The sequence below is a fragment of the Schistocerca nitens genome, chromosome 4 (assembly GCF_023898315.1).
Source record: "Schistocerca nitens isolate TAMUIC-IGC-003100 chromosome 4, iqSchNite1.1, whole genome shotgun sequence".
In the NCBI taxonomy this organism is placed as follows: domain Eukaryota; kingdom Metazoa; phylum Arthropoda; class Insecta; order Orthoptera; family Acrididae; genus Schistocerca; species Schistocerca nitens.
The window spans coordinates 77,093,630-77,165,718 of NC_064617.1; positions in this window are offsets into that span (position 1 = coordinate 77,093,630).

Below are 72,089 nucleotides of genomic sequence, written 5' to 3' on the forward strand. Positions count from 1 at the left end.
CCAAACTGCTACAAAGATTGGTCAGTTCACCTCGTCCGGTTTTCTCTCCTTTTTTGCTTGTATCCGGAATCCTGGATGCGGCCCTTTCATTTCGTATTTCACCACATATGATAAACACACACACACAATAGAATGAGATTTTCACTGTGCAGCGGAGTGTGCGCTGACATGAAACTTCCTGGCAGATTAAAACTGTGTGCCCGCGGGCGAGTTCGAGTCTCGGTCGGACACACAGTTTTAATCTGCCAGGAAGTTTCATGTCAGCGCACACTCCGCTGCAGAGTGAAAATCTCATTCTGGAAACATCCCTCAGGCTGTGGCTAAGCCGTGTCTCCGCAATATCCTTTCTTTCAGGAGTGCTAGTCCTGCAAGGTTCGCAGGAGAGCTTCTGTAAAGTTTTGAAGGTAGGAGACGAGATACTGGCAGAAGTAAAGCTGTGAGTACCGGGCGTGAGTCGTGCTTCGGTAGCTCAGATGGTAGAGCACTTGCCCGCGAAAGGCAAAGGTCCCGAGTTCGAGTCTCTGTCGGGCACACAGTTTTAATCCGCCAGGATGTTACACACACACTATGATGCTAACGATATACACGCTTTTCACACACAGCCCTAACCAAACACTACTGGATCCTTCTACGCTATACGCTCTTCAGCGTCACAGATATAATCACAGAGACCGGTTTACATTAGACATGTTTCGCGCATAACGTCGAGCCGAAGTTTTTGAAGGCTGCAATTCATTGTTGCTACTGGAGTACCAGGGTCATAAATGTCGCAACGTAAGGACGTGTAGTATCGTTGCGCAGTAGTTAGCGCATTAACCTGATTTGCAGAATGCCGTAGCTTCGAATCTCGTGAATTATATCGATTTTTTTTAGATCTACTCAAAAGACTTTCATAATAATTTTTATTCAGTTAACTAATTTATGTATATACATATTTTTAATTTCTAATACTTTGCGCGTCATTTTCACTACCGTAAACATTTTTTTTGTTTGCTCTTATTTCTCTCCCTACCATTTTCTTTGGTTTGGAATCAACCTATATTGACTATAATCTACAGCCAAGTGCCAACCAGGACTGCCCATCAGATGGCGAAGCTTAAGTTCGTGTAGGCAGTGTGAGGATAGTTTCACGTGACCAAGCAATGACTACGAAAAATTACGGCTGAGCTTAAACTCAGGGCTACAAAACGTGTCATCCGTCGCAGTTCAGTCACTGGTCACTTACAATCAGTTGCAGAGCATCTCGCATTTCCGTCTACCTCGCGGCGGCCGCTTCGAACATTACTCCGCGTCACACATCAACAACATTTGGGAAGTGACCTGCCGTGTATATGTGTCACTTATAATCGGGCGGTAGCCGGCAGGCCATGCGGAAACACTCTAGCAGTAAGTGGCAGCCGTACACTATCAAGTAATTTTAATCGGACTGTTATACAGGGTGGCCCATTGATCGTGACCGGGCAAAATATCTCACGAAATAAGCGTCAAACGAAAAAACTACAAATAACGAAACTTGAAGGGGCAAACTAGATGGCGCTATGGTTGGCCCCACTAGATGGCGCTGCCATAGGTCAGAGGATATCAACTGCGGTTTTTAAAATAGGAACCCACATTTTTTATTACATATTCGTGTAGTACGTAAAGAAATATGAATGTTTTAGTTGGATCACTTTTTTTTGCTTTGTGATAGATGCCGGTGTAATAGTTACAAACATATGGGTCACAATTTTAGACGAACAGTTGGTAACAAGTAGATTTTTTAAATTAAAATATAGAACGTATGTACATTTGAACAATTTATTTCGGTTGTTTCAATGTGATACGTGTGCCATTCTGAACTTATCATTTCTGAGAACACATGCAGTTACAGCGTGATTACCTGTAAATACCACATTAATGCAATAAATGCTCAAAATGATGTCCGTCAACCTCAATGCATTTGGCATTACGTGTAACGTCATTCCTCGCAATAGCTAGTAGTTCGCCTTCCGTAATGTTCGCACGTCCATTGAGAATGTGCTGACGCATGTTGTCAGGCGTTATCGGTGGATCACGATAGTAAATATCCTTCAACTTTCCCCACAGAAAGAAATCCGGGGACGTCAGATCCGGTGAACGTGCGGGCCACGGTATGGTGCTTCCACGACCAATCAAGCTGTCATGAAATATGCTATTCAAAACCGCTTCAACCGCACGCGAGCCATGTGCCGGACATCCATCATGTTGGAGGTACATCGCCATTCTGCCATGCAGTTAAACATCTTGTAGTAACATCGGTAGAACATTACGTAGGAAATCAGCATAGATTGCACCATTTAGATTGCCATCGATAAAATGGGAGCCAATTATCCTTCCTCCCATAATGCCGCACCATACATTAACCCGCAAGGTCACTGGTGTGTGTGAAATCTTATGGGACTTAACTGCTAAGGTGAACAGTCCCTAAGCTTACACACTACTTAACCTAAATTATCCTAAGGACACACACCACACACACACACACACACACGTGCCCGAGGGAGGACTCGAACCTCCGCCGGGACCAAAGGTCGCTGATGTTCCACTTGTCGCAGCCATCTTGGATTTTCCGTTGCCCAATAGAGCATAATATGCCGGTTTACGTTACCGCTGTTAGTGAATGATGCTTCGTCGGTAAATAGAACGCGTGCATCTGTCATCGTCCCGTAATTTCTCTTGTGCCCAGTGTCAGAACTGTACACGACGTTCAAAGTCGTCGCCATGCAATTCCTGATGAATACAAATATGGTACGGGTGCAATCGATGTTGATGTAGCATTCTGAACACCGAAGTTTTTGAGATTCCCGATCCTCGCGCAATTTGTCTGCTACTGATGTGCGGATTAGCCGCGACAGCAGCTAAAACACCTACTTCGGCATCATCATCTGTTGCAGGTCGTGGTTGACGTTTCACATGCGGCTGAACGCTTCCTGTTTCCTAAAATAACGTAACTATCTGGCGAACGGTCCGGACACTTGGATGATGTCGTCCAGGATACCGAGCAGGATACATAGCACACGCCCGTTGGGCATTTCGAACACAATAGCCATACATCAACACGATATCGGCCTTTACCGCAATTGGTAAATCGTCCGTTTTAACACGGGTAATGTATCACGCAGCAAATACCGTCCGCACTGGCGGAATGTTACGTGATACCACGCACTTATACGTTTGTGACTATTACAGCGCCGTCTGTCACAAAGCGAAAGAAGTGGTCCAACTAAAACATTCATATTTTTTTACATACTACACGAATATGTAATAAAAATGGGGGTTCCTTTTTAAAAAGCGTAGTTGATATCCGTTTGACCTATGGCTGCGCCAACTAGCGGGCCAACCATAGTGCCATCTGGTTTCCCCCTTGAAACTAGACGAGTTTCGTTCTTTGTAGCTTTTTCGTTTGATACTTATTTCGTGAGATATTTGGCCCTGTCACTATCAATGGACCATCCTGTATAAAAAAAAATTGTTCTTACTATTTCTTAGGTTTTTCCATGTTGTATACTTGCCGCTTTGGCGGTGTTCGTGGCATGGAAACAAAATGTTGTGAATGAGAATGTTCAGTTAATAACGAGGTGAGTTTCAGTCTCCACCCACCTGCTTTCGCCGCCACCAGATTGGTGATTCGCGCTGCAGGCGCGGGCGGCTGTGTGCCGTGCTGTGACAGCAGGTCCGTGCACCACGGCAGCCGCGCTAGGCGCACACCTGCGGCGGGTAGCGCCTTGTCAAGCGTAATTACGCAGGAACGCCGCGGGCAAGGTCGGACTCCCCCTCCCGGCACCCTACACGGGTTCAGTCTGACCACAAAGCTGCCTCGCTCAGGTTTTCACGCCAGCTGACCACATCCTCGTGTGATGAATTTCACGTACATGCACTTTATACTCTTTATTTATTTATTTAACCTGCGAAAAATAGTGCCATTAGGGTGTGTCTCACATGTAATCAGACATTCCATATGTTTCACGTCTCGTTTACACTTAAAAAATATATAAAATATTTAAAAAAAAGGAAAACGCACCACGAAGGAGTTATCCGAATCGGCTGTAAATCGGTAGATGTGACGTACGACAACTGATTACAGTTTAAAAATGGATGATTTATTCAAGAGAAGGAGCTTCATAAACTGAGCAGGTCAGTAAAGCCCACCTTTCGCCCTTACGCAAGCAGTTATTCGGTTTGGCATTGAATGATAAAATTCTTGGATGTCCTGAAGGATGTTGTTGTTGTTGTGGTCTTCAGTCCTGAGACTGGTTTGATGCAACTCTCCATCCTAATCTATCTTCTGCAAGCTTCTTCATCTCCCAGCACATGCTGCAACCTACATCCTTCTGAATCTGCTTAGTGTATTCATCTCTTGGTCTCCCTCTACGATTTTTACCCTCGATGCTGCCCTCCAATCCTAAATTGGTGATCCCTTGATGCCTCAAAACATGTCCTGCCAACCGGTCCCTTCTTCTTCTCAAGTTATGCCACAAACTCTTCTTCTCCCCAATTCTATTCAACACCTTCTCATTAGTTATGTGATCTACCCATCTAATCTTCAGCATTCTTCTGTAGCACCGCATTTCGAAAGCTTCTATTCTCTTCTTGTCCAAACTATTTATCGTCCATGTTTCACTTCCATACATGGCTACACTCCATACAAATACTTTCAGAAACGACTTCCTGACACTTAAATCTATACTCAATGTTAACAAATTTCTCTTCTTCAGAATCGCTTTCCTTGCCATTGCCATTCTACATTTTATATCTTCTCTACTTCGACCATCATCAGTTATTTTGCTCCCCAAACAGCAAAACTCCTTTACTACTTTAAGTGTCTCATTTCCTATTCTAATTCCCTCAGCATCACCCGACTTAATTCGACTACATTCCATTATCCTTGTTTTGCTTTTGTTGATGTTCATCTTATATCCTCCTTTCAAGACACTGTCCATTCCGTTCAACTGCTCTTCCAAGTCCTTTGCTCTGACAGAAATACAATGTCATCGGCGAACCTCAAAGTTTTTATTTCTTCTCCATGGATTTTAATACCTACTCCAAGTTTTTCTGTTGTTTCCTTTACTGCTAGCTCAACAAACAGATCGAATAACATTGGGGATAGGCTACAACCCTGTCTCACTCCCTTCCCAACCACTTCTCCCTTTCATGCCCCACGACTCGTATAACTGCCATCTGGTTTCTGTACACATTGTAAATAGCCTTTCTCTCCCTGTATTTTACCCATGTCACCTTGAGAATTTGAAAGAGAGCATTCCAGTAAACATTGTCAAAAGCTTTCTCTAAGTCTACAAATGCTAGAAACGTAGGTTTGCCTTTCCTTAGTCTATTTTCTAAGATAAGTCGTAGGGTCAGTATTGCCTCACGTTTTCCAACATTTCTACGGAATCCAACCTGATCTTCCCCGTGGTCGGCTTCTACCAGTTTTTCCATTCGTCTGTAAAGAATTTGTGTTAGTATTTTGCAGCCGTAACTTATTACACTGATAGTTCGGTAATTTTCACAGCTGTCAACACCTGCTTTCTATGGGATTGGAATTATTATATTCTTCTTGAAGTCTGAGGGTATTTCGCTTGTCTCATACATCTTGCTCACCAGTTTTGTCAGGACTGGCTCTCCCAAGGCTGTCAGTAGTTGTAATGGAATATTGTCAGTGCTGTGTCAAACTCTTCACGCAGTATCATATCTCCCATTTCATCTTCATCCACATTCTGTTCCATTTCCATAATATTGTCCTCAAGTATAGACCCTCTATATACTCCTTCCACCTTTCTCCATGGACATAGTGTCGAATTACGTCCAATGGGCGCTTAAGAACGTCAGAATTCAGAACTTGTTGGAGGGCTCTGCCCATAATGCTTCAAACATTTGTACTTGGGGAGAGATCCAGAGACGTTGCTGCCCAAGTCAGTGTTTGGCAAGCCCCAAGACAAGTTGCAGAAACTCTCGCTCTATGTAGGCGGGCATTATCTTGGTGAAATGTCAGCATAGGATGGCCTACGTTGAACAACAACCAAATGGTGTGTAGAATATCGTGGACTTATCGCTGTGCCGTAAGGTTACCGCAGATGACAACCGAAGAGGGAGTGCTGCGAAAAAAATGTCACCCCAGACCATCACTCATGATAATCGGTCCGTATGGCAGACAGGTTGGTATCCCACCGCTGCACTGGGCGTCCGAGACACATCTTCGCATGTCACTGGGGCTCATTTCGAAGAGAGAATTCTACTCCATTCGCTGAGATTCCAGGTTGCATATGCCCGACACCATTGAAAACGAGTTTCTTGGTATACGGAGGTCAAATGATAGTCGGCGCAAGGGACGCAGTGAGTTCAGCCCCCTTTATGTGAGCTACTAGTTGCTGGTCCTGCACGTCGGAACGATGATAATAATGAATCAGGGCTGTGAGTGCCTCTCTGATGATTGCTCGGTCCCCACGTTCTGTCGTCTCTCTAGGTCGACCGTGTCCTCCTTGCCGCTGTGTTCGGCCATGGCCCACGCATTCCTCCCAACATCGTCGAATAGCGGCATCGCTCCTCGTTAAGTGTCGAGCGATTGGCCTATTGCTGCAGCCAGCTTCTTTGAGCGCAATTATGACATCTGCGTCTATTGGTCACGCGCCTGTCTGCGAGGCGTACTGTACTTGCAGATCATGCGCCGATCTTACAGCTGTCTGTTACATCCTGTCCTGTGCACCTTCCATCCAGTTTCCTGTGAATTCTAGTTGTTGCACATTGTTTCGAAGTCCATAAACTCATCTTTGTCTTCCGCAGGGGCACTTTCGCTCCGACCTCCCTACCAACACTACTTTTGGAACGTCATCATCCGTCATCCTCGCAACTCGGGCAGCGCATTGTTGTCGCTCAACATTTAAGTTTTGTGCAGTGTTGCGCTGATTCATCATAAAATATATTTCTTCATTCGTCAGTACCTCCCACTATCGTTTTTTCATTCACAACCAAAAAATCCTTCTCAACGTTTTTTTCCCACACACCATCAGTTTTTCTTTGTCGTTCTTGATGGCACTCGATGTATCTGTGCCATATAACACAATGGATAAAGTACTGTATGGTTAAAATGGCTCCGAGTTCTATGGGACTTAACATCTGAGGTCATAAGTCCCCTAGACTTAGAACTACTTAAACCTAACTAACTTAAGAATATCACACACATCCATGCCCGATGCAGGATTGGAACCTGTGACCGTATCAGCAGCGCGGTTGAGGACTGAAGAGCCTAGAACTGCTCGGCCACAACGGCACCGATTCTAGCTTTCGTTGAGATTACCCTCGATTTTACATTTTGCTGTATGCTGTTATATGATGTGGAAGCATTGACGATCCGTTGATTTATTTCTGGCTAGACATCTTTTCTTCATTTGAAGTATGATCCCAAGTGTATAAATTTCTCAACTATGTTCAGCTACATCTCTCCCACATGTAAATCTACGGGCAAGTTCTGGTTCATTCTTCTTTCTTAGTTCCATCACTTCTGTCTTTTCTGGGTTGATTCTCAACTTTACCAACCCTGTCCGACTGGTTAGTTCCTGCACTGTTTTTATCATCTCTTCTTTTGTCTCTGATATAACTGTCGTATCATCTGCATATGCTAACATTAGCAGGTTTCTATTCAGATCGGTTTCTATTCAGATCGGTACGCTTACCTATTCTTTTCATTTCGTGTACCACTTTTTCAAGTACAATGCTATATAATATGGATGACAATGAGTCACCTTCTGTATCCCAGTTCGTATCTTCACTTCCATTGACTTTCCTCCTTGATATCCTACTTCAGCTTTCGCCTTTTTTGTACACGCCTTTAACCTGTTGATTAATTTCAACAGAGAATACTACATACTGAAATTACTATACTGAAGCCAAAAAAAGCAAATTATATTATTTCTTGATAAGTACAACAATAATACAAATTTAGGGAATGGTTTAAACTATGAGCGTTAGCAGGAATGGACATCGAGAGAAACAAGTGGAGAAGGGAGGGCAGAGGAAAGTGATAACTCAGAGTGAATAAAGATAACGGAAAAGCAAGTGGCGTGAGCCATGGAGAAAACAATCAATCCCTTCCTCTGGTAAGAGATTTTTGTGTATACCACTGCTGACATAAGCTGCTTAGTATTTGTTCACATCGCATTTTATTTATAGTTGATATTACATCCAGAAAAATCAAGACACATTTCATAGAATTTGTCGAAGTACAAAAAGCATTTGACACTGTAAAATGGAGCACGATCTTCGAAATTCTCTGTAAAATAGGAGTAAGCTTTAGGGAAAAAAAGTTAATGTACAAAATGTGCAACAGCCAAGAGGGAAAATCAAAAATGGAACATCAAGAATGAAGTCCTTCTGTCAGGAAGGGATGTATTTTTCGCCCATATGATTCAGTCTATACATCGAAGAAGCAATGACAGAAATAAAACAAAAAGGTTCAAGAGTGCGGTTGGTTGGTTGTTTGTGAGAAGAGACGAAACAGCGAGGTTATCGGTCTCATAGGATTACGGAAGGATGGGGAAGGAAGTCGGCCGTGCCCTTTCAAAGGAACCATCCCGGCATTTGCCTGGACCGATTTAGGGAAATCACGGAAAACCTAAATCGGGATGGCGGGACGCGGGATTGAACCGTCGTCCTTCCGAATGCGAGTCCAGTGTGCTAACCACTGCGCCACCTCGCTCGGTTAAAGAGTGCGATTCAAACTCAGGGTGAAAGGATATCAATAAGACTCGCTGATGACATTGCTATTCTTAGTGAAAGTGAAGAAGAATTACACGTCAGATCCACCAAATAGATGTGGGTGCAGGACTCTGGCTGGTCTATAACTCTTGTGAAAAGGACACCAACAGCCGCAATTCTTCCTAAAAGTTTCATTATTTAAGGAACCAGTTTCGATGTTTCGTCAGCGCCGTCTTCAGTCTCCTATGCGAAAAACGATTGGAGACATGCAAACAGGTATCATATGCAGGATGAACATCAGTAAAAGCGACAAAGTGCAGATGGAAAGAGTCGGGGCGCAGCACGGTCCACCGCCTCCCTGGACGTTCGTCTGTCTAACAGGACCCACCGTCACACAGACGCCTACATCTACATCTGCAGCTACATACATACTCCGCAATCCACAATACGGTGCGTGGCGGAGGGTACCTCTTATCACAACTAGAATCTTCTCTCCCTGTTCCACTCCCAAACAGAACGAGGGAAAAATGACTGCCTATATGCCTCTGTATGAGCCCTAATCTCTCTTATCTTATCTTTGTGGTCTTTCCTAAAAAGGAACTCGGTTTATGAAACTCGAAATGTTGTGTGATGTGGTTGTCGTCTGTGAGAGTACTTGTTTTGGTATAGCCGTGCTGCCTCTCGACCGTTTCCCTCTGCTTGCCCTTACACAGACATCGGCTTGGTCCCGATATGAATATCGGACCATTCTGCTGCTCATCGTACACTGCGTCAATGGCACAGCCTGAAACACACAGGGGACACACAGTTTCGATGTTTCGTTAGCGCCGTCTTCAGGCCCCCGTGCGAAAAACGATTGGAGACATGCAAACAGGTATCATATGCAGGATGAACATCAGTAAAAGCGACAAAGTGCAGATGGAAAGAGTCGGGGCGCAGCACGGTCCTCCAAGTCTGGTGTACGCACAATCCACCGCCTCCCTGAACGTTCGTCTGTCTAACAGGACCCACGGTCACACAGACGCCTACAGCTACATCTGCAGCTACATACATACTCCGCAATCCACAATACGGTGCGTGGCGGAGGGTACCTCGTATCACAACTAGAATCTTCTCTCCCTGTTCCATTCCCAAACAGAACGAGGGAAAAATGACTGCCTATATGCCTCTGTATGAGCCCTAATCTCTCTTATCTTATCTTTGTGGTCTTTCCTAAAAAGGAACTCGGTTTATGAAAGTCGAAATGTTGTGTGATGTGGTTGTCGTCTGTGAGAGTACTTGTTTTGGTATAGCCGTGCTGCCTCTCGGCCGTTTCCCTCTGCTTGCCCTTACACAGACATCGGCTTGGTCCCGATATGAATATCGGACCATTCTGCTGCTCATCGTACACTGCGTCAATGGCACAGCCTGAAACACACAAGGGACACACAGCACATGGTCAGAGAAACTTTCATTCGTCAACGACATGTACATTGGCAACGATGCATTTCCGGACACATGTTCAGTGGACCTCTTTTCCTCCATTTACACTCAGAAACCGGTTCTTGCACTGTGTAGGTTTTATTCATGTTCACTCTGTATGTCGTGCTGGATACCGTGGACTTCGTGTTTATTCGACGTGTGCACTTCAACCGCACGACAACGACTGAGAGTGACAAACAACAGTTGTCGTGTGTTTGAAGTGTACTTGCCGAACAAATAGAAATCCTCGATATCCAGTTCAATACACATGGAATATATTCTATGTGAGCCATTGTTTGTATTTCTGCATTCGTTTTTCGTTTTGTGGTCTGGAGATGACGCTCATGAAGCGTCGAAACTGGTTGCTTAAATAATAAAATTTTTTGCAAGAATTACAGCTTTTGGTCTCCTTTTTCTGCGAATTATAGGACGTGCTGAGGGGGATGAATAGTCGTATGAGTACAAAATAAGGGTTGAGAGTAAACCGAAGAAAGGAGAATGTATTAAGGAGAATAGTGACAAACTTAACGTCAAAATCAAGGGCCACGAATGAGACGGATCGAAAGAACTCATCTAACTTGGAATCAAAATAACACGTGACGACACAGAAAGCAGACTAGCACAGACAAAGAGCGCATCCCCGGCGAATCTCGTAGCAAAGATAGGCCTTAGTTTGGGGAAGAAATTTATGAGAATGTACGTATGGAGTGAAGCATTGAATAAAAGTGCATCGTGGACTGTGGGAAGAGCGGGAAAGAAGAGAGTCGAAGCGAGTGTGATGTGACAGTATGGGAGGATGTTGAGACTTTGGTGCACTGATATGAAACGAAGAGGTTGTCCGCCGAATGGGAGAGAAAAGGAAGACTTGGGAAGCATTGTCATGACGAAGTCACTGGATGGAAGCACATAAATTATGTTAAGACATCAGAAATACCTTTCATGGTACTACAGAGAATTGCAGAGCACTGTAGCGGAAGACAGAGACTGCACTGTGTAGGTGACATCGAAGTAAGTGTCCAAGGAATAGAAAAGCAACTGGAATCACTCAACAGAGGAAAGTCCACTGGACCTGACGGGATACCAATTCGATTCTACACAGAGTACGCGAAAGAACTTGCCCCCCTTGTAACAGCCGTGTACCGCAAGTCTCTAGAGGAACGGAGGGTTCCAAATGATTGGAAAAGAGCACAGGTAGTCCCAGTCTTCAAGAAGGGTCGTCGAGCAGATGCGCAAAACTATAGACCTATATCTCTGACGTCGATCTGTTGTAGAATTTTAGAACATGTTTTTTGCTCGAGTATCATGTCGTTTTTGGAAACCCAGAATCTACTATGTAGGAATCAACATGGATTCCGGAAACAGCGATCGTGTGAGACCCAACTCGCGTTATTTGTTCATGAGACCCAGAAAATATTAGATACAGGCTCCCAGGTAGATGCTATTTTTCTTGACTTCCGGAAGGCGTTCGATACAGTTCCGCACTGTCGCCTGATAAACAAAGTAAGAGCCTACGGAATATCAGACCAGCTGTGTGGCTGGATTGAAGATTTTTTAGCAAACAGAACACAGCATGTTGTTATCAATGGAGAGACGTCTACAGACGTTAAGGTAACCTCTGGCGTGCCACAGGGGAGTGTTATGGGACCATTGCTTTTCACAATATATATAAATGACCTAGTAGATAGTGTCGGAAGTTCCATGCGGCTTTTCGCGGATGATGCTGTAGTATACAGAGAAGTTGCAGCATTAGAAAATTGTAGCGAAATGCAGGAAGATCTGCAGCGGATAGGCACTTGGTGCAGGGAGTGGCAACTGTCCCTTAACATAGACAAATGTAATGTATTGCGAATACATAGAAAGAAGGATCCTTTATTGTATGATTATAATAGCGGAACAAACACTGGTAGCAGTTACTTCTGTAAAATATCTGGGAGTATGCGTGCGTTCAAAAATGGCTCTGAGCACTATGGGACTCAACTGCTGAGGTCATTAGTCCCCTAGAACTTAGAACTAGTTAAACCTAACTAACCTAAGGACATCACAAACATCCATGCCCGAGGCAGGATTCGAACCTGCGACCGTAGCGGTCTTGCGGTTCCAGACTGCAGCGCCTTTAACCGCACGGCCACTTCGGCCGGCTAGTATGCGTGCGGAACAATTTGAAGTGGAATGATCATATAAAATTAATTGTTGGTAAGGCGGGTACCAGGTTGAGATTCATTGGGAGAGTGCTTAGAAAATGTAGTCCAGCAACAAAGGAGGTGGCTTACAAAACACTCGTTCGACCTATACTTGAGTATTGCTCATGAGTGTGGGATCCGTACCAGATCGGGTTGACGGAGGAGATAGAGAAGATCAAAGAAGAGCGGCGCGTTTCGTCACAGGGTTATTTGGTAACCGTGATAGCGTTACGGAGATGTTTAATAAACTCAAGTGGCAGACTCTGCAAGAGAGGCGCTCTGCATCGCGGTGTAGCTTGCTCGCCAGGTTTCGAGAGGGTGCGTTTCTGGATGAGGTATCGAGTATATTGCTTCCCCCTACTTATACCTCCCGAGGAGATCACGAATGTAAAATTAGAGAGATTAGAGCGCGCACGGAGGCTTTCAGACAGTCGTTCTTCCCGCGAACCATACGCGACTGGAACAGGAAAGGGAGGTAATGACAGTGGCACGTAAAGTGCCCTCCGCCACACACCGTTGGGTGGCTTGCGGAGTATGAATGTAGATGTAGATGTAGAATTATATCCAACAAATACCTGAAGAAGTTGGGCACAAGCCGTAGTCTGCGATAAAGAGGTTGACGCAGGAGAGCAATTCATAGCGAGCCACATCACTCTGGTCAGAAGAGTGACTGACCTTTCATGCTCAATCCTCCCCCCACCGTCCTCCCAACCATGACACCCCTCAGCTGGCCATTTTTTCACGTGATGTACTGAGAACTACGGATGAAGAGCAACAGGCAGATTCCACGTTTCTAGATTTCCGGAAAGTATTTGACTCGGTGTTCCATTGCAGGCTGTTAATGAAGGTACGAGTATACGGAGTAAGTTCACACATATGTGAGTGGCTCGAAGACTTCTTAAGTAATAGAACCCAGTACGTTGTCCTCGATGGCGAGTGTTCATCGGAGACAAGTATATCGTCAGGAGTGCCCCAGGGAAGTGAGACAGGACCGCTGGTTTTCCCCATATACATAAATGATTTGGCGGATAGGGTGGGCAGCAATCTGCGGTCGTTTGCTGATAAGACAGTGGTACAAAGTAAGGTGTCGAAGTTGAGTGACTGTAGGAAGATACAAAACGACTTACACAAAATTTCTAGCTGGTGCGATGAATGACAGCTAGACCTAACGCGGAGAAATATACACTACTGGCCATTAAAATTGCTTCACCACGAAGATGACGTCCTAAAGACGCGAAATTTAACCGACAGGAAGAAGATGCTGTGATATGCAAATGATTAGCTTTTCAGAGCGTTCACACAAGGTTGGCGCCGGTGGCAACACCTACAACGTGCTGACATGAGGAAAGTTTACAACAGATTTCTCATACACAAACAGCAGTTGACCGGCGTTGACTTGTGAAACGTTGTTGTGATGCCTCGCGTGAGGAGGAGAAATGCTTACCATCACGTTTCCGACTTTGATAAATGTCGAATTGTAGCCCATAGCGATTGCGGTTTATCGTACCGCGACATTGCTGCTCGCGTTGGTCGATATCAAAAATGGCTCCGAGCACTATGGGACTTAACTTCTGAGGTCATCAGTCCCCCAGAACTTAGAACTACTTAAACCTAACTAACCTAAGAACATCACACAGACCCATGCCCGAGGCAGGATTCGAACCTGCGACAATAGCGGTCGCGCGGTTCCAGACTGTAGCGCCTAGAACCTCTCGGCCACCCCGGCAGGCTGGTCGAGATCCAATGACTGTTAGCAGAATATCGAATCGGTGGGTTCAGGAGGGTAATGCGGAACGCCGTGCTGGATCCCAACGGCCTCGTATCATTAGCAGTCGAGATGACAGGCATCTTATCCGCATGGCTGTAACGGATCGTGTAGCCACGTCTCGATCCCTAAGTCAACAGATGGGGACGTTTGCAAGACAACAACCATCTGCACGAACAGTTCGACGAAGTTTGCAGCAGCATGGGCTATCAGCTCGGAGACCGTGGCTGCAGTTACCCTTGACGCTGCATCACAGACAGGAGCGCCTGCGATGGTGTACTCAACGACGAACCTGGATGCACGAATGGCAAACGTCATTTTTTCGGAGGAATCCAGGTTCTGTTTACAGCATCATGATGGTCGCATCCGCGTTTGGCGACATCGCGGTGAACGCACATTGGAAGCGTGTTTTCGTCATTGCCATACTGGCGTATCACCCGGCGTGATGGTATGGGGTGCCATTGGTTACATGTCTCGGTCACCTCTTGTTCGCATTGACGGAACTTTGAACAGTGGACGTTACATTTCAGATGTGTTACGACCCGTGGCTCTACCCTTCATTCGATCCCTGTGAAACCCTACATTTCAGCAGGATAATGCATGACTGCATGTTTCTGGATACAGAAAATGTTCGACTGCTGCCCTGGCCAGCATATTCTCCAGAACTCTCACCAACGGAAAACGTCTGGTCAATGGTGGCCGAGCAATTGGCTCGTCACAATACGCCAGTCACTACTCTTGATGAAATGTGGTATCGTGTTGAAGCTGCATGGGCAGCTGTACCTGTATACACCATCCAAGCTCTGTTTGACTAATGCCCAGACATATCGAGGCCGTTATTATAGCCAGAGGTGGTTGTTCTGGGTACTGATTTCTCAAGATATATGCACCCAATTGCGTGAAATTGTAATCACATCTCAGTTCTAGTATAATATATTTGTCCAATCAATATCCGTTTATCATCTGCATTTCTTCTTGGTGTAGCAGTTTTAATGGCCAGTAGTGTCATTGACTGCCGATGAATAGTACAGTATTACTAGAGCCCAGCTTGACACAGTCATATCGGTTGCAGAGTGATATGCGTGGAACGATCATGTGAAAACTGTGATACGGAAGACATATGGTCGACTTCAGTTTATTGGGAGAATTTTAGGAAAGAGTGGTTCACCTGTAAAAGAGAAAGCATATAGGATGCTGGTGCGACCTATTCTTGAGTACTGCTCGAGTGTTTGGGGTGCTTACCAGGTCAGATTGAAGGAAGACGTCGAAGAAATTCAGAGGCGGGCTGCAAGATTTGTTACCAGTAGGTTCGGACAACATGTAAGTGTTACGGAGATGCTTCGGGAACTCAAATGGGAATCCCTGGAGGGAAGGCGACGTTCTTTTCGAGAAACACTATTGAGGAAATTTTGAGAACCGGCATTTGAAGATGACTGCCGAGTATCTAGGTAGATGTAGAAAAAAAGTGCCAAATTGTTGGTCGTCATGCTGTCCTTTGTCAAGCTTTAACGTGTTTGATTTTCAAGACAATGGTTCCGGCGGAATGCGTCACTGAGACTAAATTAAAGCGAGGGTTTTTACTGGGAAGTACGTGAGGCGGAAAACCTGGATCCCAAAGCCAAAGCTCACGCGTTAAGACAGACTCGGTAACCGCGCACCAGTCGTGCGAGTTGTCGGTGACGCGCGTCGTTGGCGTGTTTTCCAGGTGGGTGCAGGCTGCAGGGAAACCCCGCCCGGCTGGAGAAAGCACGTGGCGCCGCCTCGCCGCGCAGGTGTTCGGCGTGACGTCACGGCGAGGCGCGCAGCTTCCTGCAGCGTCGTCTCCAGCGCCAGCGAGGGCGCCCACTCCCCGAGGCCAGGGGGCACCGCTCCATGAGATGGAACTGCCGCACGCAACTGAGAGCGGGTTTCTTTACGATCGCACTCTGCTAGTTGCCTGTGACAGGGAATTAATCCTGGAACTTTACTGCGCCTTACCACGTCACCCTGCCTGCGTTATGCCCAGAGCCGGTTTCAGCTCCGAGCGACAAGAGCGGCCGCTAGGGGCGCAAAGCTGAAAAGGGCACCAAGGGCGTCTAAGTGTATAAGCTGCATACAGGGTGTGTGGTGACTAGTAATGAATACTGACACAAGTGAAAGTACACGATAACGGATGCCAGGACCTTCCACCAGACATGGGTGCAAAAACAGAATGATTGCGAAACGCTCAAATAACTTAACGGGAATGCAGCTGGTTGACATCTTCGACCACCGCCGATGTTCCGACAGGTTTACACACTGCCATTTTGAAGGCACAAAGGTAATCAGAGCGCACTGTGCTACGAAATTTAGAATCTCAGTATGCGGGCCATATACGCAAAGATAAAGGTGGATTCACACTTGTCGGAACGTCGCCGTGACGTAACCGTCACGTTTTTTAACGTCGACCGTCAGAGCAATTCCTGAGCGTTCACGTTACACGGCACGTCAAAGTCGAAACAAGGTCGTGACTGTACAGCTGGTTCATAAAATACCCACCAGCGGCGCTATTTCGTAGTTCGTAGTAGATCGTCATAAAATACCGAAATTTACTTTAAAGCAGCTTGCAACAATTACTGTTGCACTTGATGATGAGGAACAGGAACAGAGAGCAAAGAGATATGTGTTAGGTAATAGATAAAAAATCGAAACTGTGAAGGGGAGCTCCACACACTTTACAAGAAGCTGGAAGAGGAGTCATCTTTCTGTAAATATTTCAGAATGTACGAACAACAGTTTTTACCTGTTACTGCAGAAGGTATGTTTCCATAGGCCGTTTTGCTGAACGGGAGAAAATAAATATGGAGGTGCTACTTGCCGGCAGCAACAGGGAAATATCTCGTGACTCCGTCAATGGCCCGCCGAAACATTCTTCCCGAATAATCTTGACGTGACGCGGAAATGACGTGAAGCGTCGATGACGTTCCGTTGACGGCGCGTCTGAATGCCACCATCTGAACTACAGAGGAGAATCTTTTGACGTGACCGACGTGACGGCGAATTTCCGTCATGTGTGAATCAACCTTAGCCGGCCGGTGTGGCCGAGCGGATCTGGCACTACTGTCTGGAACCGCTCGACCGCTACGGTCGCAAATTCGAATCCTGCCTTGGGCATGGATGTGTGTGTGATGTCCTTAGGTTGGTTAGGTTTAAGTAGTTCTAAGTTCTAGGGGACTGATGACCACAGATGTTAAGTCCCATAGCGTTCAGAGCCATTTGAACCATTTTTTGAATCCACCTTAACACGCAGACAGACACACTCACATACACAAACAATGTAAACACTAGCGCCACAGCCCAACCAAAGCCAACCAACGTCGGAAATGATCAACAATGAACATTATGACCAACGCGATGACAAATGAAACACCATTCAGCCCTCTAGTTTCCAAACTTACTTTATTTGGCTACCAGTTTCGGTGATTTATTACGGCATCTTCAGACCCCTGACCGACGTGTAGGAAAAATCCACCAATGATTGAAGCGATCGCTTTAGCAAACAGAAATCCACTAATATCAGTATTGCTGGCCCCTGTTTTGACCAGAACCGAGGTGGAATCTTCCTACACGCCGGTCATGGGCCTGAAGATGTCGTAGTAAATTGCCAAAACTGGTAGCCAAATAAAATAAGTTTGGAAACTAGACGGCTGAATGGTGTTTCATTTGACATACTGTATCGAACAGCTGAGTCCCACAACCGTCTCTGAAAAGAAGAACATACAGAGACATAACCAACGGCTGAGGTTGCATTAACTCAAATTCCTCTGTTGTCTGACCAGCAAGAGAGCCGGATTCCACACAGAATTTAAGAAAAAACTTCCATTTCTATTTATACACTCACTTGAAAAGGTCAGTACTTGTACCTGTCGAAATGCGTTTGTCGAAGACCCCCAGCTGCATCCCCGTAAGTTATTTGGACAGAAACTCAGGTTTCACATATGCGAGATGAAAGCGAATGTGTGGTCACAAGTCGCCACTGACTTCAGTATCACATATTGTCCTTGAATATTTATAAAACATTCACGCTATCTGCTCCGGTAAACACCTACCGACGAAATCCACTTCTAAGCTTCGTATGTAGATATGTTCTAGGTGAAAAGTTAGTTTCAGTAAAGGGGACATCGTCCTTCTACAGCATACCAAATCCTAATCTCCTTCGTGTGTGGAGTCATCTACGTATTTTCAAATGGAAACCCTCAGCCCCCCCCCCCCTCATCCTCCACCATTTTTTACTGCATATTCGGATTCTAAGCCAAAAAATATGTACAGTTTACTCAAATCATAGCTTTTCACTGGTGGCAGATGACGCTCTAATCGAAAAATATCAGTCGTGCTTGTTTTTGCAAATAACCGACTCGACCTACGTAAATGTATACCTTCGTGTTCTAATAGTCGATGATTGTTTTCGAAATTTTCTTCAGTGTTGCAAATTTGATTGCACAGTACAATACGGTTAGCCTTTTCAGTGTCTGGTTTACAAACATCTACATCTACATCAACATGGTCACTCTGCAATTCTCACTTAAGTGCCTGACAGATGGTTCATCGAACCATTTTCATAATACATCTCTACAATTCCACTCTCGAATGGCTCTGAGCACTATGGGTCTTAACATTTGAGGTCATCAGTCCCCTAGAACTTAGAACTACTTAAACCTAACTAACCCAAGGACGTCACACACATCCATGCCCGAGGCAGGATTCGAACCTGCGACTGTCGCGGTCGCGCGGTTCCAGACTGTAGTGCCTAGAACCGCTCGGCCACTCCGGCCGGCAACTCTCATTGTTTTAATAAGATGGTAACTGTGGTAATGTACTGAAAATGAAACGTTAATTACGGCGTGACAGTATTTTGAGAGTTCCACTCTTATTACGCCATATGTTTACAAAGATTATGCAGATGAACAGCGATATTATTTTACAACTGAAATCTGTTACGATTGTATTTCGATGTTGCATATTTTACTTCCGATTTATCCATTTTTGTGTTCTAAAAGTTCAATAAAGTTTTTGAGGTAGCACTGGTGAGTAAATTTTGTATGCTCGTTCAACATTTCTTGTGGGTATTTTCTAGTATGTATAAAAAAATCGTGTTACCTCGACACAGGCAAAGTAAAGACACTACAACATTAAACACTGCAATAACACGCTAAATTACGGGGTACATGGTGGTTCTCGGTTTGAAATAATAAAACAGCGTTTTTCTGTTTGAAGATGTCAAGCTGTAGATTACTAGATTGCGAAGTAGATCTAAAATAAACATCCAATGTGGGAAGAAAAATAAACAAATAAACACTACTGAAAATAGCACAAAAGGTCCTGATACATGTGTGTGTAAAAGCAAAACTACGAAAGTGTCGTGCATAAGGCGGAACTCCTCTCCAACTTGATTGCCTCATGTTAAAACGGCCTGTGTACAAGGTGGTCAGCAACAGCCAGAAACGTTTGTAAGTGTGTTGCAGGAAAGGCTGTGTTGAGAAATAACTGTTAAGAAAAAATTCGATACCTAGTAACGTTTTCGAGTTAACTGGCATTGAAGTTAGACAGTCAGGACATTGCACAAGCAATTTCAAACGGCCCGCCAGAGGCAGTATCGCAAACGTGTCCTTTGTTTGGTTTCCTAAAACCAGACAACAAGAGGTCGATACAAAAATTGGACGTGGGATGGTAGTAAAGGCTGAGCTGTCTCGTGCACGGTCTATCATCTATACTATAAGAACCACTGACACTTATTGTATCGCGCAGCCTCTGGAATTTGCGCGCATCACGGGCTGATTAATAATAATAATAATATTTATTCAACATCGAATAATCAAATACAATCCCTAGAAATAATACAGTTTCAGGACATCATACAAATTATTCTTCTGAATACGTCAGTTTATAAATTACAAACTAAAGATTTGTTTGTATTAATAAATTTTACATTTTGATGGATTTTACGTCTGGTAGTATACAATCACGACATTACAAATATTGTTTTTATCAACATTATATTAGTTGTAGGTTACTTAAAACTATGAGCTTGACATACTTATGAAAGACTTTTCATACAGATATAATACTCGTCTAGGGAATAAAAAGGGTTTTCAATTAGAATTATTTTTAGCTGACCTTTTAATTTGTTAGCAGGAAGGGTTGTGAGACTTTTTGGCAGGGCATTGGCTAGCTTCAGCCCAGCATGAAGTGCATTTTTTTCATATAAAGCTGTTCTGTGGCCATTTACATGGTATCTGAACTTTTGCCTTGTATCATATTGGTGCAGGTCACAGTTGAAATTTGGATTAATTGTTTTCACAAGCAATATAACTTTCAATATGTACACACCTATAATGGTAAGCACACCTAATTTTGGAAACAGGTTCCGACATGATTCTCGAGGTTTGGCACCACAAATAATTCTGATAACTTTTTTCTGTAGTATTAATAATGTACTTAGGTTGGCTTGAGTTGTTGCACCCCATATTTCTACAGCATAGTTTAAGTTTGATGAGAATGGGGCATGATAAGCAGTTTTTAGTACACCCATGTCCTTGCAATATTTGCTAATCATATTTATAGCAAACACATTTTTCGACAGCTTACATGCTAAGGAATCGATATGCATGTCCCATTTGAGGCTGTCCTGGATTGTAATTCCCAAGAACTTTGTCCATTTTTCCTTTTTTACAATGGCATTTCCTATGGATGACTTCAATGCACTCGAAAACAGTGGGACGTATCCAGTACTTTTCTTAACAATTCTTTCTCAGCACGACCTACCCTGCAACAACCTCACAAGCTTTTCAGACTGTTTCTGATCACCCTGTATATTTGAGCGATCGTTGTCGTATTAAAGTATTATCCAAACAGCTAAAAGGTTCGTATACTTCCAGTTTAAAATATGTCAGTTTTATGAGAAAATAATATCTTAGTATAAATGAATTTGAAATTATTAGGGCTCAGCTTTCACCCAATTTACCTTGCGCAACATTAGAGCAGAGAGGCACATTTTGCTGCTGTTATAAGAAGAGCAATAGGGTACGATGTGGACTCGTCAGTATGAAATTAGTTGTTATTTGTTGTATTTCTACCCACTTGTTCCGGTGGAAAAGTGAAATGACTTGTAAATTATGGAATTAAAAAGTTACATTATTAAACTAAGAACTAGCGGAGATTTTATCTTTTCATTCTTTCCATTCAGTTTAATAGGCAGCACACTTCTTATTGAAACTGTGTAGTATTTTCTTTCCTCGGGGTTCTGCCGTGAAAAATATAAAATAGAAAATCTGATTGGGTTTTGAATTTTGATGGAATAAGTTACGGATAAGGCGGACTTCGTATTACTGATTGAGATCGTGCTGTAATTTGACCGTGCATGGCAGACCGGGTCGCCAACACTACAAATAGCGACTGTACGGAAATAGCATCAGAAACTAATTGAAATTTACCTTATAATCTTGTTAGAAACGCAGTACTAATTACAATATAGTCTTCATGGCTGTCCTAATTTCTCTTGCAGGACGACCCGTCTTTCACTTTTCTCCGTCTGTTGAAAACTTATTCAAGTTATCACTGTCCTGATCAATTTACAAATTCGGCGATAACCATTTCGAATCACTATTGAAACAACTTCGCTTTGTAATATAATTTTAATTTCCATCCAAAAGCACATTCAACACAGCGCCGAAAAATACACGTCTTTCGTATGAAGACAAGAGAGAGAGTGTGTAATCAATTACTTGTTAAAAACAAACACCTACGCACAAGTAAAAAAAAGAACAAAATTATTTATAAAAATCGGTCGCTGGCGCAGCGCTCTTCTGCGTGCGCGATAGTAAATTATATCTTTGTATTGGCGGAGGCGCGGTAGTCAAAGTACTATTACAACTGGAACTGTGAATTATGCCTCGTTCTTTCTGCTTTCACTGGTAGCCCCTGAACAGCTCAGGAGTTGTCTAAATGGAAATGAATTTTTTTCTACTTTTAATATAGGATAAGATTCAAAAATCTATTTCTATTTCACAAGAACTTAAATTTATTACTTCTCTCGAAGTATAAAACCAATCCATTTGCTTTATCGGTAGATTTAGATTTATTGTTTCAAGTCTTTCTAAGAGCCCAAGGAGAGACCAGCAACTTCTGAAAGGGGGGGGGGGGGTGCTTTGAACCTGCCCGGTGATGCCGCATCCTCAAACGACAGCGAAATAAATATCGTATTCCGAGTTAAGTAAGAGAAAGCACTGAAACTAAAAGTTAATAAACAGCCTATATTAATTAATGTGTGTGGTAATTTTAATGGTTACGGCGTAAAGCCAAGCGCCGGCACGCCAGTCGGGAACGACAGGGAAGAGAAGGCTGTGAGAAGACGTCAGCCAATCGCACGCTGACCGACCTCCCTTCCAGGACGACAACGCGACGACAGCGGCCCCTATGTGAAGAGGACGTGAGTGCCGCATCCGACTGGTGGGGCTCATCACGGTAGCAGCGTCAACGTTACCGACTTTGTTAGGAATCTCTTATGTAGCACGGACTTGCGTTGGACTATTCTGAAGAAGACTGAATTATTTCGTATGTCGCCCTCAGCTGGCGACACATCAATCGAAGTTAAGCATTGTACTGTTTTGTTGTAATAAAACTCATTAATACGAGTTGCTTGATTGTTTGTTTAGCGAAACGAGTAGGCAGGATTCGTAGACACAACATTAATATTAATTTTGTGTGTGTTTGACAGAAAAACAGAAAACTGTAATCAGTCACTTTTTTAAAAAAAATACTCGTTTATTGCAGTAACTAGTGACAGATACCTGTCGTCTTTCACTGCTGCATGGTACTGGAAAGATCAGCTTCGCAAAATATCTCTTTTCTCATTTCCTAAATCTCAAGAATGACTGCAAGAACACCCTACGTTCACTTGCCTCGAACAAGAACCAAACACACAGTTTCTGATTAATGGGTCAAATTTATTGAAATATTAATTAATTAAACTGATAAAAAGGTACCACCTCGCAGACCATTTGATGATTTAATAAGACACCAATCCATATATTGCATATACAGTAAACATGATAAATTGCATTGAAACATTATTAAGGGGAGGTGCAAACTGACTTATGTTAAGGATCCTGAATAGGAAGCGGAATGTCGCTGTGAGAAGTAATTGATACGAATTGAGCAATAATTAACATTTATTTCCTCATTAAAAGTAACACACACACACAGATGTTAAGTTAAACAGTCATGCTGGCGCTTGAATCTCGACACATGATACATTATATACAACGTAACAGCTGGACCGACGCGTGTGGGGCAAGTCTGCTAAATTACTGGTTACGGCTTAACAAGATCACACACACCTCGTTCACAATGGTCACTCAAACAACGAAAGATAGAATTTAGAAGGAAGCTTCCCTACCCCACATCTAAGCACACTGCGTCACAGCGCGACCGGCTTTACCGATCAATTTCAGATAACAAAGTCCACTTCTGAAATTCCGTACAACTCAGTAATTTTGTAAATAAATTTGCTAAACATGACCACATCTACTCCTCGATGAAATTTGCACTTCAGTTCGAAAACGAGAGGTGTTTACTACGAATTGTAGCCTCATGATTTATAAAGAAACGCTCGTGGTGCAGCAGAGTACAGGCTACTGAGTCCGTGGGAATGAAACACAAATTGGACGGGAAAATTAAATAAAATTTAATACAAGCATTCCACAAAGCACACGACACCTTCGTACAAAATACACTAGAGTAACTAAAATTGTTCATGACGTACCGACACCGCTCGTCCACGTCATGTTGCAGTTACACAAAACATCTCGTCGAATAAACTGAATACTGATGAAATTAATGCCGTTCGCTGACACAAATAATTTGTGTGACATGATTATGAATGCCGCCAGAGTAACCACTGGAAACTCAAAAAAAGCTAACTCCTACAGAATTCAGCTTAGCAACTCAGAGCATCCTTACTCACCGGCTCCGTCAGCAGTGTCTACATAGCAATCCGGAAGGGCCCAGAGAGCGTAAGCGGTTTCTACCTGTACCAATCTCACAATGGATGCTGCCCAGCGGCCACTAATATCTCTCTGACCCAATGTAGCCGTATTGAAAGCTCTACACAAAAGTTGGCTAAACTGCTCTTAACATTCAAGGAAACCACCTGGCAACTAAGAAAACCTGAAGTGCTAGCTACAGATAAACCACACATTCATACTAGCAGACGACAGTGGGGGCAGAAAAGATATGACATGAATACATGATAATGGACTACACAGGTACGTACAGAAGATAGTTATGAATTTGAAACTGAAAAAGACATTCTCCTTTGGCGTTGAAATGTCGCTATAACATCATGCACTCTCCTCCATCTTTCTCTCCAGGCATAGTCAAACCGAACATCTGAGTGATTAAGAATTGTAGCAGAACCGAAAGTTGCCTTCCAGGATCAATGGAACGCCTCACAAGGAGACGTTTCACTAGTTTTCAAACCTGGATATGACAATAGGAGCTGTTAGGAGAATACCAATTACAAGGATGCCCTTACTGTGGGAAGTAACAGAGTTCATTTTTCGATGCAGCTCGCGTATAAACACCACTCACGGCGAGACGTGCCTCCTCACACCGTAACACGTGCACCACCAACACGATCATCTTCGACAGTGCTGGGTGTACTCTTACATTGCGAGAGGTGGCAACACGTAATGCACCGAGGAACATTGTCGAACATGACCATTTCGATGGTCTAGGTGACCTCCAAATCTTTGAACACGGTACAAATGGCTCAAATGGCTCTGAGCACTATGGGACTTAACATCTGAGGTCATCAGTACCCTAGAACTCAGAACTACTTAAACCTAACTAACCTAAGGACATCACACACATCCATGCCCGAGGCAGGATTCGAGCCTGCGACCGTAGCAGTCTCGCGGTTCCAGACTGAAGCGCCTAGAACCGCTCGGCCACCACGGCCGGCGAACACAGTACACCCACGGGTCGTTGTGGCACTGCACCCCTTTCCCATGTGCGTCTTTTCAGTATTGCATTCGACCCTGACTCCATTTTTGTGGATGACAATGCACGACTGCACCGAAAAGCGCCGGTGGAGGACACCTTGGAACTTGTGTATATTTGGCGAATGGACTGGCCTACCCGTTTCCTCAACTTAAGTCCCAAAATGGTTCAAATGGCTCTGAGCACTATGGGACTCAACTTCTGAGGTCATTAGTCCCCTAGAACTTAGAACTAGTTAAACCTAACTAACCTAAGGACATCACAAACATCCATGCCCGAGGCAGGATTCGAACCTGCGACCGTAGCGGTCCTGCGGTTCCAGACTGCAGCGCCTTTAACCGCACGGCCACTTCGGCCGGCTTAAGTCCCATGGAGCGGGTGTGTGATGTGTTGGGAGACGTATTTTTACAGTGTCAGGGGAGCATGCTGAACTGTGGTGACGTAAGTCTTTGAATAAAAGTATCGTATCTGTCCGTCTAATAACGTCTTTCCTTCATTTACCATCTGCATTACACTGTAGCAGTTCTTCCTACAGTAGTGTGCAAAGTAATGGGAAAGAAACGATTAAACTTTAATTGTGCACATTCATTACTGTATATATAATACCGTTACTAGAGTATAGAGTATTAATTACTACTGTGTCCTCCTTTTGCTTTAAAGAGCTTCTGAACACGTTGTGCCACAGATTCGACCAGGTTAGATAAATTCTTTTGTAGTTCGCTGTCATGAAACCACACATTTAGTAACATTTATTCTTTTGTTGAAAAGTCCATTTCATAATACTCCACAAATTCCCGAAGGGATTTAAGTCTGGTGAATTGCCAGACCACCGAAGCACATTCATGCTGGTTTCTTCTACGAACGTCTTGGCTGCTTCAGTAATGTGACAGGGGGCCAGATCATGTTGAAATGTTCCTCTACCATCAGCGGAGGTCACGATGAATGGCACAGTAATCCGTCTAAGTATTTCCATGTATAACATTGAATTCATTATGTCGTCAACTGGAACTTGTTCCCCAGGGCGACTTACATCCAATAACCCTAAAACACATTTTTTGGGGTGTGTATTTTAAAGTCTGTTCAAGATGCTTAGCTCTCAGTGCCTCGTGGGTGCTTCGCCTGACAAGAATACCTCTGTAAATTTGAACAACGAAGTGTGGCTCAACACTGAAAATTACACTTTTCCAGTCATTAGAGGTCCAAGATTTATATACTTTGGCCCATGCCAACAGGTATTTCTTCTCGGCAGGTGTTAACAACTGCTTCTTTATTGGCTTTCGTGCCTTCCGCTCACAATTACGCCGCACTGTTGAAGAGTAGATTTCAAACCGAGAAGCCAAAAATATCTCTGAAGCTCTTTGCTTGTGATGATGAATTCTACTGGATTCTGCTGTTTCTAAGTAGAGTTTGTCAGTTCTAGGGGTGGTTTTGCATTTTCGTTCACATCCGCCTGCTTTTTCTCTTTGGAGAAAGTGAGGCGCTACCACTGTAAACACAAACAACTCTTGAAACACTAGTTGTTCGCCGGCCAGAGTGGCCGAGCGGTTCTAGGCGCTACAGTCTGGAACCGCGCGACCGCTACGGTCGCAGGTTCGAATCCTGCTTCTGGCATGGATGTGCGTGATGTCCTTAGGTTAGTTAGGTTTAAGTAGTTCTAAGTTCTAGGGGACTGATGACCTCAGCAGTTAAGTCCCATAGTGCTAGGAGCCATTTGAACCATTTTGAACTAGTTTTTCCCACACCATTAACAGATGCTACGTCTCCTATAGTCATAGATGCGTGTTCAACTATTTTTCCCCGCTACTTAGGTGAAATGTCCATTTTAACACAAAGATAAAGTTTTCCTGTCGAGGACAAGAAATAACACACGCTGTTGCTACACATACAACTGATATGGAGGGGAATTACAGTTGTTGTCCATAGTTAAGGGAAGAAGAGTCCAACAATTGGGAGGATGAAAATGGTTACAGCTAACTATCTTCAGTTCTTGTAACATATGAGTTTCCACCAGCTAATTTGCACATTACTGTATATATCGCCCACGTTCCATCGAGCAATGTTTCTTGGCAGTGACACATCGTGGAAAACTTACTTTCGTCCACGAGAGTAGACATAATAACGCAAAACTAGGTTGAGGAACAATTACTTGCGCAAGAACGCTTCCAGCACTCGCTCTGTGTTCGCCGAATGCCGCACGGCTGGCGCCACCTGCACAGACAGCGTAGGAGAGGTGGAGTATAAGCGTCGAACTGAACTGGAACGAACTGGCATATCGAACGCCGGCTTTCCGAAGATACCGTTCCAGAGTAGGGCTGGAGCTTTCGAGGAACCTGCGCAAGAACCACACGACAGCGGCACCGCTTAAGCCCGTCTCACACGGGGCAAGGTTCGCTGCAAGTTTGCGAGATGGCGTGCATGTCTGCCGGCTTGCACGGAAAGTAGCCGGCTATCTTCCATGCCGAAGCTCTTCCACGGTGCAAGATCGGCAGCTAGTTGTGTTGTGATCGGCTGCATGTTGTATCGAACGAAGATGGCTGCTTCAGGTACAGATGTTCAGAGCAAACTGCCGTTATTAGCTGTTTTGGTGCCAAACGATGCAGAAATGCATGCTAATGAGAGAAGAAGAAAGAAAGAAGGGATAAAAAACTGGATTAAGAGGAGAAACGCTGGAAAATGTGTGCTCACCATGCTTCATAAAGAGTTGAGGTTAGTTCGCAAGACACCTACTTTTATTTGTAAAGTATCACCATTTCATTACTGTTTGACTTTATAAATATATCAATAATGACTGTTATATACGACCTTATTTTATAGGATAGAAGATCGTACATCCTTTGCAAATTTTATACGAATGTATATGGTCGAACAAGACACATGGCACTTGCAACTCTTTCGAGTGCTTCTGCACGCAAGTGTTTATTATAATAGTTTGCGCTTTTCACGACATGCAGACACGTTCTTCCCTATAAGTACATATCAATGCTTCAATCGCTTCCTCGGACTACTGCGGTGCCATTATTTAATAATTATAAGAACTTCCTACCGCACCTCACAACAGCAGAACAGCGACTATCAACAAAGGCTTCCCGCCCAAGCTTCCCGCGTCTGACGTCACAATCGAAACGTCTCACGATAGGACAACGCAGGTAGCACACAGGGAACCTTGCAAGAAAAATAGCACCGGACCTATCCTGGAAATCTTACAAGGTCCCCAGCCAGGTAGCCCGCTAGCAGACGACGGAGCCCCGCAAGGTAGCAGTAGCTCGAGCCAGCAAGGAAACTTACAGCGAATCTTGCTCCGGGTGAGACGTGCTTTACCGCCTCGCAGAAGCGAGCAGCAACCTCGCCGGCGCTGGCGGGCAACGGCGCACACCTGCAGGTGTTTACTTGGCCCGCAGCCAGCCGCGGGTCACACGGGCGCGCTAAGCAGACGCCGGCGCGCGCTCGTTACGAATCACTTGTCGAGTCGGCGCCGGCCAAGCAGCGGCTGCCCGGGGGAGAGCTGGCGAGCTAATGAAAGTGCCTATAAATGATTCGCGAGCGCTTGTGTCCGGCCGACGAGGCTATTGCTCTGCAAACCACCGTGAAGTGCGCGGCAGCAGAGGGTACTAGCCGTTGCACCACATGCGACGCCTTCTGCCCGCGCAGGGCCCGCAGGAAGAACGACTGCTTAACTGCCTCTTCTTTATTTACTCGTTCCTGCTTTTACAGACGCAATCATCATATAATGTATTAACCAGAGGCGGTGCGTGGTATTGTTGCGATGTTGCGCAACTCCCACACTTCATACCGGCATGTCCTTTTTCTTTCACTCCTACGGCAACTTCATGGCGGGCAGCGCAGCTCATTGTTCTTCTAGCGGGTGCGAGTCGACGCCTACCTGTAACAGCAGGTAGCATGCTAGCCAGTGACGTGACACGTGTGTTGCAACCGGCGTTGCGGACTCCCTGACTAAAAACGGTTCCAAGTATCCTGTTAGATAGCACCTATCCACGGAGTAAATTGAAAGCCGCCCCCTCCACCGGTAAAGCCATGGCATCGGTCTTCTAGGACTCTGAAGAGTTTATTCTGTTTAATGTCCTCACTAATGGTGCAACCGTCAACTCTGAAGTGTACTACGCTCACGAAATTAAATACACGACTTCAGCGTTTTCGTTGCCACAATGACAACGCAAGCCCTCTCAGAAGTCTGCCCATTCGAGAGAAGACCACAAAAATTCACTGGACTTTTCTTCCTCATCCACCGTACAGCCCGGATCTCACACCTTCCGATTTTCGTCTCTTTGGCCCAAAGACGGATGCACTCCGTGGGAACCAGTACGTGGATGATGGGGAGGTTACTGATAGGGTAAGACATTGGCTCAGACATCAAGTGGTTCAAATGGCTCTGAGCACTATGGGACTTAGCATCTGAGGTCATCAGTCCCCTAGAACTTAGAACTACTTGAACCTAACTAACCTAAGGACATCACACACATCCATGCCCCAGGCAGGATTCGAACCTGCGACCGTAGCGGTCGCGCGGTTCCAGACTGAAGCGCCTAGAACCGCTCGGTCACAGCGGCCGGCGGCTCAAACACCGACCAGTGGAGTGGTACCATGGGATCATACAGGCCCTCCCAGTAAGGTAGCGCAAGGCTGTCGTATTGAATGGACATTACATCGAAAAATAGGGTTTTGTAGCCAAAAGAGTGGGGAATAATATAATGTATTGGAACCCTGAATAAAACCAACGTGCTACCAGAAAAAATGTTTCTTTACTTGTTGAACGCATTTCGAAATAATTTTGTTTCATTCACGAAAGAGCTGCGACTAGGCGGTGTCTGCGTAGCGTCACATAGCAAAGTGGCTCCAAGTGGGACGTGTGGCTGCACTGCGGCGGCAGAGGGCGCTTGTAGTCCAGGGCATCTGGAGGAGTGGCTCAGCGCGCGTGCTCCATTTGGTCCACCGGATCCCAAACGACCTCTATCGGCCTCTGACGGGAACTTGCAATTCCACTGCCAACTTTGATGCCCATGGGTAATATCGATACATGATACCGCATGTCGAGGCGTTAAAATTTTTGCTGCATATGCGATGGCCGAGTCAAATTTATATGACTCGTGTCTTGCATGTCATCAATACACGGATTCAAAAGAATGAGTGCGTCATATAGACAACCTCAGGCAACACTGTGAAATGGCACAGTGGCGAAAGACCTACACAACTTGTAAGGTGGCGTTATTTTACAAATTACAAACCGCGTTTACATCCAATACGACATAAGTAAGCCCCTTCAATGATAGAAAAGACAGGTTTATGCTCGTTCATTAAAAACATGTTCGTATGAGCAGTTGCCAGCGGGCTCGTGCGCATGCGCAAAGCTGAATTCGCGTATGAGCAGTGCCTTCCTCCCACTTCTGGCTACTTGTAGCGTGGCTGTTTGCTGTATGAGCAGTAGCAGCAAGTAGCCAGATGCTACCCGGAAAAATTTTTCTGGCGCGCCCAAGCTGCCAGATTCGCGCATGCGCAGAGCAAGCTGAGTTATAGTGGGCGGGGGAGGGGGATCCTTCCTCACGTGATCCGTGTATATGTTTCGTGTCTTCCTAATATTGCTGGTCTCTTCACTTACAGCTCCAATGTCAAATGAAATCAAAATAGATTTCTGTGGCCGGGAGCCATCAAGTGAATTAATATACATTCTCATAACCATGAAAGACCAAAATAAGTTAGTAGTTCCAATTTTCTGATTTTATATTATTTCCACGTTATTAGCAATCAACCATTACTGTCATAATGAAGCCATTTCTGTCTGTTTTGTAGAGAAATTTGCTTCTATTAATTTTTTTCTGCTGAGCCAGTTAGTTCATTTGAAACGAAGTGTTTCATTCCGCACTATTGGCTACTTTCAACTTCGTTCAATTTCAAGGACAAATTTTCATTTTCTGGGACGAATGACACTGTACCATAATAAAGAACCAAACATGAGAATACAGAACTGGACCGCCGAGAAAATTGGTATCACGAAAACCACATGAAAAGCTGAATATCAGGTACTTCAGAGTGCATCTGGACATAGAAATGTGCAATTAGAGCGGAATGAAGCATTTGACTGTGGTTTATGAAATTCCGATGCTCGCTGGAGTAGTCTCATATGTCCTGTTCCTTTTATGACACTGTAAGATCCCTTAATGCTACATACGTATGAACATACGTAAACATTTACTTGAATCTGACTAAGTAGGCAAATTTCGTCAGTAGTTTTGAACTAAATATTTTGTTTCAAATATAATGACAGCTGGAGCAGAATTTTACAAATCTGCCTTCTGTTAAAGTGTTTTTCGATCACAAGGCGCTTGTCTAGTACTTCCTCTAGGTCTGGAGTTATTTCTTAATTTGTGTTTACGTCTTAAATTTATAGAATGCCACTCTATGATAAATTGTAGAATGGCAGTATACCGTGTTTTATCGTTTTAACTCCGCACATGGCTTCATATTTAATCCTAGAGTAGAATACAAACTGTCAGTTGTACAGTTTCTTTGCCTCACAGACAACCTTGTTAATTTTTTGCACATTTTGAAATAGTCATGAAATTTATTGTCCTTCATTCCGGTGTAAGCTACACAAGAAACTGTTTCTTTCTTTTTTTTTTTTCTTCAAGAAATTTGTATTCCATCCTACTAGCTTTTTACGGTGTTATGTAGATGTAAACCTCTTGGAAATTCTACATAACAACATTGCAGAGTACGAATTAAAAAAAAAAAATCTGTCAAATTCACCCCATAGCAGAATGTTAAGGTACTTCGAGCTGTGGAGTCTAATTTTGAAATGATATTTTGCCAAGAACTGAGTCCTTATTTGCATCCTTTATCTGGGCGGGATATGATAAAACAATTGCTCTAAGTACAACTCTGCATGTCCTCTCAGCAACATGCCGCAGGCCTGCACATGGTCACGTGATGCCCCACCACGCACGAAATTCCACCAGAAATGTGACGAAAAGCGTAAGATCAGAGCAAGCACCAAGCACGGGGTACCTACGTCATCGTAGCTGCGCATGCGCAGTACAGCCTGTTGTCTGGCGCTGTCTGGTAACTGCTCAAACGAACCTCGCCTGTCACCTGCTGTCTGAGTGATTTCTTGCAGTCACTTCTATCTGCATTCTAAACTGCGATTGGTCGGCGTTCAGAAACGAGAGCCATTCGGAAAGATGATTCGCCACCAAAATTTAAGGGGTCGTGGAACAGGAGAGTCGCCATGGAGGTCCACGGCAGTCGACGACGTCTTGAGTTGTAACTTTGATGAAGTACAATTTTGCTATTATGTCGCTGAGGTTATAGCTGCGGTTATAGCTTCTGACCATTACGGTGATCTTGCTTATGCACTGGCGGGCAGGAAAGTTAATCTACGTTGGTGAATCACGTGTTCTACTCCGTTCTGCACTGAGGTTTCACACTGCTCATTGAGATAGTAGTTCCCCAGACAGTTTAAGGGCCAGTATTAATACAGGGAGAACCTGAGATTTACTATTTTGTTTAGTGTCCTTAAATTATTTTTATGATGTGTAAATGTGTCAAAATCACGGCATTTATCCTTTAGTAGATAGTATTTTCCTATACCAATTAATTTTGTCTCGTGTGTAAATTTTATACATTTTATAACTCATTCGTTAAAAGGCGGACTGGATTTTGATTTTGTCGACTTATCCTGACGTTCAATCGTATCCACAGTATAAGATTAGGAAACGGGTAGGTTATCACACGACAATTTATGTAAGTAATCAGAATAACGTACTCCTACTGGGGTACCTATAAGTGTCAGGGCGACTTCAGTTGCATTAAAGTATCCATTGCGGAAGTTATCACTTGTACGTACTCATGGCAAGTCTCCGCCATCAGTAGTCGGTAAAAGAAGTGGAGGTACGTTAGAAATTATAGGGACCCGTCCCATATGAAGCAACTGAGCAAACAATCAATTTTAACATCAAGTGACTGAATGTATCAATTTTCTAACTATTCCTCTCCTCACTTGTTCTGCACCGAGAATCTTTCCATTTCTTCCCTTGTACATCCTCTTATAACAACACACCTCAAACGATTTCTTTTCCGGTTTTCACACAAACAATCATTCACATTCACAGAATGATGTGCTCTAGTAGTACACCGTCAGGAACTGCTTTCTCAAATTATCGCTTATGTCTAATACTAGCAGTCTTCTTTTAGCGAGGAAAGCCCTCTGGCCTACATTAATTTCCTTCTTAAATTCTCCTTGCGTCACCTGTCATGTTAGTATCCTTTCATGCTATACTATGTGGTCACTAATTCTGATGTAAAGTTTATCGCTAATCTCATTTCCGCTACTTCTCATTATTTTGGTCTTCCTTTCATTCACTCTCAATCCCTATTCTCTGTATAGCGGCCTGTTCATTCCATTCAATGGTCCAGGCAATTCTTCGTCAGTTTCGCTGAGGATAGCAAAGTCATCAGCAACTCTTATAAATGTTCATTTGCTTTTGATAACGTGCTTCAAGATACCTTTAGAAGTTTATAAACAATGGGGCTGTTGTTGTTGTGGTCTTCAGTCCTGAGACTGGTTTCATGCAGCTCTCCATGCTACTCTATCCTGTACAAGCCTCTTCATCTCCCAGTACCTACCGCAACCTACATCCTTCTGAATCTGCTTAGTGTATTCATCTCTTGGTCTCCCTCTACGATTTTTACCCTCCACGCTGCCCTCCAATACTAAATTGGTAATCCCTTGATGCCTCAGAACATCTCCTACAAACCGATCCCGTCTTCTAGTCAAGTTGTGCCACAAACTTGACTAGAAGAAGGGATCGGTTGGTAGGACATGTTCTGGGGCATTAAGGGATTACCAATGGGGCTAACAAGTTCAAAATAGTCATAGAAATGCAGATACCTCTACACATCATAAAAACACTGACACGCCATAAGAACAAAGATGACTACAGTGCATGCCAAAGGCACATAAAGAAACTTTAATATCCATGTACATTTGTGCTAAATGTTTTTCATATTGCCACTGTAGGCTGATAATGAAGTCTAACTTCGAAACATGTTGCTAATGAATCAGTTTAAGTAGTTAAAAAATTTTGCGAATGGTAGCAGTATTTGTAAAACCTTCTCATATAGAGTTCTAATGGTATGAAACAAAATTTTACTGTTAAATAAAGTGAATTAAGAACAAATAGTAAATTTGTGTAGTACATCTAAGCGAAGTAGAACCGTATCAACGGATGAATGGTGTTCTGGGGGTGTGAAGGGGTACAAGGGGAGTGGGTGGAGAATAGGCGCGTGAGGGAAGACACTGATCCGGGGTGTGGTCACTTCTTCCTCGGTCTGCAAGCTGAAGGACGAGCACACATGTCTTCCCAGTCTCTAGTCCGCTACGTCACAGCTACAGGGTCTTTCAGAAAGTGGTACCTATCTGTCCGCAACTCGCCTTATGAATCACTGGCGACACAGTGCAGACATTCCCAGGGATTGGTTATTTTCCAAAAAGTGCGTTAACGCTCTATGGAATATAGATATGATTTACTCTTAATACTAGCGCAAGAAACGCATACGGACAGAACTATTACACATTGATAGAGGGGAAATTGCAGTTGTAAAGTGAGCCTTCATGTAAAATACGTTCCTACAAACAATGGCTGACAAGTGTTTAATTTGTAAATGTGACGTTGTCAGTGGCCTATGTAGGGTTGCTGGGAAAGGAACTGGACTGCTAAATGTGGCCTCTTGCTGCTGTCTATCGCTGATGGCATATTGCAAAGCCATGCAACCGTGTTGTAGCCGCTTAGAGATGAATTACTGAGTGAATAAAAAGTTATCGCTCTTCTCCCACCGTTCATTGTTACTGTTAGATTACATGATTCCCTTCCAATCAAAAATTGCTGGAACTTGTGGAGAACTGAGTGGGGCCAATTACCACACATCCACAGAATATATTGCTACGTGGGTGGAAATGTGTTTGATGGACCGGGACTGATCATGTACAACTCTAGAACTGTAATCTGCTATAATGCATTGCCTGGCTTACGTTGAAATATCTGAATTTCCGTAACACTTAGGTGACTTTTTTGTTGCAGAGGGAGACAGTCTACACCTCTGGGCCTCTTTAAATACTGGCAAACCTCAAGCTGAGGTGATGCATTTGATATCGCTCATGCTGTGAAAAATATTCCAGTCACTGCTAGTGGAGACAATGAAAATGACATTGTCGAATACGTATTGACAGCATGTAACACTTGGAACAGGAACTTCATTGTGGTAGACAGCGGACGGTTTCAGTTGGTGAGCTTTCTTTACAAAATAACTCACTTAAGCACTGCAAATAAGCACTCATTTAATAAACTGAAAATGACTGCACTAAATAAACACGAGTTCATTGACGTTATTTTGTCTGCTCCCAACAGAGAACTGGACGGAAAATGCTGGAAAGGTATCGTCTGTCACTAGACTGCAAAAAGAGCAGCGCCCTTGGTGGGGGAATTTAAATTTCCCGGAAGAACACTGTAGCTACAATATGGAATGATGAAGAATCAGTTTCCCCTCTGACAATGTGGAAGAGATTTACGTAGGTTCTGACCATATGCGTTTCGTGCCTTAGTATTAATAGGAATTCATATCTGTTTTCCATGTAGTGTTAACGCACTTTGTAGATAATAGTCACTCCCTGAGCATGTTCTCGCACTGCTTCGCCAGTGATTCGTATGGCGAGCTACAGAAGGATCACTATAATTTTGTGAAACACCCTGTAGTTGCTTCTTGTGGCGTAGTGAGAGATGGAATGAGCAACCACCTACTAGCTCTTCAGTTTGCAAATTTATAAATGAGGAAATGCATGACCGCAATACGGCGACTTACCTTCTCTGACCTGTCTATCTTCCATGCATCCATCCCCCCTTCCCTATCCCCCAGCGACTCGTAACAACCCCATAACACAGGGTATACATAAAGTCCGGGAACGCCTTCAATTATTTATTGCATAAGAACTAAACATTGTACATATGTCATACATACTGCATTTTGAAGAGAAACTCTGAACGTTGCTTTTTTTAATTTTTTTAGAAACATTCGAAATGCGAACCATGAGTGACCCGGTAGACACCAATACGGTAATCGAATTCTTGCCATACCCCTCTCAACATGGCATCGTCTATTGTGGCAGTCGCTTCCCGTATTCTCTCCCGGAGCTCTGCTACATCACGTGGTAGAGGCGGTACATACACCAGATCTTTAATGTGTCCCCACAGAATAAAGTCACACGCAGTGAGATCTGGTGATCGGGGAGGCCATTTCATGAAACAGCCCACTCCTCACCTGAACTCGCCATGTTTGCGAATAGTGGTAACCATCGGCAAATTACCAAAACTACGCTGTGGCGCTATACATGAAAAAAACTTTCAGAGTTTCTCTTCAAAATGACATATGTATGATATCTGTACAGTGTTTGATTCTTGTGCAAGAAATAATTGAAAGTGTTCCCAGACTTTACGTACACCCTGTTCAGTTTATTCCTTAATACGGTTATAGTTCGCTCAGATGTGGTACACACATTTAATATTTGTTCTTAACCCACTTCATGTGACAATAAAAATTTATCATACCATTAAAACATTACCTTTAATAATCTGCGATTTTGCCGCCCCCATAAATGACTAATCCTAGAGATAATATGGATAGGACATTTTTGTAGGAAATTTAATGTAGTTTAATTTTGTATTGGGAAAAATTTTCGCTAGAAGCCGTGGCTTTCGAGTCATTCAACAAAAATATACTAAAGTGAACTGTAAACCTCCCCTCCCCACGCTAACACCCCACTGGTCAGGACTTTTAGTATGTTGTTCATGACGCTGCCTCCTACGCACAAAAACTGTGACTGCAAGAATTCCTACCCCTAATGTTCTTTCTTGACGTGAGTAATAGTTTCATCATGTCGAGCTGTTACGCTTGCGGCCATTGTTTTCAACTGTCTCTTGTCTGCCTTTTGTATGGCAGGTACCACAAGAACGAAAGATGAAAATAAGGGTAACGGGAAGCTTTTTTCACAATAAGTAGTGTAGTTTCCTGTGACATGTAACTATAAGCGATCGGAAGGCAACGATCGTTGAAGAGCATTAGGAGGCCATTCCAGCAGTGCAGGACACGAAAAAAATGGGCAAAAACTAATATCACGTGCAGCAACTGCATCCACGCTTGCTTAGAAAAATTTCGTAGATTTGAACTTTTTAATAACGCGGTTTTACTGCTTGCCGTCTTCTGTATACCTGTCTCACTCCCTTCCCTAAATTTATTCCATTTCGAATCTAATTACATGTATACGATCCACATACAACAATGATATGACTTAATTTTATTCGTCATCAGAAATTAATAATAAAATTAAACGTTTTGGCAGGTATGTAAGGTGGCTATAGTTTCGCACCTTACAAGCACGCATCTACATACTTTGCCGTGATATACAACCGGAATTAGGTATCATTTGGTAGGTTGTACATCGTATATAGGAATATTGAAAGAAGACTGTCATTGTCATGTACACCTTGTAAATAGTTGTTTACGCTTTCTGCATGAAATGTGACGGAGTGTCTTTATCATCAAAACGGCGTAATGAATGATTGTCTATACTAGTAGAGGTTGGAACGCCAGTGGAAATGAAACGGCAGGCGTAACTCAAGCCCTGGGTGGAAAAGCCCGCACACGTGTGTTGCTCCTGCTTGACACGGGAAGTAGGCAAAACGGACGGGTTGGTTGGGGCACCTGAGCGAGGCAGCAGAATACAGCGGCGCGGCGGTCGGTCGTTTATGTAGTGGGGCGGGAAGGATAACCGGATAATACTTCGGAAACTCTGAATACCCTGGACTCAGCAGAGAGGAACGAGGAAGCGTAAACTCGTAAATCGCAGGATGGGATATTTCCGAGGATTTTTACTCTGAGAAGCGTACCATTGTATAATATTTCCTCGCAAAATTCCCGCGCTGAAAGACTGAAATATGGTTAGTTGGCGTTCGGAAGAATCTGTAGAGAGCAAGAATATCCTGTAGTTTCAGGAATATGATTCGCCTTCTAAGTTACGAAGGAGGGGAGCCGAGCTTTGCTGGGAAGCCTGTGGTGGAGAGAAGAGGTCTTCCGTTTTAAGCGCCCATGTTTAACAGTCGCTCAGCATCAGCTTTTGTTGGTACAGATGGAGATGAGATTTTATAGTTAGAACGGTTAGGCACTGCACTGCTGCTAACTTATACGATTCTGGACTTCGCCTCTGGGTAGGGAGTAGTCGTTGAGTAAGCAGCGTTCAGTGATTGAGAGCACTTCTTCTGCCTATACTCACGTTGAGACGTTATCTGAAGTCCGTCCTTGTCGCTGGGAGTTCGCATTTCTCCTCTGTAGGACACAGAGAGGAGAAGATAGTATTAAGTTATACTAGTCAGGGGACCGTCTTCTGCCGCCCTAGTGTTTCAATGATGTTTTTTTTTTAATATTTTGTGGTTGGAATTCTTCGGTCGTCGCCGACGTGTGCGAGAACCATCACTTCGACGCACCAGACGCAGTACATACGGTGATATTGCTAATTGCTTCGGCTTATTAGGGCTATAAAGCTAAACAGCTGTGATCACGTAAGTTTTATTTCCACTGACGTTGCACACCACTGTAGATCATCTTTGAAAGTAGTGTCTTCTAGTGTTTGGTACGTAGATGATGTCAGTCATTTCACGTTATTTATATTAGATCGTGTAGACATAAAAAGGGGGCAGATTTGGGCAATTGATCAATCGTATTAGTTAGGAAATTCATTTGTATCTCTTTACGTCCATTTGACATTGATATATAAACATTTTTAATATAAAGGGGTTTTAATCTACAATAAATATATAAGCGGGAACAGCATTATCATTTGGTAGTTACTAGTTCCCTTAATCATTCATTTATGTTTATGTTGTAATTTATATGTTAAAGAGCAACAAGGAGACAATCACCATTAAGAGTTTCTAAGATCTTCTTCAGGGGGTAGTCAAACAGGGCCAGATCTTCAATTTCGCGTTCAGTATTTCCGTTGCGCACATTCATTTTACACCCGCCTGGAATAGCATCTTGGAGGTAACGTTTTCCTAGAGAATAGTAAAGTATTTTATGTTACACAAAGTAAAAGTAGCTTGCTCTACAAGCAACAAACTACAACAGGAGTCATTTCACACCTTAAATATCAAAACAGATAAATTCTTAGGTTCAGGAATGTATAAAATCGCACGTAACATTTGCTGAAGCTACCACATACGACTTAAAGACAGGAAGTTTCATACTAAGTGTAGTAACACACGATCTGTTACACATTCAACCATTTCACAATATGTACCACAACAACAAATATACAAAGCACCGGATAAGCATTCACAAACATACAATATGATTTTAGGATACTCTATCCCTTCCAGAGATTATATAACATGCGGAGTTAAACATTTTCGTACAGCACAAAAGACGGGAAAAAAATTGTGAATGACAAGTAATACAGTGAACTGATTAATCTCTTCAAATATTTCTGCTGTAAATAATAACTATAGTTAATGCATAAATATGTTCATTGCTTCATACGTTCCTCTCAGTAATTTCCAACAAAAAGTACAGAAATAGAAAGTAAAGCACAAGTAGTGCTACTCGAAAACTTGTAGGTGACAGTTTCATATAAATAATGTGTTGTTGTTGTTGAGGCCTTCAGTCCAGTCACTGGGTTGATACAGCTCTCCATGCTACTCTGTCCCATGCAAGTCTCTTCACCTGTGAGTAACTATTGCAGCCTACAACCTTTTGAATCTGCTTACGGTATTCATCTCTTGGTCTCTACAATGTTTGTCCCACACAGTTCCCTCCCGTTCTAAATCGGTACTCCACTGATATCTCAGAAAGTGTCCTGTCAACCGATCCCTTCTTTTAGTCACGTTGTACCAAAAATTTCTTTTCTCTCTATTTCTGTTCAGTGCCTCCTCATTAGTTACGCAATTTACCCATCTCATGTCCAGCATTCTTCTGTAGTACCACATTTCAAAAACATCTATTCTCTTCTTGTCTAAACTGTTCATCGTCCATGTTTCACTTACATTCGCGCCTACATCACAGTATATACTTTTAGAAAGGACTTCCGAACACTTAAAACTACATCTGGTGTTAACAAATTTCTCTTCTTTGGAAACGATTCTCTTGCCACTGCCAGTTTATATACACTACTAGCCATTAAAATTGCTACACCAAGAAGAAATGCAGATGATAAACGGGTATTCATTGGACAAATATATTATACTAGAGCTGACATGTGATTACATTTTCACACAATTTGGGTGCATAGATCCTGAGAAATCAGTACCCAGAACAACCACCTCTGGCCGTAATAACGGCCTTGATACGCCTGGGCATTGAGTCAAACAGAGCTTGGATGCCGTGTACAGGTGCAGCTGCCCATGCAGCTTCAACACGATACCACAGTTCATCAAGAGTAGTGACTGGCGTATTGTGACGAGCCAGTTCCTCGGCCACCATTGACCAGAAGTTTTCAGTTGGTGAAAGATCTGGAGAATGTGCTGGCCAGGGCAGCAGTCGAACATTTTCTGTATCCAGAAAGGCCCGTACAGGACTTACAACATGCGGTCGTGCATTTTCCTGCTGAAATGTAGGGTTTCGCAGGAATCGAATGAAGGGTAGAGCCACGGGTCATAACACATCCGAAATGTAACGTCCACTGTTCCAAGTGCCGTCAATGCGAACAAGAGGTGACCGAGACATGTAACAAATGGCACTCCATACCATCACGCCGGGTGATACGCCAGTATGGCGATGACGAATACACGCTTCAAATGTGCGTTCACCGCGCTGTCGCCAAACACGGATGCGACCATCATGATGCTGTAAACAGAACGTGGATTCATCCGAAAGAATGACGTTTTGCCATTCGTGCACACAGGTTCGTCATTGAGTAAACCATCGCAGGCGGTCCTGTCTGTGATGCAGCGTCAAGGGTAACCGCAGCGGATAAGATGCCTGTCGTCTCGAATGCTAGTGATACGGGGCCGTTGGGATCCAGCACGGCGTTCCGTATTACCCTACTGAACCCACCGATTCCATATTCTGATAACAGTCATTGGATATCGAGCAACGCGAGCAGCAATGTCGCGATACGATAAACCGCAATCGCGATAGGCTATAATCCGACCTTTATCAAAGTCGGAAACGTGATGGTACGCATTTCCCCTCCTTACACGAGGCACCACAACAACGTTTCACCAGGCAACGCCGATCAACTGCTGATTGTGAATGAGAAATCGGTTGTAAACTTTCCTCATGTCAGCACGTTGTAGGTGTCGCCACCGGCGCCAACCTTGTGTGAATGGTCTGAAAAGCTAATCATTTGCATATCACAGCATCTTCTTCCTGTCTGTTAAATTTCGCGTCTGTAGCACGTCGTCTTCGTGGTATAGCAATTTTAATGGTCAGTAGTGTATTATGTCATCTCTACCTCGCCCATCATCGGTTATTTTTCTACCTAAATAGCAAAACTCATATAACAAATAATGTAATCCACTAAAATGGAACAGCTCTGAGTGTATCCAGACTTCTTAAGAAACAATACCGTCGTTAACGTCTTTAGTACCATGCTTTGGTGTCACGTAAGCAAACAATGCGCATGATAGTTTCTCATGTGTGTGAATTTCTGCGCTATGAAGGAGGAACAATACATGCAAGAATAAATTCTGAAACGCCTCGTTTTATGCATGAAGAAATGTAGCTGGTGCTAAGTTTTATTGCTTAAATCATTAATAATAAAACTACAGATGTCAGTCGAAATTATAAACATCGGCTCAGTCACTTATCAGTCCAGTACCAGTCCAATGGTTATTACAGAAATGTGGGATGAAAAAATTAATTCGGTCTTGAAAGAACTGAACTACATCGCTCGCGCACAGAGAAAAAATAATGAGTGTGGGGCACAGTTGCAGTAGGAAACGTTCTGTACGATCTGTTGTGTAGCGCGGCTGGCAGCTCTCAAGTGTCTGAGGTGAGGTGGTGCAGCGCACTAGACTCACATTCTGGAGGACGACAGGCCAAACCGCGTTCGGCCACGCTGATTTAGGTTCTCCGCGATTTCCCTAAATCGCTTCAGGTAACTGGCGGGGTGGTTCCTTTGAAAGGGCACGGTCAATTTCCTTCCCGCTCCTTCCATAATCCGATGGGACCGATGACTTTACTGTTTAGTTCCCCCCCCCCCCCCCCCAAATCAACCAGCCAAGCTCTTAAGTGTGCACAGAGGCGTTAGGCGCCAGGTACAGACTGTGATTTCGCTAAGCTTCTCATCTCAGACACTTCGCGAACTTCATAAGATATCTTACATGTACTTACCCCAACCGAATTGTGAAAAAATCCTCACTAACTGGCGTGCAGTCTCTTTTCAAAGCTATATTAATTACAGAGATGCGGCTATCAATCTCGCCTTTTCGAATGCAGCTTTGGTATTTTCTGTTGTCAGTATCGCACCTCTAAAATAGGTCAGTTCAACAGCGTTTCATTTTTGAAAAACGTATCAGGAGTTTCGGAGAAATTGTAGTATTTAAATTAAGGTGTATATGAAGAGCAGAAGTGGAAAACGTTGCAACTTCCGTATCTCACGTTTTTCAGGAGAATTAAGAAACCATGTGTCACTTTTTGTACAAAACTGATTTGTCTCCAAAAACTGAGAAAGTATTATGATACCACGGAATTATGCTGCCCACCTCACCAGTGCAAAACTTTGAGAGAGATATGTCGCATCCACCTCATGTGTTCTTGCTTTTCTAAAGTGTTCATTTGCTTTTGCCACTTGTTAAATGTTTACGAATGCAACCATCTTCTCGGAAAGAAGTGTTCCATTAATCAAAATATCCACGGATGTACTGCCAGTCTACAGTGTCCAACGGGCACAATATTTCGGCGATCATACATGTCGCCATCATCAGGTGAACTGACGGACTGAGCTCCTGTGAACGTGCCGGCACGGAGATCCGTACACTATGGCTGCTCAGGGGGAACTGGGTTCGGTTGCGGCGCCGGCTGATTTAAATACCCGGTACCGCCTAGACTATATGGACTCCCGCCCCATTGGCAGCAACATCATGGCACCTACATATTTGTTGGCCAAATACCTGACGGGAATATTAAGTCCTTATGTGGGTAAATGCCCTCATCACATCCGTAATTCCGTGGATTTTGTTAAACGCCTTTATAGCTTCACGTTGGGTGAGTCAGATATCATGGTGAGTTTTGACGTCGTTTCCTTGTTCACGAGGGTACCACTGCGAGAGTCACTAGAATTGATTAGTCAGAAGTTTGACGAGAAGACCACTGAACTTTTTAGGCATGTCTTGACTTCCATGTATTTTCTTTTTAATGGAGAATACTACGAATAAACGGAGGGAGTCGCCATGGGTAGCCCACTCTCACCGGTGATAGCGAATTTGTACATGGAGAACTTCGAGGAGGAAGCCCTGTCGTCATCCGAATGGAAACCTGCTTGCTTTTTCCGTTACGTGGACGACACGTTCGTCATCTGGCCACATGGTATGGATAAACTCCTTGACTTCCTTACACATCTAAACTCCATACACCCCCACATCAAATTCACTATGGAGACTGAAACGGAGGGTACACTACCTTTCCTTGACGTCTTGGTCAGGAGAAGGCCTGACGGCACCCTAGGTCATGGGGTGTATCGGAAGACAGCGCACACTGATCTGTATTTGCACGCAGACAGCTGCCACCACCCTTCACAGAGGAATGGGGTACTTAAAACTCTAGTACATAGGGCGCGCACTATCTCTGACGCAGAGAGTCTACCCCAGGAATTGGAACATCTGAGAACTGTATTTCGAAAAAATGGGTACTCAGAGTGGCAGATTCAACGTGCTCTCCGCCCAACCACTGCAGCACAACCTGTGGAGATGGATGAAATCACGAGGGAGGAGGTAGGCACTGCGTTTATTCCATATACAGGCGCACTCTCGGGGAAAATCGCCCGCATTTTGAAGAAACACCGGGTCGGAACTGTGTTTTGTCCTCCGAATAAAACTCGTGCACTGGTGGGGAGCGCCAAAGATGACCTCGGTTTGAGGAAGGTCGGCGTGTACCAGATTCCGTGTCAATGTGGCAAGTCGTATATTGGTCAGACGATGCGTACCGTCGAGGATCGATGCCGTGAACACCAGAGGCACACTCGACTGATGTATCCGAGCAAGTCGGCGGTCGCTGAACATCGTTTGTCGGAAAATCACGCTATGGAGTATGAACGCACGAGGATTCTGGTACAGACGTCGAGATACTGGGACAGCGTTGTTAGAGAGGCCATCGAAATTCGCACCAATGACGACCTCATAAACCGTGACTGTGGCTATAATCTTAGCAAGGCTTGGGAACCAGCGATTGGGTTAATCAAGAGTAAATCGATCAAATGTATAGTTGTGACGACCACGGCGGACAGAGCCATCACACCAACGTCATCTCAGACGCCGTCGCAATCTGTTCCACCGCGCGACCGTGGCGCGGGGCGCGGACGGCGGAGTGAGCGCGCCGCGGGCGGAGGGTATTTAAATCGGCCGCCGCCGCGATCCGAACCCCCTGCTGCGCAGACACCCGTCGCAAAACAGTGCCAGCCTAGTACAGCCCCAGCGCCACCCGCCCCCGCGGCCGCGAGCGCTATCACCGATGATCTGCAGACGCTACTGCAAACATTAAACGGAATCATGACACAACTACCCAATCTAGTCTCCGCAGCTGCGACGGCCCTCCAGGCCATCGCCCAGCCCCCCAGTCATGGATAACGACCATACCCATGGCCTGACTATTTGCGTTTTCAACGCAAACAGTCTTGTACCGCAGCAGGCTGAATTTAGGGAATTTCTACACAGCGAGGCAGTAGACATCTGCCTCGTCTGTGAAACATTCCTAAAACCCGGTGTGCACGTCAGGGTCGCAAATTACAGCTGCTACCGTACCGACCGGCCGACCCACGGCGGCGGAACGGCGGCGTATGTCAGGTCGTCCTTGCGGCACTACCCGGTGCAACTGCCACAACTCGAGCACATTGAAGCCACCGGCGTGACCGTCAACACGTCTGTCGGCAAGATCACCTTCGTGGCGGCATACCGGCCGCCGCGGGGTGTTCTGCAAGAGGCCGATTTCGACACACTACTGGACATGGAGGGGAGGCTGTTCATCGGGGGGGGGGGGGGGGGGGACTTTAACGCAAAGTCCGCCCACTGGAACTCCCGCCTCACAAATGTCAGCGGGCGCCGACTTGAACGCGCCGCCCTCAGACACGGCGCCATCATTCTAGGGCCCTACGACCCAACCCACATCCCAGTGCGCGGACAACCAGACGTTCTCGACGTTGCTATACTGAGGGGGGTCGATCGGTTTACGACTGCCGAGACGAGGACGGCTTTGTCATCAGATCACTTGCCAGAGATCTTTGACATAGACGTCGTCGGCGCGGCGGTGCGGGCCGGTCGTCCATCCTTCAAAAAAATCAACGTCGAGCACTTCCAAACCGAGGTACGGGAGTACCTCACAGATGCCCCTGATCCGGAGGAGGTGGGGGCGGAAGCCGCCATCGCCTCCCTAAATCAGGCGCTCCTGCGAGCTGCAGAGACTGCCACACCTGGTCGCACTCGTCAGCCGCAAGACAGGTCGCGACGCCTCCCGCAAGAAATACGGGAGCTTATAGTGGCGAAAAACCACCTCTTCCGCGAGTGGCAAATAACGCGAAAGCCAGAAACGAAACGCCGCGTAAACCGCATGCGTCGTGCCATCACTGCGGCCGTCCGCGAACACCGCAACGAAGCATGGGCCGACCTTGTCGAGTCCCTCGACCCGGACGACGGCAGTGCATGGCGCGTCGTGAGAGGTTTTCTGCGCCGCAGGCAGCGCATTCCTCCCCTGCAACTCGGTCAGGACCACTTCTGCGAGCCGGACGCCAAGGCAAGTGTCCTAGCGGACACCTTTGAGGCAAACTTCCGACCCGTGGTAGAAGACATTGACGTGGCCCACGTCCGTCTAGTGGAAGAACGTCTCCCAGTCTTCCTCGACGCACGAGAGGAGGGTGACAGCATACACCCCATCACCGCCGAAGAAGTCGCATTGCAACTCCGATCGCTCAACGCCCGGAGGGCAGGTGGCATCGACGGCATCCCGAACTCACTCCTTAGGAATCTTCCTCAGGAGTACGAGCAATACCTGGCCACAGTCTTTAACGAAATCCTTGCCTCGGGTGTCTACCCCTCGGTGTGGAAACATGCCGAGGTGGTGGCCATCCCGAGGCAGGACAAGGACCCCCGGTCGCCATCCAGCTACAGGCCCATCAGCCTCCTCCCATGTCTCTCGAAGGTTTTCGAGAGACTTTACGTGCGGCGACTTCTACAACACGTGGACCAGGAACGCATACTGCCAGACGAACAGTTTGGTTTTCGTGGAGGTCACTCCACGACCCACCAGCTGCTCCGCCTCGTGGAACCAGCTATGAGGGCTCTGGAGACGAGGGAATACCTTGGGGCGGTATTCCTGGACGTCTCACGCGCCTTCGACTCCGTGTGGCATGACGGCCTCGTCTACAAGTTGTTTGTACTCGGGGTACCGACGTCGCACGGAGTGCTTCTCAGGTCCTACCTATCTGGCAGGAGCTTCCACGTCCGGGCAGAACAGGGAAGGTCCACCAACAGACCCATACGTGCCGGCGTACCGCAGGGGTCGGTACTCGGCCCCATACTTTACTCGCTCTTCACCGCCGACGCTCCGCGAGTGAACGGAGTAGAGTTGGCCCTCTATGCGGACGACACTGCTCTGTTCACCCGGAGCATGAACGCGCATACCATGGGGCGTCGCCTCCAGCAAGGATGTGAAGCGCTTGGTGCTTGGGCCACCATGTGGCGCCTTAAATTTAACGCTGGCAAGAGCCAGGCGGTGGCGTTCACGAAGCGCAGAGTGCCGCCAAACCTAGAAGCCCTACACATCGCGGGAGGCCCCATTCCGTGGTCAAAAACAGCGACCTACCTCGGAGTGAGACTAGACCAGCGGCTCACCTGGGCCCCACACATTCAGTGGATCAGAAACAAGGCGATAGGGAGGCTTCGTGCACTCTATCCCTTGTTAAACCCGGAGTCCACATTGCCCTCCCGTCACGGCATCACGCTGTATCTGACACTGGTTCGCCCAGTGTTAGAGTATGCGGCCGTGGTGTGGGGCAATGCCACCGACTCCTCCATACGATCGCTACAACGCGTACAAAACAAGGCGCTGAAGCTTGCGCTGGGCCTTCCCAAGTTCTACCCCACCACCTTTCTCCATGAAGACACGGGTATCCTGACGTTGCGGGACCGATTCCGAGTCCTAGCACGTCAGTTTTACCAAAAAGCGGGTCAATCCCGCAATCGGCTCATTCAGGGCTTGGGCCAGCAGCAACACCACCGACCAACTACCCATTGGCCGGACCTGTTGCGGGAATAACCCTTCCCCCAACAACACCAGGACCCACGAGATAAACACCGAGAGGACCCCAACAACGGTTAGGAAGTCTTTTCTAAAACATCTATTCCAGGTTCTGCAGGAACAGCACACAAGTGCTTACCCTGCTCACACACGTGCCTCAGGTAGGCACGTCAGTAACGGAGTCGGAGTCGACCGAACCCAGTTCCCCCTGAGCAGCCATAGTGTACGGATCTCCGTGCCGGCACTTTCACAGGAGCTCAGTCCGTTAGTTCACCTGATGATGGCGACATGTATGATCGCCGAAATATTGTGCCCGTTGGACACTGTAGACCGGCAGTACACCCGTGGATATTTTGATTATCAAATACGCCGGGAGAAACTCAAGAATCACAAGTGTTCCATTGTTTTCTTTAGGTGTGCGTGCTTGGTAAATGATAATTAGGGTCTGCACTCCTCGCTTCCTCTTAATAACTCACGGAAGAAGCAAGTCAGATCTTTTGAAATAATAATTTTTCGTTCGTATGGGGTAATGTTTAGTTGACTGAGTTCCACACGCAAGTCGTGTGCTTCCTAGAGAAGGGTCTCTCAGACACTGCAGACCCTGCACAGAACCCATCCAGAAAAGGCGCTAACCAAGGCATCACTTTACGGGACTGGTACTGGTAGGCGTTCGTCTTCGTCCTTTCTCGGCAGTACACACCGAGGAGGACACTTCACTTATTACCAGTGGGTAAAGGCCTCTTGCAGATTTGATGGCTCCAGCTCGGAAACTGATGACCGTCTTTCCCCCAGGGCGAAATACTGACGCTAGTCGAAGATTGACCTGTTGATTAAGCAGCATATTACGCCCTTGACAGACATAAAGACATCAAAAGTGATTACGAAAACCAAGTGAAGAGTTGAGACACTTTCAATTAATAAGCAGCATGGTAGGGGAAGGAAGGAGCATTTCCGCATGTCTCATAGGCTAACATCAGCACTGGAGTTCTTATTGGTCGCTAATGCACTGATCGGCCAGAAAATTATGAGCATGGACCTACTACCAACATTAACCCGTCCAGGCGATAGCAACGTCACCTCCTGGCGAGGAATGACTGCTAATTAGAAACAAGCACGGTGCACGTAGTATCTGTGACGTGCTATCCGTGTGCAGAATGGGGAAGCTACACAATATTTTTGAGTTTGATCGAGGGCAGATTGTAATGGCCCGGAGGTTCGGCAAGAGCATTTCAGAAGCAGCACGACTTGTCGCGTGTTCGAGGAGTGCTGTGCTGAGTGTCTTCAATACGTGGCGAAAGCGAGGCGAAACCACATCCAGGCGTCGTGGGGTAGCTGGCCACTCCTCATTACAGATGTCGGACGTCATAGGCTGGGCAGACTGGTAAAACATGACAGGCGGCGAACTGTGACAGAACCAACGTCAGACTTTAGTGCTGGGCAGAATACAAGTGCGTCTGAGCACACAGTGCATCGAACACGCCCAAAGATGGGCCCCCGCAGCCGACGACCCATCCATGTGCCAATGTTAGCCCCACGAAATCGGCAATTACGACTGAAATGGCACGTGGCCATCGGCACTGGTCGCTGGCGCAGTGGCAAAGCGTTGAATGGTAGCGTGAATCCCGATATCTTCGTCACCATGCCGATAGGAATGCGCGAATCCATCGTCTGCCAAGAGAACAGCTCCTTGACACTTCTGCAGCACGACGGAGACAAGCTGGCGGCGGCTACATTATGCTTTGGGGAACATTCACCTGGGCATCCATTGCTCCAAGGAGTGTCGTACACCAGTTGCAAACTACGCACACCCTTTCATGACAATCATGTTTCCCGATGTTAGTGGCATTTTTCAGCAAGATAATGCGCCATGTCACAAGGTCAAGAGTGTGATGGAGTGGTTCGAGGAACACAGTGGCGAGTTCCAATTGATGTGCAGCCCCCCCCCCCCCCCCCCTAACTCGCCAGATCTGAACCATATCTGTCAGATGTGATTGAACGTGACGTCAGATGTCATCGCCTCCTCACCGGAATTTACGGAAATTAGATGACTTTTATGTGCAAATATGGTGCCAACACCCTCCATAGAACTACCAAGGCCTCATTGCTTCCATGCCGCGACGCGTCGACGCTATTATCCGTGTCTAAGGTGGACGTAACGGCTATTAGGTAGGTGGCATCTACATCCACATCTACATCTATATGACTACTCTGCAATTCACATTTAAGTGCTTGGCAAAGGGTTCGTTGAACCACAATCATACTATCTCTCTACCATTCCACTCCCGAACAGCGCGCGGGAAAAACGAACACATAAACCTTTCTGTTCGAGCTCTGATTTCTCTTATTTTATTTTGATGGTCGTTCCTACCTATGTAGGTTGGGCTCAACAAAATATTTTCGCATTCGGAAGAGAAAGTTGGTGACTGAAATTTCGTAAATAGATCTCGCCGCGACGAAAAACGTCTTTGCTGTAATGACTTCCATCCCAATTCGCGTATCATATCTGCCACACTCTCTCCCCTACTACGTGATAATACAAAACGAGCTGCCCTTTTTTGTACCCTTTCGATGTCCTCCGTCAATCCCACCTGGTAAGGATCCCACACCGCGCAGCAATATTCTAACAGAGAACGAACGAGTGCAGTGTAAGCTGTCTCTTTAGTGGACTTGTTGCATCTTCTAAGTGTCCTGCCAATGAAACGCAACCTTTGGCTCGCCTTCCCACAATATTATCTATGTGGTCTTTCCAACTGAAGTTGTTCGTAATTTTAACACCCAAGTACTTAGTTGAATTGACAGCCTTGAGAATTGTACTATTCATCGAGTAATCGAATGCCAACGGATTTCTTTTGGAAGTCATGTGGATCACCTCACACTTTTCGTTATTTAGCGTCAACTGCCACCTGACACACCATACAGCAATCTTTTCTAAATCGCTTTGCAACTGATACTGGTCTTCGGATGACCTTACTAGACGGTAAATTACAGCATCATCTGCGAACAACCTAAGAGAACTGCTCAGATTGTCACCCAGGTCATTTATATAGATCAGGAACAGCAGAGGTCCCAGGACGCTTCCCTGGGGAACACCCGATATCACTTCAGTTTTACTCGATGATTTGCCGTCTATTACTACGAACAGCGACCTTCCTGACAGGAAATCACGAATCCAGTCGCACAACTGAGACGATACCCCATAGACCCGCAGCTTGATTAGAAGTCGCTTGTGAGGAACGGTGTCAAAAGCTTTCCGGAAATCTAGAAATACGGAATCAACTTGAGATCCCCTGTCGAGAGCGGCCATTACTTCGTGCGAATAAAGAGCTAGCTGCGTTGCACAAGAACGACGTTTTCTGAAACCATGGTGATTACGTATCAATAGATCGTTCCCTTCGAGGTGATTCATAATGTTTGAATACAGTATATGCTCCAAAACCCTACTGCAAACCGACGTCAATGATATAGGTCTGTAGTTAGATGGATTACTCCTACTACCCTTGTTAAACACTGGTGCGACCTGCGCAATTTTCCAATCTGTAGGTACAGATCTATCGGTGAGCGAGCGGTTGTATATGAGTGCTAAGTAGGGAGCTATTGTATCAGCGTAATCTGAAAGGAACCTAATCGGTATACAATCTGGACCTGAAGACTTGCCCGTATCAAGCGATTTGAGTTGCTTCGCAACCCCTAAAGTATCTACTTCTAAGAAACTCATGCTAGCAGCTGTTCGTGTTTCAAAGTCTGGAATATTCCATTCATCTTCCCTGGTGAAGGAATTTCGGAAAACTGCGTTCAATAACTCCGCTTTAGCGGCACAGTCGTCGGTAACAGTACCATCGGCACTGCTGGCTGATTAGTGTACCTATGTAGTGTGGATATTTCTGAGACTCATAAAACTAGAGGAGTGGACTCGTGCTAAATGTTCTATTTTGTGATAGATGAAACAAATAAGCATGGGCCCTGGTTGGCTGATGCACATTTTGCCGGCCGCTGTGGCCGTGCGGCTCTAGGCGCTTCAGTCTGGAACCGCGTGACCGCTAAGGTCGCAGGTTCGAATCCTGCCTCGGGCATGGATGTGTTTGATGTCCTTAGTTAGGTTTAAGTAGTTCTAAGATCTAGAGGACTGATGACCACAGATGTTAAGTCCCATAGTGCTCAGAGCCATTTGAACCATTTTTTTATGCACATTTTTGGAGGGACTACTTTTGTTGAGACGCCAGACAACATTCTTTTTGGTGGACAGTGCAGAGAATATTGTGTTCCAGAGAGCGGTGGAGAGAACATTCTGTTTAGGAGAGTGGTAGAGACAAGACGCAGTTCTGAGATCGATGGAGAGCAGTTCGTTCGAGATCCGAGGCTGCAGCCGGAATGGTGGGTATTATTGCTGCGAGGATAGGATTTAGCTGAGGTTAGTATCGTGTGAAGTTAGGAAACTTGTGACCGAATCAGAGTCATTTCACAGCCAAGTCACAATTCTTAACTTTTCATTTCAATTATTTCGCGATTCGGGACTCAACGTTTGTAACAGTGAAACAAAGAGTTGCTACTAACTTGCTCCTTAAGTTTCCCAGTGCACGTATTAATTCTGGTGTATGTCTAACCTCTCCTTAGTATCATGGGTAATGCAGTTATTTCTGCCACGTCATTTTATTTCGATTCAGTTGTGATCTCTGGAAGTAACGCCTCTTTTACATAGTGTTTCCCAGTACCTAGCACTGCCACCATATACACATTACTTGTAAGTAAGACAGTTTAATACTTCACGTATTTCTTGACGATTTTGAAGGAAGACGTTTTGCCAAGTTTAGTTTCCCCATGTGTGTAGAGCTTGGAAAAATTAATATGTAGTAATCGAATTCCTCGTGATGTCATTTTGGTTGTCAATTAACCAAGATCATCAGGCATACCTGTATGCCAGGGACATTGTTTCCTGTGACTATTCCGCGGTGCAAATCTTCTTTCAAATCAGACAGCTACCGATCAGCCTACATGCCATGAGATATATTCCTTTAGTCTGTATTAATCATCGATGTTCAGGCATCCGGCGACCTTTGTACTGAATCATTATTAAAAACAACAGCAACACCTTACGTAATCCCTTCCCACGTAGCAATAGACTTCTTTCATTTAGCTCATCCCGCCAAGATGTTATTCACACCTTAATAATGAACCTCTTTCTTTTAACTCATACTGCAAGAATATCCACATATTCGTTAACAATAGACTTCTTTCAACATTCTGAGGCAAATAGAAAATAAATAGTTTATTAAGAAGGTGAGAAATCAAGAAAATGTTTGGTTCTAAGTGCCAATAAGAAATTCTTTGTTCCAGTTCCATTAATAAAGAGGCACTACGTTCATTTGTTGTAATACAAGTACAGAAATACTGCTGTAATACTTTAGGTAGTAGAACTGTAGTCAACGAAAACAATTTCTCAGTTATTTTAAATATTTTATGAGAGAATAACAAAATTAAACATACGAAATAAGTATCTCAGTTTTGACTTCTATTTCTGACAGAGTTCAGTTCCTGCTATCAGATATGGCAAAGTTAACTGTAAAAATGCTTGTGCTGTTAAGGAAGAAACGGCAACGCCGTCAACACGATGTCTGTTTCGCAACTGTTAAATATGGCTGGTCTTTAAGATGAAATAATCATGCCATGCATCTTTCCACTTTTGAATAAACTGACATGATATTTTTTCGTACTTGTCTTTCACATTAACAACTTGATAACAATTTGATATAGGTGACTATGAGACATACTTATCTTTGATCTTTTGAATACATGGAAATTTTTCTGTTCTTATGTTTCAAACTAAGAAATTTGATGGCCATTTGAGATGGAGAGTATGAGACACCTTGATCACTCTGCATTTAAAGATTTTATACGCCTGCATTGAGAAAAGTGTTTCAGCAGCATCTTTATAATCAAAGAAATTGGTTACGAAGCAGTGGAATTACTTGGAATGGGTTCGTAGCTGTAGCGGACTAAATAGTCTTGTGTCAATCTTGCAAAGTAGAGGCTTTGACGAATGGCACTCGGATTCCTAAGGGAAGCAGTGCTCTGCGCAATGAACACGCAACAGACTATCGAGAACACAATAGCGCTGAAAATGTTTGTTGCGAAAAATAAGTGGCACTTAGAACGTCTTCCATTTCCTCTCTTCAAACGTTGAAAGGTGGCTACACTGAGCCACAGCGCCAGAGATCGCTAGAGAGCATTGTTCCGCCGCCTCCACTGGACAGTCATTATTGAGATGTGCTAGAAGGCAGTGCTTGTCCAGGACTCGTAGTAGTCAGTTCGTGTTCAGATGTGCTAGTAGAGAGTGCTTGCTGAGATGTGATACTGAAAGGTTCTTGTTGAGATGTGGTAATAGCGAGTCGGTGTGGAGATATATTGTAATTATGAGAGTGATTTTGGTCAATATATGAAGGTAACGAAACTTGATTTATTTTTCATTATTTCCATGTTTTAAATAATGCGTCATTACAGGTTCAGTCAACAAAGCATCTGGCTTGTGTTCTTGTATTAGAGTGTAATTCTGGTTTTCTTGAGTAATTATGGTATTCTTATTTTCTTTAATTAATTCAGTATAAATGATATTTATAAATTCTTGTGTTATTGAAGAAGAACCGTGCCAGATGCGCACGTGCATGGGGGCTTAATTAAATGCAATGTAAATAATTTTAATTTTTCGTAGCTGTTTGTCCGATTACGAAGTCTCGTACCGGTTGGCCCTGACTAGTATTATTACGCAATCTGACTGCTTAGAACAATAACAAAGAATGAAATGGAAATTTTCATTAACACAATTAATTAATTAAGTCCCCAGCAACTATAAAACCTACGAAACCAAAGCACAAGTGTAACTGTTCTGTGTGTGGAAGTATGACTCAACGTACGCATCTGGCACGGTTCTTCTTCAATAACACAAGAATTTATAAATATCATTTATACTGAATTAATTAAAGAAAATAAGAATACCATAATTACTCAAGAAAACCAGAATTACACTCTAATACAAGAACACAAGCCAGATGCTTTGTTGACTGAACCTGTAATGACGCATTATTTAAAACATGGAAATAATGAAAAATAAATCAAGTTTCGTTACCTTCATATATTGACCAAAATCACTCTCATAATTACAATATATCTCCACACCGACTCGCTATTACCACATCTCAACAAGAACCTTTCAGTATCACATCTCAGCAAGCACTCTCTACTAGCACATCTGAACACGAACTGACTACTACGAGTCCTGGACAAGCACTGCCTTCTAGCACATCTCAATAATGACTGTCCAGTGGAGGCGGCGGAACAATGCTCTCTAGCGATCTCTGGCGCTGTGGCTCAGTGTAGCCACCTTTCAACGTTTAGATCTTGAAACTTAGTATTGTCTCACACGGAAGTTTGTGATGTTATCCAGCGCGTCGACCAGACGGACTTGATACTGTTCTTAGTGTACTCACAAAAGGGGATTGATGGACAAAAGATCAACTTAAAACCGATACTGTACACTATTGCGCACAACACATTTAGCTACATGTGATTGGACCGACAACTGGAAGGCAAAGGAAGAGGCATCTACGGATGTCTGACCTGTTAACTGCGCCAGCAGTTCTGCTCTTGTTACTGCCAGAGCCTTGAAAGAAAGAGGCTCGTCATTAACTGAATGGACTTGTAAAACAGAGAGCTGAGGTATAAAGATTGTTAAACAATAACTTCCTATCATTAGTTGCATGTCAAGATACACGTGCAAAAAAACAAAATTTTTTCAGCAACAAAAAAGGAAATCGCAAAAGAATGTGGTCATAAATACTGCTGTAAAATTCCATTTATGTGATCACCGAAAGGGAGCAAAGCTAGGCTGACTTATTTGAGAGGCAGTGTAAATTTCTCTGTAGCTAGCATGTGGAACAGGAGCGACAGCTGACGGAACGTCTACAGGGTGACTCAAAAGTTCGTTAACATTTGAAAATTCAATACTTCACAGAATAATGTAGGTAGAGAGGTAAATGTTGACACACATGTTTGATATGACATGGGGTTTTATTGAAACTAAAGTGCACAAAACGACCAAGACACGGCGATTCATAGGATACAAAAGCAATAATTAGCGTAACAACTGATTTTTAGTCAAGAGGGTGTTCTTTATAGCATGTGCTCAACTTGTCGGCCGTCATTCCTCAACAAGGCCTGTAATCGAGGGGCACTGTACAGCTTATCGGTAGCTATGGAGAGAAACTGCGGTCGGATGTTGTTTTCTGGCATCCCTATTGAGGTCGGACTATCGCGATATACTTGCTTCACGTAACCCTACAATCAAGAATCACACGGACTCAGGGCTGCCTGAAGACCTAGGCTGGCTACAGCAGAGCAGGTAACAAGCGGCCACCCGCAGCAACCCTGCTGGGTCGGGTCAAGATGGGTGTTTAAACGGGCGCTAATGAGTTGTCTCCATTGTCGTACTCCGCGATGGAGACGAGATATACAAATTGCACACATATACAGTCAGTTAAGCCTACAGCGCAACTGATAATAGCTGTACGGAACTGTGAACTCTATTTGCTTTTCTTCTGCGGTCCTCCACCAGACAGAAGTTGATAACATCGTAAGCTGTAACAGTCAGTTACTTGGCATTGACTTCTGAGGAATCTGAGACACGAGCAACGACTCAAGTTCCATGTATAATGTCACCAAATAGATATCCTACCTGTCCACAGTTACCGACATCCTTATCCAAAACACAATATTTATATTAAGAGAAAGAAGTGACATGAAGAACCGAAGAGTAGGAACACAAACATAGTAAAAGAAGAAACACGAAAAACTGAAGACCAGATACAATTACGCTTCTCTTATCCAACGCAGAAGAATTCTAGATGACCTATAAAGATCCTACCTGACTGTACCTCCCTCATACTGAGTGCAAATTCGACGAAAACTTGGCTGTTTCAAAACATACACCCACTTACCTCGCTGTATATTCCGAGGATCCTTCCACATCGTCAACTCTGCGAGAGAGTTATAACCTAACTGGATCAACAATGGGCTGAGGGTCCAGATACTGACTTGCAAAGTCATCATGATCGATCCCAAACAATCTTCGCTTGTAGCTTTCATCCCTGTACACAAATGAAGATGAAAGTGTGTTCTTAATTCCGAATCAGTGTGTGACTCTTGATAAAAAAAGGTGTATAATTTAGTGAACACTGAACAGTTACACTCACAAACTAACAGCTTCCGATATTTATCAATTTGTAAACATCTTGTACTTATTTTCAGGGTAGCCTTAAGAAAATATTTGTGTATTTATTCATGTAAAATTATTGTATATCATTCTCTATGATAATGATCCTTTGGGTTTTAATGTTTTATGTATTACACTTTTATACACTGTGAACAAGAGCATAAGTTACAATTGCTGGTCAATCCGAACTCTTATTACAAATATTAGTTTTCACAGTAAATGTAGATGTAGTTTGTTAAATAACGCTTTAGAACATAAGATTTTTGAAATGTTTAAGAAATATACACGTTAGGGAAACACTAGACTTCGACAATCAGTTTGTGAAATGATGGTTTTTTAAATGTAAGGCAAGATCAGAAATATGACCTAGTAAAATTACGCACGATGTTTCACAGAATTTTTTATAATTGTACAATGACCAATAGCTAACTTCTAGAATAATGGACATAACTGCTTGTTTTGCATATTTATGGCTAAATGAACCACACGTAATTTATTGGATGACCACTTTGAAAAGATTAGGATAGTTTACTTTAATATTTATTGCCTCAACCTATGTCTTAGGGATGGATGAATGACAGAGAGCATGGGCCTTAAGTCTAAAGAAAGATGGCAACTGCCATTTTTGAAAGAGCATAAAAATGTGTAATGTTAGTTAAATTTCCTTTGATAACATGGATTATTTTGCGTGTTATTGTATATTGCAACTGTCACGTTTCAAAAAAAAATGTTCCAAACATAATGAGCAGCAGATTAAAATAGATATGACGGATGTGGCGGCTCAGCACGCGATCGTCACCAAGCGATGTGCGCAAGAGTCTTTCACAGGTGTGCAGTGGAGCGCCGTACCGCATAAAAGTCTCACCTTCCAGCAGGTATTTATCATTCACGACAGGTATAATGCAATTCTGAAACATATCGTCGTACTCCGCACCCGTCACACTGACAGTTTGAGAAACAGTACCCCACATTTCCTAGAAGATAAAGGATCCGATCACGACTGATGTTGTAAATTGACACCACTGTATGACTTTCTCGTCATTTAATAAGGTTTCGCGACAGTTACAGGATTTTCTGTAGCCCAAATTATCCAGCTGTGGTTGCTGATAGACTCTCGGAGTGTGAGACGAACTTCGACGATCCACAACACGTTAGAAAAGTGATCACGGCCTTCCTCCATTTTTGAAGTGTCCACACCGAAAAATGCTCATAGCACTGGAGTGTACGGCTTGGTGCTCTCCAAAGTGTAGCGCCTGGAATGCCGTAGAGTTGTGCGACTTCACGAACGCTAACTTTACCACGTGGAGAAGAAACTGCTAAACTCTCCATTTCTTCCTGAACTGGCTGAGCAGCAGTAGCACTTGTGTCTGGTCGCCCACTGCGGGGCCTATCACCTAAACAGTCCGTTGCTTCGAACTTCGTGTTCATTTTCTTCGCAGCAACACTTGTCACTGGACATTTACCCTTTCGAATACCATTCTTATGTCGATAGGATCGCATAGCTGCAGTGATGGATTCTCCACTATGACGGTAAAGCTTCACTACTAACATTGAAAGTCAACACGCCGCGATTGCCGGCGCATCCGACAACGTCTCTCACTGCAGCTCATTTTATGCACGATTCTCACACGGCGTCACTCACATGTTCGCGTCCAGCGCCATTACTCGGCCAGCTTTTGCGTTTGGTTTTAAAATAGCCCCGTGCCATTTCAGGCATGCATATCGATTTTGACCTCTCTGTCAACATTATTCCGTGAATTAGCGCGTTTTCAATGTTAACGGACCTTTGGGTTGCTCGTTGCAAGCATGCTCCTTAACCCCCGTGTAGCATTCCAGTATCCTCTCAATTACATTTTCTGCACATTCATTCAACTGTTGTTCTTGTTGGGCTCCATCTGTCGGGACACGCTTACACGTACATGTCAACTATTCTATTCACGTTCCGCCTGCGTTCTCCGTAAAGAAGTAGCATATCTGGTTTCCCTTGGTCTGCGCAAGTCATTTATTTCTTCAAACTAACCAGTACTCGACACACGTGAACGAGACAGACAGAATGAGAGCTACATTTCCTCTGTGCCCCTTTAATACCGGTATCGCGTAAATGTCACACTCTTTGTTTCCTGCTTATTCGACGTGTTATATTTCCTATTTGGGTATGAAATCGTGAACTTCCGCGTAAGACAACAAGGCCATCTTCAGACAAATGTCTGAAGATGGCGTTGTAAGCCGAAAACCGGTTTACAATAAAAGTAATATTGTAGAACAAAAGCAAACTGCTGCTTTTCATTTATTATAATGTTGTTCTACCAAGAACCGACGGAAGATTCTGTTAATATGATGTAAGACTTTCATTCTTCGAGCCACCGAACCCTAATTATACCGCTTTTATTACTTTCAGATTATTCACCATAGGTTATAATGAAAAATACAAACCCCTTAACGTTCGAAATTTCTGCGAAGTTTGTTGTAAATCGCTTAGTGGTCTCATTATCAAATACTGAACAAGTATATTCCGGGCAATCTGCGCTCCGTTTTAAGAAAAGATGGTTTCGCACGCATCTCAGTGTTTATGTTCCTGAACTATGTCTCGTACGATGATATAAGTTTGGAGTTCCGTTCAGTAGTATATGTGAATACTGCCTGCGAAATGTGTTACAAGCACAGTTAGTATTAATGAACTTACAGATTAAAACGTCGTGCCTGATGCTGACGTGTTACTTCACGAAGAACAAAAATGTAACTGGCGATGGACCTTTTTTCATTTAATTATTTTGTGGGAATGTGTCACCGAGAAAAAGTTTCTAAAAAATTTTTAGTTAAGTGTAAAGTTTTTTGGGAGGTGCTAAATGCCGAAAATCAGATTTTTGTTGCAAGTGGCAACCTGGAGCTGGAATCGTCAGATCGTTTCTTTTCATTTAGCAATACACGCACGTCAACAAAAGTTTGTATCATTGCTTTACTACGAAATTCATGACACGTAAAACATGCATGTATATTTATTTGCAAAATGTTCAGAACACGAAATGAAAACAAAAACAGTAATGACAAAATTATCTGTTTCACGGTTTTTTTTTTTTTTTCAGAGCAATCCTGAGGAATGTCGATACACGCTGAAACGTCCCCATGCTCAGGTATAGGCTTGAATCCGTCGTGGTATATTATCGATGTGGTCATCAAGCCTGGTCCAAATTGACACACTCTTCAACGGCGAATCTGCGTAAGCCTCACAGAGTATGCAGTAGTTACTGACGTCCAAAAACAGCTCGTTTAAGTCGATCCGACACAGCGGAACAGGCAGGCTAATCCTTTCTGGTGATCCTAGGATGATACATGTTCACGAGTACAGCGCGATGAGTTCGTATTATCCAGCACGATGAAACTGGCGACACGATCCCGCTTTGCTTGCAGTATCTCGCTTCTGTAACCGCAGTGAGATTGCCCTCACCGAGCGCCAGAGGTGTACGGTGACGCCATGTAATGCCAGCCCAGAACATCACACCACCACCACCTTACTGTGAATATGGGATACAGCGTCCGAGGCGCCCGATATTACAAGGGTGTCTGCGATTATCGAGGTACAAAGATATCAGAGTTTTGTTTGTAAACGACAGTCGATGCCAATTTTGGGGCGTCCATTCTGCATGATTTCTTATTCATCTGTATTGTAGTCCACAGCGTTGTGATGTAAGAATTGGTTCTCGTCATGTTTGTCGGGAATGGAGATTCTATCATGTAATCGTCTCCCATCAACATCTACATATACACGATTACTCTGAAATTCAGAATTAAGTGCCTGGCAGAGCGTTCATCGAACCATCTTCAAGCTATTTCTCCACCGTTTCACACTCGAATTGCGCGCGAGATAAAACGAACGCTTAAATTAAAACGAACGCTTAAATCTTTCAGTGCAAGCACTGATTGCTCTTACTTTATTACGATGATCATTCCTTCCTATGCATGTGGTCAACAGCAAAATATTTTAACGGTCTGAGGAAAAAATCTGAGATTGAAATTTTCCAACTGTTTGATCCGGTGCATGATGTCCTGGAGCCTCTTCGAAGGGCGGTTCCGGAGCACTCTGACTCAAAAGTCATAGATGTGGGTCATCCTGTGCACGTGTCGAACATAGACTGTCTGTGCGGTAAGTCCTCAACACTGCCCGTCAACTGGAACCGATTCCATGTCTGCACCACACCAGTTTGACTCCAGTGCACACGTCAAGTAATTACCCTGGCTCACAAGCCTTCTGCGCGTTGTATTGCATGATAGACGTTTATTCTACTGTTCCACAGATTTTTCTAACGGGTTCCTACTCGTGTCTTACTTTCAACTGATACGCTGCAATCCATTCGGGTGTGTGTATGCTTACAAGGGAACATCCCCATCGCACCCCCCTCAGATTTAGTTATAAGTTGGCACAGTGGATAGGCCTTGAAGAACTGAACACAGATCAATCGAGAAAACAGGAAGAAGTTGTGTGGAACTATGAAAAAATAAGCAAAATATACAAACGGGCAATATTAAGGGCGATGTTAGGCGAGGAGCGCCGTTCTCGCGTGGTTAGCGTGAACAGCTGCGGAACGAGAGGTCCTTGGTTCAAATCTGTCCTCGACTGAAAATTTTACTTTCTTTATTTTCGCAAAGTTATGATCTGTCCGTTCGTTCATTGACGTCTCTGTTCACTGTAATAAGTTTAGTGTCTGTGTTTTGCGACCGCAACGCAAAACCGTGTGATTAGTTGACGAAAGGACGTGCCTCTCCAATGGGAACCGAAAACATTTGATCGCAAGGTCATAGGTCAACCGATCCCTCCACAGGAAAACACGTCTGATATTTTGTATACGACACTGGTGACAGCATGTGCGTCACGTGACAGGAATATGTTGTCGACCCACCTAACTAGTACACTTGGCGAATGGGTGAAAACATTCTTCTACCTTGCCCGATTTAGGTTTTCTTGTGGATGTAATAATCACTCCAAAAAAGTGATGAAAACATAAGAGTTTTTCACATAAACTGAAAATAAAAAGTTAAAATTTTTGGTCGAGGGAAGATTTGAACTGAAGATCTCTCGTTCAGCAGCTGTTCACACTAACCACGGGACCACGGCACTCCTCGTCTAACACTGCCCTTAATATTGCATATATTACACATGGACGACCCAGTTTGTATATTTTGCTTATTTTTTCATAGTTCCACACAACTTCTTCCTGTTTTCTCGATCGATCTGTGTTCAGTTTTTCAAGGCCTATCCACTGTGCCAACTTATAACTAAATCTGAGGGGGGCGCGATGGGGATGTTCCCTTGTTAGAAATGTCAGGAGTGACACTCCGATGGGTACAGGAACAATCAAACAAGCAACACACGACATGTCGTGGCGGTACAACGCTTTCGTTGATGTGAGTCAAACAGAAAATGCTACACTCCTATTTGAAACAGCGAAACTGATACAGATGTCTATGTAGCTAATATAGCTAAAAGACCTTGCGTCATTTAGTGACTGAAGTTTTTTGTCAAAACAGAGCGGCGCGGGGGAACAATGATTACCGCCTTTGCCATGTATTTTTAGTTACGAGCAGCAGTGTATAATATATTATGAAAAATTTATAATTTCATTTAACAGAGGTGACGACGCTGCTTCATGCAAAACGCCAGTGGCTGACTGCCATGGAACCATAATGGGAAGAGACAGGCAAAATGGCTCGCGCTGAAAGGGACCCACGAACGTTTTCCGTTGAAAGAAAACGAAGATGTTTTAGGGATTCTGGTATTTCCCACTAGGGCCCTGAGTAAATGCTCAGAGACACATATGACTCAGAGGTTTGCAGTTTTGCAACTCTGTTGTACTTAGTATGTTTCACGAACATAATCGTACGTACATTTACATGTTCCTGAAATGCACGAAATATCAGGTTATTATTGAGTGGCTGTCAGTGGAGGGGCTTGCGTGCCTCAGCAGCGATACAGATAGCCGTACCGTAGGGCACGACAGGGAGGCTGTGTTCGAAAAGGGAGTCAGACAGGGCTGTAGCCTATCCCCGATGTTATTCAATATGTACACTGTACAAAAAGTGAAGGAAACCAAAGAAAAATTTTGAATAGAAATTAAAGTTCGGGAAGAAGAAATACAAGCTTAGAGGTTTGTTAATGACATTGTAATTTCGTCAGTCAGTAAAGGACTTGGAAGAACAGTTGAGCGGAATGGACAGTGTCTTGAAAGGAGGATATAAGATGTACATAATCAAACGCACGACAAGGATAATGGAATGTGGTCGAATTAACACAGGTGATGCTAAGGAAATCACATTAGGAAACAAGACAAGAAAAGTAGCAGATAATTTTTGCTATTTGGGGCAGCATAATAACTGGTGGCGGCCGAAGTAGAGACTGGCAATTCAAGAAAAGCACTTCTGAAGAAGAGTAACTTGTTAACATCGTGTACAGATTTAAGTGTCAGGAAGTCTTTTCTGAAGCTATTTGTCTGGAGTGCAGCCATGTATGGAGGTTAAACATGCACGATAAACAGTTTTGATGAACAGGGAATAGAAGCTCTCGGTGCGTGGTGCTACAGAAGAATGCTGAAGGTTCGTTGGGTCGTTTACGTAACTGGATAGAATTGGGGAGAGCATACATTTGTACCACAAATTGACCAAAAGAACGGATCGGATGATACGACACATTCTGAGACATCGAGGGATCACCAATTTAGCACTAGAGGGACGTGTGGGAGGTAAAAATCGTAGAGGGAGTCCAAGAGGTGAATACAATAAGCAGTTTCAGAAAGATGTAAGTTGCAGTAGTTATTCGGAGACGAAGAGGCTCGCACAGGATAGAGTGGCATGGAGAACTCTAGCAAACCAGTCTTCGGACTGAAGACCGCAGCAACAACACTGAGTGGCAGCTGTTGAAGGCTTGATGGTGTGTATAATATGCATATTTCTTGATTTATATTCCTACAGGGCCGCGCGGGGTAGCCGAGCGGTCTAGGGCGCCTTGCCTCGGTTCGCGCGGTTTCCCCCGTCGGAGGTTCGAGTCCTCGCTCGGGCATGGGTGTGTATGTTGTCCTTAGCGTAAGTTAGATTAAGCAGTGCGTAAGCCTAGGGACCGATGAGCTCGGCAGTTTGGTCCCATAAGAACTTACCACAAATTTCCAAATCTTTTTATTCGTACAGGTAATAATAACAACAACATTAATGAAAATAATAAAGGTAATAATCTTAGTTGCTATTCAGGCGGTCAGAGAAGGATTTCGAATTGGCTTTAATATCGACAAATTTGTTACTGTTTCTGATACCTGTCATGAGTGGGCAAAAGAACAGGGGAAGAAGTGTTCTCGGGAAAGGTTAAGATGCAACTCATAACGGAAGTTTAAGCAGAAGAGGGGTAATACACGCGTGGAAAATGTATCACGTTCTGGATGAACTGTAGATAAAAAGAATGTAGGACATAACTGCCGCTTTCCTCTTAAATGTTTTCAGGAAATAGGTGAAACCAGGGTGACGCAAACGTTCAAAACATTCTGGGAAATTGGCGACTTTGATGTTCAGAATGCATCTCGCTATCTGCCTAAGAATGTACGCAGGTGGACAGTGACTTCTGAAATACCAATCATCTTTATTCATCAGAGAGGCACCGTGCCATGACATCCGGCACAAAGTATGTCTCAGGTAACGCGGGACGCCAAACATAGTTCTTACACTTCGACTAAGGTACGACGGACCCAGACCTGTTGAAAAGAAGACGTTCTATTCCTCTTAGATTACGTCCCTCATCGTTGGTTTCCTTGTCACTGAAGTCAACTCGTTTGGTCAATCGACACACGTGTGATGAGTGTCATAAGTAATGAAGTACTTTCCAGCAACGAGCCGTGTAGTCAATTCTTCTAATAACTCCGTGTACATGAGGAGATGAAACGCTAGACGCGAACAAGTCCACAATTTAAAACTAATTAGACACAAAATGGAACGGTACATATAGCTTGTGAAAATACGTGGTTCAGAGCAAACACGAACTTGTCAACATATACATTTCTTCCAAAGAGGTACTAGTCCGTTAAGGCCAATAGAAGACACTGATCCAAGTCACGTGATTTCCATTCCAGACGCTCCCGCGCTGAGCAGCTGTTAGCATCAGTTTGTGCTTCTGTGGTCCCCGGTGGTAATAATGCATAGAACATTGCAGAAGTGGTTTCAGCCTTCTTACATTTTTTAAACTGTGTTGATTTTAACGCCAAGATTGTGGTAAAAAGTTTCTGCGATGGATGTGGGGCGCAAAACAAGAACAATACGTGCTTCAAATGGTTCTGAGCACTATGGGACTCAACTGCTGAGGTCATAAGTCCCCTAGAACTTAGAACTACTTAAACCTAACTACCCTAAGGACAACACACACATCCATGCCCGAGGCAGGATTCGAACCTGCGACCGTAGCGGTCGCGCGGTTCCAGACTGTAGCGCCAGAACCGCTCGGCCACCAGCGGCCGGCTACGTGCTTCATACCCCCACTTATTTTCCTGGAACACATGACTATTTTGTTTATTTATTTATGCGTTTTGAGAAGAGTAGAGAAATTTGTACGAAAAAGACCAACAATTGTAACAAAAGAGGAATATAAAGAGTTCTACCAGGCAGTGAGTGAAGTAAGAAATCTTGGTGAGGACTTGACAGTGATAGACGTGAACTACCTATCTAAAGGCCTACGAAATTTACATCAAATAAGTGAAATGAAACGAATTTTCATATAGAAGTACGAAGTCACGAGAAACACTCTTATTGATGTGCAAGGAACTGCATTCTACAGGTCCCAGCAAGATGCACAAGAGCGGAATTCTCTTGTGAAACGCGAATGGGCCATTACGGAGCTCTCTCAATAATGAACTGAAGTAATTCTCAACTGTTCACTCTCACATGAAAGAAGAAATATGGCGCTGGTCTACTGAAAACTATTTTCAGAGAAAGCTGTTGAAATCAAGAGCCCTTAAGATGGTTTACACCGATCATTGACGATACACCCATGTTGTGCAACACAGTGGTAGAGGAAATTGGTTGTGACTGTCGAGAATATGGTTCTGGTTTGTATGTATAAGTGAAACATTTACCTCAAAAAAACTTTCAATAATAAGTAACGTCATCATCTTTGTATTCGTCATCGTGATTTTAAATATATTAAATAATTATGAAGCATCAATTAAATCAGAGCTTTGGCTAAAGCACCGAAAAGGAATATCAACTTCACAGTTGTCAATTTCTATTTTTTTTCCGTGATATCACCATAATGTGGTACAGTGTTAGAAGCATTATACAATACGACGTAAATTATTATTTTTTATCTTCGAACTCTTCCATTGGTCCGTGTTTGAAATTATTATTTATTATCTTGAAACTCTTCCTTTGGTCCGTGTTTGCATAAAAACAACAATATGTGATTGTGGGACCACCTTCATGCAGAACACTTTTTTATTTATTTATTCCCAAACTATTTTCGGCCACAATATAGCAGATTCTAAAACATGCAAAAACAGCATACTTACAAACATTGTAAAACATAGCTTGGGTCCAAATACTGTTTTCTATGAATTTTTTCATAATACCTCATTTACTTTACATCACAGCATGGTTCTTTCGTTTGTTGCTGCTGTTTCCGTGATTTTCTTCCTTTGTTTCCTTTTTGCCGTTTTTCTCGGTTTACGTCATGTCATGCAATTGTAAGAGTGGCTGTTAGTAAACAAATAAAAGAACATAAATTTATGCATGTCAGCGTTTCAAACTGGGATTGCGATAGCGTTGTAAATACAGTTTTGGTGCATATTAGCTTGTTGCGTTGTTTTTCAGGTACTCACGTTCCTTGGACGGTTTGCAGCTACTTTTAAACAAAAAAAAATCATAGCTTTCGCACCTTGTTCGTAATCCAAAGCATTAGGCCATCTTGCTATTTCCGTGTCCGTAAGAAATGTATCGCATATTGCGAGAAGGTTATGGAAGCTCCAGCGGGGGTTCTGATGACTGCTGTTCTTTATTTATATCTCTGTGTGTGATGGGGGAGTGGATGTGCGTGTGGGAGGGGGGTGTTTTCCTGTTCTGTTCAAAAATGGTTCAAATGGCTCTAAGCACTATGGGACTTAACAGCTGAGGTCATCAGTCCCCTAAACTTAGAACTACTTAAACCTAACTAACCTAAGGACATCACACACACCCATGCCCGAGGCAGAATTCGAACCTGCGACCGTAGCAGCAGCGCGGCTCCGGACTGGAGCGCCTAGAACCGCACGGCCACCGCGGCCGGCTCCTGTTCTGTGGCCAGTGTCAATTCTCTTAGAGCGGTAAAGAGTGTGTTGCTGCAAAGTGTAGTATTTTCGTTTATTACCCTTCTGATATAGCCTTTTATATGTAATAATTTTCCTCCACTACCAGTTTTCGGTATAAACTGCTGCTGTATTTCAGGATGTGTAGATCACTTTAAATATTAGTAGGGTTGTGGTTTTTTATTCATTTGTTCTGCAAAAGTGGAATGTGTGCTGTCACTCCCTTGAGCTCTCATGTGCTTCGTGTACCTTATTCGGAAATTTATGCATGTTTGTCCTTTGTATTGGGCCACATGGGAGTTACATATGAGCTGATACGGGGTGTTCAAAAAGTCTCTCCACAGTACCGTATGATTGTTAGCCGCGCGTGCCGTATGATTGTTCGCCTGTCTGGGTTACTTCTCCTCAAGTGGACTCTCCCAACATTCCACTGTTTCGTTTATCTCAGCCAGCGTCAGTAGTATCTTTGGTACGTGTCGTTACATGTTAACGTGAACGCTTAATTTTAGTTCCTTTGTTCGTTTGTTTCGTTTTTGCCACTGTTAAAATGCTAACCACTGAAGAACGTGTGTTTTTAGTCGAACAAGTGTTCAAAACCGGCTGTAAATACACAGTTTCAGTTCGTCAAACATTTAATTCAGTTTTCCCGGAGACAACACTCCCACATCGCGATACTGTGCGAGATCTGATTAACAAATTTCAAAGTACGGGTTCAGTGACAAATGCACTGCGAAGTGGTCGTCCTAGCGTTTCGTCTGAGGACAAACTGCTCGATATTTCCGATAAAATGTCCATGAGTCCGAACAAGTCAGTAAGAAAACTCGCCCAGGAAATCGATGTAAGAAAAAAGTTAGAACTTTTCCCATACAAAGTGACAGTCGTGCAAGAACTGAAAGATACTGATCATGGCAAGAAACTGCATTATTGTCAATGGTTCAAAAATTTCGTCCAACAAAATGGAAGGGATATTCTTAATGAAACGTTTTTCGCTGATGAGGTGTGGTTTCATTCATCCGGGTATATGAAGTCGCAAAATTCTCTTATGTGGAGTACTGCAAATCCATTGTGTATTCAGCCGCGCAAGGTCTAAGGCGCTGCAGTCATGGACTATGCGGCTGGTCCCGGCGGAGGTTCGAGTCCTCCCTCGGGCATGGGTGTGTGTGTTTGTCCTTAGGATAATTTGGGTTAAGTAGTGTGTAAGCTTAGGGACTGATGACCTTAGCAGTTAAGTTCCATAAGATTTCACACACACATTGTGTATTCATGAGGAACCACTTCATTCTGTGAAAATAGGAGTTTGGATTGTAATTTATATACGTCTGATTGTGGGTCCCATATTTTTCAACGAAAAAATAAATGCACAACGATACTGCAGTGATATTCTGTACCCATTCATAGTAGAACTTGTGTTAAGTGAAATATTGAACCGTTATTTTCAAAAAGATGGTGCAACCCCACATACAGGTCGCATTTCAATGTCACTGCTTGCTGATGTTTTTGGTGACCGCATAATTTCACAGGGACTTTGGCCTCCACTATTGAGTGACCTAACACCCCCCCCCCCCCCCTGCCATGAACCATGGACCTTGCCGTTGGTGGGGAGGCTTGCGTGCCTCAGCGATACAGATAGCCGTACCGTAGGTACAACCACAACGGAGGGGTATCTGTTGAGAGGCCAGACAAACGTGTGGTTCCTGAAGAGGGACAGTAGCCTTTTCAGTAGTTGCAAGGGCAACAGTCTGGATGATTGACTGGTTTGGCCTTGTAACAATAACCAAAACGGCCTTGCTGTGCTGCTACTGCGAACGGCTGAAAGCAAGGGGAAACTACGGCCGTAATTTTTCCCGAGGGCATGCAGCTTTACTGTATGATTAAATGATGATGGCGTCCTCTTGGGTAAAATATTCCGGAGGTAAAATAGTCCCCCATTCGGATCTCCGGGCGGGGACTACTCAAGAGGATATCGTTATCAGGAGAAAGAAAACTGGCGTTCTACGGATCGGAGCGCGGAATGTCAGGTCCCTTAATCGGGCAGGTAGGTTAGAAAATTTGAAAAGGGAAATGGATAGGTTAAAGTTAGATATAGTGGGAATTAGTTAAGTTCGGTGGCAGGAGGAACAAGACTTCTGGTCAGGTGACTACAGGGTTATAAACACAAAGTCAAATAGGGGTAATGCAGGAGTAGGTTTAATAATGAATAGGAAAATAGGAACGCGGGTAAGCTACTACGAACAGCATAGTGAACGCATTATTGTGGCCGAGATAGATACGAAGCCCACACCTACTACAGTAGTACAAGTTTATATGCCAACTAGCTCTGCAGATGACGAAGACATTGAAGAAATGTATGATGAAATAAAAGAAATTATTCAGATAGTGAAGGGAGACGAAAATTTAATAGTCATGGGTGACTGGAATTCGAGTGTAGGAAAAGGGAGAGAAGGAAACGTAGTAGGTGAATATGGATTGGGGGTAAGAAATGAAAGAGGAAGCCGCCTGGTAGAATTTTGCACAGAGCACAACTTAATCATAGCTAACACTTGGTTTAAGCAACATGATAGAAGGTTGTATACATGGAAGAACCCTGGAGATACTAAAAGGTATCAGATAGATTATATAATAGTAAGACAGAGATTTAGGAACCAGGTTTTAAATTATAAGACATTTCCAGGGGCAGATGTGGACTCTGACCACAATCTATTGGTTATGACCTGTAGATTAAAACTGAAGAAACTGCAAAAAGGTGGGAATTTAAGGAGATGGGACCTGGATAAACTGAAAGAACCAGAGGTTGTAGAGAGTTTCAGGTAGAGCATAAGGGAACAATTGACAGGAATGGGGGAAAGAAATACAGTAGAAGAAGAATGGGCAGCTCTGAGGGATGAAGTAGTGAAGGCAGCAGAGGATCAAGTAGGTAAAAATACGAGGGCTAGTAGAAATACTTGGGTAACAGAAGAAATATTGAATTTAATTGATGAAAGGAGAAAATATAAAAATGCAGTAAATGAAGCAGGCAAAAAGGAATACAAACGTCTCAAAAATGAGATCGACAGGAAGTGCAAAATGGCTAAGCAGGGATGGCTAGAGAACAAATGTAAGGATGTAGAGGCTTATCTCGCTAGGGGTAAGATAGATACTGCCTACAGGAAAATTAAAGAGACCTTTGGAGATAAGAGAACCACTTGTATGAACATCAAGAGCTCAGATGGAAACCCAGTTCTAAGCAAAGAAGGGAAAGCAGAAAGGTGGAAGGAGTATATAGAGGGTCTATACAAGGGCGATGTACTTGAGGACAATATTATAGTAATGGAAGAGGATGTAGATGCAGATGAAATGGGAGATACGATACTGCGTGAAGAGTTTGACAATGCACTGAAAGACCTGAGTCAAAACAAGGCCCCCGGAGTAGACAACATTCCATTGGAACTACTGACGGCCTTGGGAGAGCCAGTCCTGACAAAACTCTACCATCTGGTGAGCAAAATGCATGAAACAGGCGAAATACCCTCAGACTTCAAGAAGAATATAATAATTCCAATCCCAAAGAAAGCAGGTGTTGACAGATGTGAGAATTACCGAACAATCAGTTTAATAAGCCACAGCTGCAAAATACTAACACGAATTCTTTACAGACGAATGGAAAAACTAGTAGAAGCCGACCTCGGGGAAGATCAGTTTGGATTCCGTAGAAATACTGGAACACGTGAGGCAGTACTGACCTTACGACTTATCTTAGAAGAAAGATTAAGGAAAGGCAAACCTACGTTTCTAGCATTTGTAGACTTAGAGAAAGCTTTTGACAATGTTGACTGGAATACTCTCTTTCAAATTGTAAAGGTGGCAGGGGTAAAATACAGGGAGCGAAAGGCTATTTACAATTTGTACAGAAACCAGATGGCAGTTATAAGAGTCGAGGGGCATGAAAGGGAAGCAGTGGCTGGGAAGGGAGTAAGACAGGGTTGTAGCCTCTCCCCGATGTTATTCAATCTGTATATTGAGCAAGCAGTAAAGGAAACAAAAGAAAAATTCGGAGTAGGTATTAAAATCCATGGAGAAGAAATAAAAACTTTGAGGTTCGCCGATGACATTGTAATTCTGTCAGAGACAGCAAAGGACTTGGAAGAGCAGTTGAACGGAATGGATGGTGCCTTGAAGGGAGGATATAAGATGAACATCAACAAAAGCAAAACGAGGATAATGGAATGTAGTCGAATTAAGTCGGGTGATGTTGAGGGTATTAGATTAGGAAATGAGACACTTAAAGTAGTAAAGGAGTTTTGCTATTTGGGGAGCAAAATAACTGATGATGGTCGAAGTAGAGAGGATATAAAATGTAGACTGGCAATGGCAAGGAAAGCGTTTCTGAAGAAAGTGTCAGGAAGTCTTTTCTGAAAGTATTTGTATGGAGTGTAGCCATGTATGGAAGTGAAACATGGACGATAAATAGTTAGGACAAGAAGAGAATAGAAGCTTTCGAAATGGGGTGCTACAGAAGAATGCTGAAGATTAGATGGGTAGATCACATCACTAATGAGGAGGTACTGAATAGGATTGGGGAGAAGAGGAGTTTGTGGCACAACTTGACCAGAAGAAGGGATCGGTTGGTAGGACATTTTCTGAGGCATCAAGGTATCACCAATTTAGTATTGGAGGGCAGCGTGGAGGGTAAAAATCGTAGAGGGGAGACCAAGAGATGCATACACTAAGCAGATTCAGATGGATGTAGGTTGCAGTAGGTACTGGGAGATGAAGAAGCTTGCACAGGATAGAGTAGCATGGAGAGCTGCATCAAACCAGTCTCAGGACTGAAGACCACAACAACAACAAACAACACCACCTGACTTTTTCTTCTGAGGTGCAACTGTCTATAAAAACACTCCAAAATCGGTCGATGAATTGAAAAC